Raw genomic sequence first — 54,868 nt, 5'->3', positions numbered from 1 at the left:
TTTCCTGCAATGATTCCTTTGAGATAAGAACTGTTTCAGAGTTTTGAAGTTCCCTAAACTGAAATATCCAATGGAAGCTTTTTGTTGGTTTATTACATGATATAGGTTTTGCAAAGATTGACCCGAGTCCGACCCAGGGTTTAGAACTTGCTTGGTCTACACTTATGTCTGCATTTCTGCCTCTTTCTTTGTCTCAAATCATTGGAAATCATGCTTGCTCATTCTTCATCACTGATCATTGAGCTTTTGGGCATAAAGTGGTCACCTCTTTTCATTTAGTTTTCTGCATTTTGATCTTACTTCTTTGGACCCACACACTATATGAGGCAAAGAAGGTGAGAATCATAGTTCAAGAATCATAGTTCAAGAGCCCAAATGTGACACATTCTCATTAGTCAAGTCATTTCAAATTCATGTTATTCTATATTTAACATCTGAGCTCGAGTTATTTTAAATATAAATGATTTTAAATTCAATGTTTCAAATTATTTTGAACTCAAATTGGAAAGATTCGATTTGTTGAGTTATTATTATCATAACGGATTTTGCCAAATTGGATTTCGAATTAATCAAATCCGAGTTTTGAAATTGGATCAAAATTGAGATACATTATTAAAGGCCTTAAACAAGTCCAATACCAAGTGCTAGGAGCCATTTGAAACCAATTGTGAAGTCTAGAGTGGCCCACTTAACCCAACCAAATGTTTTTGCAAGCCCAGATCCAATCTTCAAATTAGGCACAGTAATTATTATTATGCAAAAGTCAAACTAGTTATTATTTAATTACAAATAAATGAGGCAAAGCTGATTTGTGGTCAAAATCATCAAAGTATCAAAACTTTATAATTTGATTTTACACTTAACCTAATATCTTAAATTCTTAATCAATTCAATTTAATTTGACAGAAAAGTTATATCTTTTATTAAATTAAAAAAATATAAAAAAGTCAAAATCAGTTTGACCAAACCAATTTCTGTCTATCAAAATTTTGTATTGGGATAAAATGATAGCATAAAAATAATAATTTATTATTCCACAGAAAATATACCAAATCCCACATTTTTCTTTTTCCTCTTAGATTCTTTCTCTAGGGTCTGTCTCAAAGTCACTCTCTTTCCACTGAACAGAACAAAGAGAAAAAGAAGGGAAGAAAACCATGCTGTCCCCAACCCCACTCTCTCTTTTTTGTGCTTTACTCCTCTGCTTGCCTTTAGCCGTTATTATTACAATCACTTCGCCGACAACCACCGTCCACGACGGTTCCGGACACAACCTAGTTCCAGATTTGGACCCTCCGCCCAAAACCCAACAAAGATTCTCTTCCAAGCCACTGCCTTTACCATTGCATGACGACGATTCACTCTTCCGAGTCGCTTCCCGAGTCAACTCAAAACTCCCTCCCGGTTCACCCAAAAAGATTGCATTTTTATTCCTCACTATTTCGCCTCTGCCTTTCGCTCCGCTTTGGGAGCTTTATTTTAACCAAACCCCCAAAGATCTCTTCAATGTTTATGTCCATGCCGACCCGAGTTACCTTTACGACCCGCCGTTCTCGGGTGTGTTCACTCACCGAGTCATCCCTTCAAAACCCGCTCTCCGTTTCACCCCAACTCTCGCTTCTGCTGCCCGGAGGTTATTGGCTCACGCGCTGCTTCATGATCGTTCCAATTACATGTTTGTCCTCTTGTCCGCCTCTTGCATTCCCATTCACTCTTTTGACTTCACCTACAAAACGCTCACTCGGTCAAAGAAAAGCTTTATCGAGATACTGAACAACGAGGTCGGGAGTTACGATAGGTGGGCGGCGCGTGGAAAAGACTCGATGTTGCCGGAGGTTACGTTGGAGGATTTCAGGATTGGGTCTCAATTTTGGTCGCTGACACGTAAGCACGCGAAGCTCGTCGTTGGTGACGAGGTGATATGGGCGAAGTTCAACCAACCGTGTGTGGTGTGGGACACGTGTTACCCGGAGGAAAACTATTTTCCCACCCTCATACACATGCGGGATCCACGTGGCGCAGTGCCAGCCACCCTAACACACGTGGACTGGAACGGCAGCTTCGATGGTCACCCGCGCATGTACGTCGAGTCCGAGATTGGGCCTCAGTTGATCTCACGGCTAAGAAAAGACGAGCCTCGATACGGTGACGACGGGACCTACGGCTCTGATTCACCGGCGACGAAGCAACGGCGGCGTTTTCCGTTCTTGTTCGCTCGGAAATTCTCCCCGGGGTCAATTCAACCGTTGTTGAGAATAGCAAAGGACGTCGTATTCAAGGATTAAACCAATTTGTGAATGCACGTTTATGTTGTAAAATTCCGGTTTTTTTTTCCCCTTTGTAACTGTCAAAAGTGAAACTCAAAACATAATATATAAAGACGGGAAAGCTGGGAAAGAACCCAGTGATGGTTGTTTCCATGTGAACGCCTTTTGTTTCCGAGTGAACTCAGTCTGAGTCGTAAACAAGAAACACTCCAAAACATAAAGAATGGTGGGAAATTTTTGCTTGTTTTATTGGCAAAATTGGACAGTGCCTGTGGTGGTGACACTGTAAAACAACAAACCAATTGAAGCTCATCTGCAACTCTCATCTTGTATGACAAAAATACTTTGGATTCAAACAGGATGTAGCTAAATTTTGGTTTATAAGCATTGTAGATTGTTTTTCTACTTGAGATTGCCTGGTTTGGCAGGTAACTCAGAGTGAAATATATCTCCAGTATGCTTGAAGTCTACTCAAAATGTTAGACATAAGAATACTGAAGTCAAGTCATGAATAATGAAGTCATATTTTGAATAGTAATAAATGTATAAATATTTGAATGTTCACATTAATACGATTAGATAGGAGATAAATTTACTGAATAAAAATAATTATTTTTATCAAACAAGTATCTGTTTTGGATATCATCTTCCAAAAGCAAAAATTTAGAAGATCACTAATATAGGTATTACGTATCCACCTTTAACGTTCTCCCCATAAATCACCTTATTCCATTATAGAAACTATAAAAGTGGATTAAAGTTAAATCATTGCTTAAAATAGGGAGGACTAACATGAAAAAGCAATACTGATTGTGGCTTCTTAATTTTTATCTGGATTTTCAGAAAGAAGAAAAAAAGAAACGTGGGTCTGAAAAAAGAAAAGGAAAATCGATTAAAATTTGGTTCATTTATTTCGGTTTAATTAGTACTTCAATCGATTAAAGACTTTTCCCCCACCTCGTTTCACCTGGTTAGTTGGTACCAAAATCCTGCATCAATGTAGATCATAAACTTACTTATTGCCTTCCCATTGCAATTAAACTCCTTACCATGGCATACAGTGCATCTAATAATAGAGGTTAATTTATTAAATGAAACTCATTTGACTCGCTTGAATTGGTCTGATTTGTGAAACATATGAAAAAATCTATTTATTTGAAGTTTTGGTGGCCCAAAAAAATACTCTACTGAAATTGGAGTTAGCGGGGGAATTAATGTAAATCCCTTTAAACTCTCATTTTATAGATAAGCACAAATCTTAATCGTCGATGCGACTTAATCTATACTATTAGTGTGTCTTATTTTTCTTTGTGGTTTTTTTGTTCATTAAGATAGAATATTAAAGAAATTTAAAATTTTTATTATTTATATCTTTAAAAATCTAAATGAATATCGAAATAGTTATTAAGTCATCAAAAAACTTTGAGAATTGGATGAATTTTACTCAAATAAACATGCACTTTTGTTACGCACCAACCGTGACACAATGCCCTACTAGCCGGCATCCTTCTAAAGAAAAAGCTGCTTGGGCCCAGCTTTTCGAGCCATGACATGGATTTCAAGGCTCAGACTCAGTGAGTCGTTGTTGTGAATCCAACATCATATCAATGTACTACCAGCAATGGTTGTTGGGTTTCAGTTTTTTATTTAAATGTTCATCGTCCGTTGTTAGGGAAAAACAAGAAAATATTATTGCACGACCAAGAAATAGATTTTGTTAATAAACGATGTTGGGATTGATGCTGAAAAATCCAAGGCTCCAGGTAGAAATCAGTAAGTGTACATGTTTTTCTTATTGGTGCTAACCATCAAATCATGTTGATAAAAATTGGGGATGGAGAAAGTAAACCATCAAGTTTGGTATCCCATGCAGAAACTACCAAAAACACAAGGTAAAAAACAATCTCGCTGTGTATAATTGTAGTAGAACTACCCGAAACCCCAACCATTTAGCCTCCAACACAATTCGTAAGTAGAAGATCCTCTCACTAACTTTCCACTACAGTTCAAGAAAGCATCACAAAGACAACCACGGTATCAGCTGCACATGCAAGCGTTTGATGGAACCCTCGTAGTCATAAGAACCAAGAAGAAGGGGTTAAACTGCGAGTCGGAGAAAAATTTCACAGTAGTTACATAATTATGTGATAATGATAAATTTTCACATTAAAATTTTTGAAGTAAATACATACTTAAATATTTATTTTGTTAAATTAAAAATATCATATATGTTTTTTGAAACCATTATAATATCTAATAGACTATTAAGTGATGACGTGGTGACAAATGTGACATTTGACTTGAAAAAAATACTAATGTCAGGACCTAATTAATTATTTTAAGAGATTTTTAATTATTTTATGATAACTTAATTAACTTTAAGAAATTATAAAATAAACTATAAAATTATTAAAATGATAAACACATTATTAAAAATTATAAATTTTATAAAAGGAGTAGTCATTTTCAATTTTCAATTTTTTATTATAATTTTAGTAAGTTATATTTCCTATAATTTTATAATATTTCTAATAAATTTTAAATTTTTTAATAAAAATGTTTTTTATCGTGCATCACCTCTTCTCAAGCAAAACAATTATTTATCACTAACCTTAGCGACCAAGCGCTTAACTTATTACCATTACACTTCAACCTCTCTATTTCCTATTATCGAAAATATAATTCCAAAACTTCAAAAATAATAAAAATTTCTATATATTTTTTTACAAATTTTAAGATGTTTTATGTTTTCAATAATTTTTAATTTTTACCATCTTAATAATTGATATATAAATTTCTATAACATTTTATGGATTTTCAAAAAACAATTTAATACTTTTTCTAAAATTTCAAAAATATTTTTATAATTCCTTTATATTTTTAATAATATATCAATAAAATTTATAATTTTCCTATATTTTTTATAATTTTTCTAATTTTTTTAAAATCATACAAGATTATGTCACACTTATAATGTGAGTGAAAGAAAATATTTCATGTAAAATAATATTTTCTTTTAAAAATTATTAAACAATTATTATTGTTTGAGTGGTAAAGAAGTTGTGATTAAATTTTGTTAACATAGGTTCAATCCTTAGATGTATTATTTTTAGTTGTTTTATTTAAAGATTATATAAAAATATGAAAAGGTAAAAACATCATCGTAATAAGTTAGATTAACATTAGTTTTATTTTAAATAAAAGAATAAATAAAAGCATGGAAAGACAAGTACTAGAAATTTTATCACACATATGTATGTGGAAACCATGGATTTAGAACACATGTGTGCGTTTAAGAATAACATATAATAAATAATGAAACGTGAGGTTTGAAACTAATAATAACACATATATAAAAGCATACGAATTAAAATAAAAATTAGTTTAAACTATAAGTAAAATAAAATTTAAATAGGTAAATATATTAGATTAGGAATAGAAGTGAAGCCAGGAAAGTTTTTTGGACCGGCCGAAAATTTCATGGGAGCAAAATTTCATTGTAAGCTTAAAATTTTATAATTTAAAGAAAGACTAAATCACAATTTTATCATTTTGGGGTCAAAATACATGTATTAATTTATAACTTCTTGGATTTTAAAGGGGCTAAAACACAGCCCTAACTACCCCTTTAGTAGAGACTTAAATTTACTTTTTTTTTTTTTTTAAGACAATGCCTAAAACTACTCATAACCCCCAACCCATAAATAGGAGAATAATGTGTTTCAACACACTCGAATCCACATCCTCCCTCATTGACAACAATACCCATGCCAATTGAGCTAAGACTCAAACAACTACCAGCAATCCTTTTATTATTAGTTGTGATTTATATATGTTTTCATTTAGGTTTTCGTGTGTTTATCTTACTTTTAATTTGTATAAAAAAATTTAATTATTAATTTTGTATATTATATTAATTTGATTTTAATTTTTTAAAAAATTCATGACAAACTGATAATTTTAAATATATATTTTAGATTTTTAAAACAAAATTCTTCAAACTTTTTAGAATTAGAATATATAAACATTGAGAACTAAATTTGTTATTATACTAATCAAAAGTAGAATTAATTAACAAAAAAAAGATCATTAATTATCTTTTGTTACTCACTTTCCGTTACTTATTTTCGAAATTGATAAAAACAAAATTTAAAAAAAATAAAAATCAAGACACCATTATTTAGCTCCACCTATAAAAAGCTATAAGCCAATGAGGCAATGTGGTAGTTTTGATCTCTTTAGCTTGATTTCACCTATACTACCAACACTTTCTACTCTTCTTTCTTTCTTTTTGGTATTTTATGCAAATTAAAGAAAGGTGGCCTTGAAAGTTGAATTGTTACAAAGTTGATGGTAGATATAATATGTTGTTAAATTTAAAATAATGATAAAAAAATTTGTGGTTTAATTTGATTTAAAATTTATTTTGAATTAAGTACAATATAATTATTCAATTTAAGTAATAAATAATAACTCCTCTTAATAATTTTGATTATAACTTAGTTTGGGGAAACTTATGTTTTGATTATAACCATTAAACTTAAGGATTATTGAGAGATATATATCTGTTGCGGTTGGGTTAGACTGTGTAGGGTGAGAAACAGGGTATACTGATTTGAAAAATTTGTTAATCAAATCATAAACTTAACATTAACAATCTTACAATAAAATAACATTACATTAGGCGGAGTTAAATGTTAACCCACATGCCTACTTATTTGAACAAGTATATCACACAATGCCAAGCTCTTTGCAATACAAACATCATAGATAAATAGTCCTATTCCAACATCAAAATACACTAATTAAAAGCAAGGACACATTAATTTGCAGCACCATAATATAAATTTAAAGTAGAGCAAACTCAGCCATTAGGCAACATCAACAACTGGTTGTGCTTCTTAAAAAAAATCAACATTTGAAGCCTGGAGGGATTTCCTTCTGACATGCACTAAGGAGTAAGCTAAGGGTAATAGGGATGTTGAGGTTGGCCCCAAGCACATTGGCTTTAATGGCGGTGCAAAGGCAAAGGGCAGCTTCTAAATCAGCCAAGCCTTGGAGCAAAGCACAGCATTTGCTCGAAGGAGGTGTTCCCACCACTATGTTTACCAGTCCAAGTAGGTCAGCACAAACACCTAGCTTCAATGTGTCCTTAGGGCAAGAAGCAGGCTTTGCTGATGGTGGAGGGCATGCAGCAGGTGGTGGAATGGGCTTTGGTGGCTTGCATGAATGGCAAGCATTGGTGAATGATAAGTTGAAAAGAAGAAGAGAGAAAACTGTAAGGACAGCACAGGTTTTGTTGGAAGCCATTTGCAGTAGTGGCTGCTATTGCTTAGTGACTGAAGGTATATGCAAAAGAGATGGATGGGGGTGAGTTTAGAACCAGAAAGATGGGTTTTTTAAAGAAAAAATTTGTGAGGTTGCTAAGCTGGGATTTGATTGAGTGGAAGAGAGTGAAAAATGCATGCGTATGGATGATAATGCAGTGGTTGGACTTTTGTAAGCATCTAGGGAGGAAACTTGTTAAGTATCCTTTTTCTTTCTTCTTTCTTTATTAAGCAACATTTCCTATTTGAGTTCAAGAAGATTCACCGTACCTCACTCAAAATGAAAAGTATGCTGTTGTAAAGTTAACCATCCATGGCCCCGCTACTGTAATTTTCTCTCTCTCTCTCTCTCTCTATATATATATATATGTTCATTGCTACATGCATGCTTTTCCAAGTGGGTGAAGCAGCCAAGAATGATCACAGATGTAATTAAGCCAGCTTGTATTGTTGTGAATTGTGATGGTTATTAATTTAGACAAACTGGTGATTGTAAGCAAAAAGCAAAATGTGATGTGTTTTTTCTCACGGAATGCATTGCATGAGTTCCAGCTCCTTGTGTGTGGTGACAATAAACATGAAGGATTTTTGTCTACTTGTGCTGTTATCTGTCCTGTATTGGTTCATAATTTTTGTACAATTATTGATGGCAATAAGAGTTCTGGTATTGCAGCTCAGCTCACATGCTATGAAATCTCACTGCCGGACCATGATATATATGGAAATGGTGGTGTGGTCATGCTTGCCATATCAATCCTTCCATGCCACACCATGCATAATTAATGTATGTTAACCCCACTTCTTTCAGCTGATTGAGTATTAGTTTTGTTGTACCACCTCCCCGCATACTTTGGTCACGAGGTATCTTTACTAAGTGGTAGTACACCTCTATTTTTATCACCTAGTCTCACTTTTCAAGATTCTTTGATGACGATAAAATAACCATCTCCTATTACAAGATTACTTTACAACATCACATCGTAACTCTACAAAGTCATGTTGCCCTTTTTATTATAGAACAATGAGATAACTCACCTACATATGAGATATTTCTCAAATAAAAACCCATTCACCTCATAAAGAGGTATCCTGAAAAGCCTTCTCTCTCTTCCTATTAATAGCTTTCTACCCACACTAGGTGAACCGTTTCATCACCACCATTTGTCTCTTTTTCTTGTTGATTATTGGTACCAACAAGTTCAGATAATCCTAATATTATTGTTGAAAATTAACTTTTAAAATCTATATATTTAAATAAATTTAAACTTATAATATAATCTAGTTGTTCCAACTTTTATATATATCTTTCCACCATTATTTTTGCATATGTTCATTTATATGTTAGTAAATTGTTTGTATATCCCACTTTGTCAACTATTGTTTGTTTGCCTAAATTATTAATTCCTTCATCATTGCTTTGTTAGAACTTTGCTTAATTACTACTATCTAGTTATGCAAAATAGGTAAAAATTGCAAGGTTCTAGTCTCCTTTAATCCCTTAATTACAACAGTTTTTTTTTGGTTTTATATAAAGGCAAAAACGTGACAAAATCATGGGCTTCCACGGCTTCTCAATGCTTCCTTGGAAGTCCATTTAAGTGCATCATGGTTTTCATTATAGACACCAATATAATGGAAAAGCTTTTTGAGAACTAAGAGGTCATCTAATATTGGCTTGGTTTCCCAGTTCACCTTGTTCAACTTACCTCCAAGGACTTGGCTCACTAATTTATCTTTCGTCCTAATGAGGGTCAAGGTTAAGCTGTGTTGGCTAACAGATGTTAGAGTGCATCAGATTACCAGTAACTTCCGAATGACACCATGACTTTGATTAAATCTTTCTCGCAGAATTTTCTTTGTTTTAAAGTTATGTGTCATTATAAGGATAAGAATACTTACCAAAGAGTTCCTTCTACACCATCTGATGAAAACCTTGTGACTTGAAGGTGATCTAACTCCTGTTGCTCTCCTCTTCTTCTCCTCTGGGGGTTCCTACTCAAGAATGCCCTAAAGGTGTCATGCGTTGCCTTGGTGGCTAGGATAATAATTGCACTTGGATTAGAGGATTCTCCTTCAAATACAACTTTATTCCTATGGACCCAAATGTTCCATGGGGTAGTGGCCATAGTGGTGTGAACATCATGGCTCCTTCTTCCATACCCTTCTGTATGTTGTCTATGTTTATGCTTATCCATTCTTAGGTTAGGCCTTTATTTAGATAAAATGTGCGCAATCTTAAGGGTGATCCAAACCAAACTGCCCTCACAAAAGTGAAGTTGTGGAATAAGTGGTCTGCATCCTCTCTTTCTAAATGGCATAAGGGGTATTTTGGGTCCATTGTTTCAATCCTTTTGTGGATTTCTGCCTGTATTATTGAGAATTTTCCAGGGGAGAATGGTTATTTTGAATGGTAATTTGGTAGTCCACAGCGAATTCCAAAATTCTCTTAGTATCTGCATAATGTTGTGGGTTTGACTTCTCTCATGCCTATTGTTAAATTCTTCAAGATAGGCCGGTTTCACAAAAAAACTCTCCACTAGAGCAGAATTTCCGTTGGAATATTGGTTCCTTTAAAAGAAAGATATCACCTCACTCCATCTATTGTTCTATTCTTTCTTTTCCGTATTAGGCCTTGTTGTACTAACTCATTGCCGTCGAGGATGTTTCTCCCTAGTTTGGCTTGCCACTGGAGGAAGCCATCTCTATTACAATATTTCTTAACTAAGGTTTCTTCGATCAACCAACTCCTTGCTTTGCTTGTCTTGCAAGTAGCGCTCTATTTATGACATCCATTCTCTTGATCCCTAACCCACCTTGTGTGTTTTCATTGCACATGTGATCCCAATTGAATTTTCCTCATTCATTTGTCCTCTCCCCCATACACTTATCGAGGTCTGGAAGCAAGATAAATGATAATTGGTAGGGTCGAAAGAGCCAACTTGATAAGGGTAACTTTTCCTTTCTGGCCCAATAGCTTCGCCTTCCTTTACGATAGTCTTGATTCCATCTTATTCAGGAGGGGTTGGAAGAATTTGCTTTTATTGTTTTGAATACTAATATCAAATCCTAGGTATTTGCTTCCTTTTGTTGTGGTTTGTGCTTGCGGGAACATTCTCTTGAATTTTGGGTGACAATTGTGGCTAAGTATCACTTCTGATTTGCCAAAATTTATATGTAGCCTTGAATATTCGTAAATTTAGTCGAGTATTCGTTCGAGACCAGGGAGATGTGGCTATTTGCTAATCTAAGTTCAAGAACCTGGTTCCCTAGTTTCAAACTCCCATAGTCCACCATTTTCACTTGAATTTCTACTTGGGAAATTTGGCTTTAGCGTAATGCCTAAATCTTTGGGAACAATCAACAAATGGATGGACTTACTAGACGGACCATTGAAGAAGCTAGGGAATACTTCGCTTTAAACACGACTATCAAGCATAAACCCACCCTTCGTTCATCCCGGTTGATTGGAAACCGCCTCCTAGAGGTACATACAAACTCAACACGGATGGATCCTTCCTTGGTAACGCAAGGAGTGCGGGTGCGGGTGCTCTCATCCATAACCATGAAAGCAAATGGCTTATCGAACCTTTCTGACATATTCCAAGGGCAAAAAGTGTTGAAGCCAAATTGTGGGTTTTAAACATGGTCTCACACTAGCTAGAGATTAAGATCCTTTGGACAAAGGTTTACCTCACATACGGTTTGTATATATATATTTTCACATAATAATATTATTATAATATTTAATTTCATCTTTATTTTTACATTAACTACAAATAAACATATCACCAATCCAATAAACTCTAAATATTAAAGCATACTAAGATTCAACTTCTATTATTCATGTTAAATTTTATCACCAAACAACAATAAAAATTAATAAATTATTTAATTTGCAAAATTCTATGATTATCTATTTATATATATATCTTTTGACACGTGGGCTCCCACCTATGCTTTTTTTTTCACTTTACAAAAGTAGTTTAATTTCCGTTTGTCTTTTTATTATACTTAAATTTGCAATTAAATTATTATAATTTAATTTTTAATACAATTAGATCGTATATTTTCATAATGTTATTTGTTAATTCAAATAGTTAATATAGTTAAATTGTTTATTAAAATATTACGTAATTATATATATTTTGAATACTTTTAAGGATCTTAGATACAAACATATATTTTAGGTTTGCCTTACTTTTTTTACATTATAACACAGTGGTCAAATTTCAATTTTGGCCCCTATATTATGCTAAAATTTGGCTTAAACCTATATACTTTAATTTTGACATAATTTGATCTTTCTACTTTTATAATATCATTAATGAGTCTAAATAGTTAATATTGTTAACTATTTCAATTACAATAATGTAGCCATTTTTTGAAGAACACTATTCTAACTAAAATTAATTCTAACATGATGGGTTCGAATGCGTGTTTTTAAAAAAACAAATTTACATAAATATTTTTAACATTGTTAACCAGTTATGGTGAACAAGGGAGGAAGATGGTGGTTGAATAGAGGAGCGTGGGATGAAGACTGGGGAAGGATTAATTATTTTGGTTTTGAGAGAGTTAGGGAAATTAGGAAGGAGTATCTACGTGAGTGAGTGTGAGTTGTTTTCATGGCCCTTTTATAGTAGGGGACAAGTTTGGATACATGTCCTAAGGTCACTAACGTGGAAGTCTGATTTGATACTCTTGATAGTAACGGTGATGTAACATCCTAAGATGAGACGTCTTAAGATGACTAGCAATCAATTATTCTAGCCCTTTATGTAGCCCTTACATAGCCTTAGTGGAGACGCCTTGTTTTGAAATTCGCCAAGCTAAAGTTCACAATCTAGTCCTAGGTTTCACGAATTAACTTTGGGTCTGCGGTGTCGTTGGTTCCATTGGGAGACAGGTGCCAAGCTCCTTTATGAGTGCGCCGTGAGATCTGCGAGGTACACTATAAGGTTTGCAAGGTTAAATACATAGAGTATAACAAACATATTTTTTTTTATTACATCACTACTAAATGATTTTTTTTTAATTCTAAAATGTCACGCCATTAAATCTAACTGAAAAATTTTAACTATGGTAACAACTAAACTTGAATTTTTATTTTTGAAAAGTAGATGAACCAAATTCTGAAAAATAAAATAAGAATACTAAATTTCAAATGTATGAAGTGTATAGGGACTTAAATCATATTTTAATTTTCAAAATTTTACTCCATAATTTGATACAAACAAATAATCAACTATTTCAAAATGTCATACCAATGAATTTAATAGAAGAATTTTAATAGTGTTAACAATTGGACCTAAATTTTGAATCCAAAAGGTAAAGAGTCTACATCTTTAAAAATAAAAATAAAAATAGAATATATTTTAACCTTTAAATTTTTACTCTATAAATTGACACAAATATAATCAGTACAACACGAAACATGAGAATCATGCTAATAGCTATATATTAAATGAAGGTATTCAAGACATGTGACATCCACCCACCAACTAACTCTTTTTTTTTTTTCATTTTATGTAAAATATTAAATTTTAATTTTGGTCCTTCTAATATGTTTAAATTTGAGATTTAATCTTTATACTTTAATTTCTAACATAATTTGGTCTCTATATTTTTATAATATTATCAATTAGTTCAAATAGTTAATATCATTACCTTTTCAATTAAAATATTACGTGGTTTTATATAATTTGAAGGCGGATTTTAAATCCATAAAGTTGAGAGATTAGATTCTTGAAAATAAAAGTTGGAGGACTAAATCCCAAATATACGAAGTGTAAAGGTTTAGAGTCATAGTTGTTTGAACCGATTAAACCGATAAGAGTATCGATTCAAAGAGAGGCGTTAGACCAGTTGACTCACTAATTGGTATTGGCGGGTAGAACAAGAATAAAAAAATAGATTGAATCAATTTTTTTATTTTTATATTTTTAATGATTCATTTAATTGAACCATACGAACAAATCGATTGACTAGTTCAACCACCGTTTTAGTTTTAAAAACTTTGCTTATATTTTCATTGTATAATTACATATTTATTATTTTATTTATATAAATAAATGAGATATTAAAATAAATAATATATTTAACATAATAATATTATTTTATTTGTATAAATAAAGAAATTACTAATTAAAAAATTAAAATTTAAATAAAATGAAAAGCATTAGCAACATGAAAAAAATAAAAACCAAAAATTGTTTGGTTAGGAGGGAAATCGAACCTTGGCTGGTTGGGATAAAAATGTAAACATTTAACCACCAGGTCAGGCAACTTGAGACGTTAACGGAAAACGTTTTGTTAAAGAAAGAAAAAGAAAGTTGAAGAAGTGAATGGAAATTCTTAGATAGGAAGCGAAAAGCTTCTGTCTTTTAGATACATCTGTCAAAGTGATATAGGGAGAGTTTCGACTTTAGATGGCGATATTGTACGCGCTGGTCGCGCGTGGATCGGTGATGCTGGCGGAGTTCACGGCGGCGTCGACTAACGCCAGCGCGATCGCCAGGCAAATTCTAGACAAGATTCCGGGTGACAACGACATTAACGTTTCGTATTCACAAGATCGATACATCTTCCACGTTAAACGCACCGATGGACTCACCGTTCTTTGTATGGCTGATGAAAGTGCCGGAAGTAAGCCGATTAATTACCTATCTCAGTTTACCTTTTTCTTTTCCATTCTCTGAAAGTGAACTGATATTAGATTAACGCGATAGGCTTACGTTTTCAATTTCAATTGCTTTGTAGAGTATTTATGATTGATTTGTTTCTGAATTGAAATGGAAATTTTTAGAGATGAAGGTAGCCATTAAGAAGGAAGTTGAACCTTTGTGCTTGGTTGACAATCTAGGGTTTGTTTGAAAGCGCCGTTCTGAGAAGTTATCACTTATCACTTATCTTCTGCTTTTGAATGAATAGCTCCTTTTTAGTGTGTGTATTGAATGATGAGTTAGAGACGATAATTTACATGTTCTTCAGAACATTCCAATGATTTTTTTCACGATTCCAATTGAGAATTTATAACAGTAATTACTTTGTTTCTCTTCTTTGTTAAGAACTTTTTGGTTCAGATAGTGTTAATGATAAATAAGTTTTGGTTGTGGTGGATGTGTTTTTTGCAGGGCGAATTCCTTTTGCGTTTCTTGAAGACATTCATCAGAGATTCGTTAGGACTTATGGCCGAGCAATATTTTCAGCCCTTCCTTATGGCATGAATGATGAATTTTCGAGGGTTTTGAGCCAGCAAATGGAATATTACTCGAGCGATCCTAATGCTGATAGGATAAATCGACTAAAAGGTGAAATGGGTCAGGTAGTTTTTGAATGCTTTGAAATTGGAATCAGGTCATGAGTCAAGTAATAGTATTCTATTTCTTCTGGTTTCTCAATGGCAGGTCCTTTTCCTATTCCACCTTCTAAATCATTAATCATTTCCTGTTGAATGCATAAGCATGAGCTTATACCTGCTTTGAAGATAAAATAATTTGCTGCTCATATCACACAATATACATATTTCTTCTTTTGATCGATTTAGCAACCGTTTAACAAGTTAAGGTATCCTTTTAATTGTCATATTTTTGGCCTTTGCTCAAAGGCTGTTCCAACTTGTCATTTTCCTATTATGGATACTGGTCTAATGTGCTAATGGTACTCTACTAGGTGCGAAACGTTATGATAGAGAACATCGACAAAGTCTTAGAGAGAGGTGATCGCTTGGAATTGCTGGTTGATAAAACTGCTAATATGCAAGGAAATACCTTTCGCTTCCGAAAGCAAACTCGCCGACTTAGAAACACAGTATGGTGGAGAAATGTCAAGCTTACGTATGCTTTCTGAACTTTAAACCCCCAATTTTCGTATACTTACCTGCACTAAATTAAGTTTGGAAGTGGAACTTACTAAAGAGGAGTATAATTTTGCAATAAAAGAGTTAGCTTTATGTGTAAATTTGCTCCTTAAAACAAAAGAGATTCTAGGATAGATGAATTTATCCTCTACTCACTCACTTTAAACGTTGCAGGGGTGCTCTGATAATCCTCATCTTAATTATTATTTATGTTGTGCTGGCTTTTGTTTGCCACGGTATCACGCTACCTACTTGCATAAAATGATGTCAACAGGTTTGAGATTTGAACGCCTTTCGCACTCTCATGCTCCTTTGCCGTTACTTTTGTTTCCATTTCCGTTTGTATGGTTTTTAATCTCTGCTTGGGGGTAGCATATCTGGGATCTTTCTGTTTCAACTTCCCCTGCAGTGAGTTGTATTTACATTTTACTTATTCAATGTGAAAGAGCTAGAACTTTCGTGCTGTCTTCATGTAACTTTAAATTGGTTCTTTCAAGGACATGGCTTGATGGCATTAAAATTTATGTAAAAATTACATACATTATATATATATATATATATATATATATCTCTTATTTGTGAAAAGTCTACCTTTTTATCACTTAATTGATAGCATGAAGTTGCATAAACTGCCTAATCTTCTTGATATGCCTTTTCCTAACTTAAGTCTCGCAAACCATGCAGCTTTAGGTAAAAATTTAGTTTTAAATCCGCTTAAGTTAGCCTAATTTTCAAGTTTACAACAGAAATAAAGCGGAAACAAACTCTTAAATGAAGAAACAAAAAACGAGCAGAAAAGCCTAAAGAAAACTAAGCATACCAAGTGTTTGAGCAAATACTTTCAAATATATTCAATAACTTTGAATGAAATAATTATAAATGTGAAGGAAAATCTCTATTTATAGTTGAGTTCTCTTGAATCTAACGGTACAGTTTGAATTACATCGACAATCTTCAAAGATTTAAACTCTATACAATCTTATTTTTGAAGCTTACAAATATTAACTACGATAATTCTAATTTTATTAGAGTATTTCATTGGGCCACCAAGGCTTTAAGTAGATGGACTTCTGTATATGTCTCGACTGATTCTCAACTATTCTCTCTGTTGAATAGTTTTTCCCCTTGAAACATTTGTCTTGACTTATGTCTTTATTATCATCTTAATGCCAAAGACTTACCTCAATCAGTTAAGTTGATTTCGGTTAATTTGGATTAGATCGATTATGTCGATTTTGAGCTCGGTTAAATCAGTTTGAGTAATTGGTTATTAGTTATTGAAATGTATAACCGGACTGACTGACTTAATCAACTTACAATTATTATTTTTAATTTATTTTTAAATAAAATTTAATATATAATAGAATTTTAATTACAAAATCCCAAAATCCACTTACCCAATCCAACCAACAATCCAAAAACAACAACCAACTAGTAAACAAATGCAGAACAACATAGAAACAATATCAACACAAAGTAGCGCATCAACAGAAAAAAGCAAACATCAACAAAATAACATTGAAGGAGCAGCAACTTGCAAAATGTAATCAACGAACCAAAATATTTATATCTATATATATATATATATTAATCAATCAACATATTTAATTTTACAAGAAGTTATAATTTATAAACTAAATTAAATTGTCAACAATTAAGAAAGTAACCTAGAAAATAATCGAAGAATCATCATCATCATTAGTAGAGTTGTATAATTCACAATTCATTCCTAATATGAAATGATAATAAACAACTAGATACTCAAATTGATGAAATGTTATAAAATTATAACAATAGAAACAATAATAATAATTATCCTTTGAAAATATTTTAGCTTGCATCCGATCATCAAAGCAAACAACGACTTGAACTGTTTTTGGTTTAAATGAACTCCTCAAATGTGTGATAACTTTTTTCTCATGCTAAAAGTCAACTCATAAACTATAGTCAATATTGGAATTACGGAAATATCACAAGCTAATAATGAAATCTCATAATATCAAATTGAATTTTTGCTCCAATAATCTAGTACATTTATTTTACTATTCAACTCAAGCTCTCATTTTTCCAAATAAAGGTCCAACTATGACTTTTCGCTCTCAGTATTGGATGCACTTAAAGAATTGTTTATAATCATCACTATCATCGTAATCTCCTCTCAAATCAGCCTGATAAACATTGGATTGTTGCAAGCTAGAATCAGCAAGATCATTATCCAAAACATTGAAACTCTTGGCCAAAGAGGAATATGTGGATTTGGAGTTCTTAATATACTCATCAAACAAGAATATAAGAATGGTTTGTACAAAGTCCAAAACATGAGTATCATAGATTGTAGTAAAGCAATATTGCATATATTTTCATTTATAGCGAAAATCTAAAATTGCAACATATTGCAATACCAAATCATACGTAATGCAATATTTATTAAATTTCTCTTGCATTTGCTTAATAATTAGAGTTAATAAAAAGAATGATGACCTTTAATTGTATCAACTAAGACTTTGTGAATCTTCCAAACTTAGGTTGGATAATTAGAACCGGAAAAAACACGTCATATCATAAAAGATTTTAAAAATTTTACAAAAAATAACAATATTTCTCCAGTCCTTATGAGAAGGTGCAAATATTTGATAAACTTTATCTCATTGACCCCAATAATCTAACACATATTTATAGTAAAGAACAAATTCAAGTATCAAATAAGTAAAATTTCATCACACACACCTAGATGCAACTTCCTTGTCACATTCAAATGAAATTTTTTTTCGGCCACATCATAAAATCTTTTCCTACGAATTCCCGACTTTTAAGTACTTAATTCCATTTCGAATCTTATCAACAACATCATCATTAAGTGCCACGTCAACTTTAACTATAAGTTTCAATGTATATACATTATCTAACTTGAAAAAAAATATCATCACACGAAAGAGTTCAATTCGCACAAAAACGATTTTTAAGACAATAAACCATAACATCATTGTAAAAAACATGATCCAAAGTGATGCTAAAAATTTTCTTGTCTATACCCCACTGAGGTAATCATAGAATAAGTTCATCCGTTATATTCAAACTATCATACAGAAGAGATAATACTCTAAACTTAATGATTCTATTTTATAACTTCTAATTTTTGTATGCTCACAGTCCCAAATATAAAAAAAAAAAATAGGCAAATTCGACTATAAAACATAGAAATAAAACTTAAACTTTCTCTTTTTTTTACTAACTCAATTGATGTGAGTTCAAATGTCATCATATGAATATTTTTATTGGTTTGTTTTAAAAAATAAAAAGATTAAAGAATCCTCGAATAATGTAACTTACTTTAATTATGGAAGGACATTTTTATAATTTCTCTAACCAAATTGGTGTCCGGTTGACTTGTGATACCAACTCAATTAAGGACTTTATTAATAGTATAGATAATTATATATAATTAATATAATTATTTTATAATATAATATTCGGACCAAGTCAAGCTCGTGCAAAAAAAAAATCTTGTCCAAGGCCCTTCCCATTTAAAAAATGGGCTTTAATTTTTGTCTAAGCCCATTTTTCGAGCCCTATATTTTTGCTCAAAACTTTTAATTTTTCAAGTAGGTCTTCGAACCTAGACGGGTGACCCGAACCATGATCATGTATACCCAGATTTTAACTTAGTAATGTCTATTTATAGGATAAAAATAAGGTAATAGAGAAAATGTAAAAGTGCTCTCAATTAAAAAAAAAGAATTTTGGCAAATTTTCATGTCAAATTATAATAAAAATACTGAAATGATGTTGTGTTGAAAATAGAATTCAAAAAAAAACTTATTAAAAATAAAATTTGACCTCACTTTTATCCAATTATTCACTTAATCCTATAATAAATAAATAAAAATAAGAAAAAAATATGACAAATAAATAATTATGCAGTTGTCAGCAACAGTGTAGGGATAGACGACAATAGGCAAATGAAGGGCGCAGTTGGACCTCGGTTGACTTGTGGGAGCACAAGCACAAGCGCTTTTACTTGACCCTATAGAGCTGGTTAACATCTCAATTAGACAGAGATGTGCGTTTTTTCTTTCTCTTGGGGGGTATTTTTCTGGTAAATTTTTAATTTAGGTAGTTTATAATTTATAAAATTTTAAATTAATAATAATAAAATTATATTTTAATTTTATAAAATAATAAAAATTTAATTTAATATTTTAAAATTATAACAATATAAATTATTAAAATGATAAAATTATATTTTATTATTATAAAATATAAAATTTCATTTCATTTCTCACAAATTTTTTGATCCTGTCTAAAACACCCCATACACCTAACAACTAAAAATGACATTCAATTACCTCTTTGCTTCAATTTTTTTATGTAAAAAGTTAATTACATGCCATTGAAAAGGTTTTGGTTAACCATGAGCCTCTCTTTTATCCATTCATCCATGTAAAATTCATGTCAATATTTTCTAATTTTTTTAAAAAAAATATTTATATCTATTTTACAATTTATATTTAAAATTTGTAGTGCTTCTTTCAACAACGTCATTTTTAAAATATAAATTTATGTCTCTTGAAAAGTAAATTTAGAGAGATTGACAAGAGCCTTATCCTTAATATAGAAAATTACTATTTAAATTATTTAGAAATTTTAAAATTTTAAATTATTAAAAATAAAATTATAATTTAATCTCTTAAAATTATAAAAAATTATTTTAAAAATTATAAAAATATAAACTATTAAAAATTAAAAATTCAATTCGTGAGCTCCTAAATAAATATTCTAGCTTAGTCCCCATATTCTACTACAATACTCCACACTTCTAGATGAAAATAGAAATTTAATAAAGGATGGCATGAAGTAGCAATTGGCATCCATCCCTGTTGACCACGTGGCATTAACTTGTATTTGAGTCTTCTGTCAGACTACCCCAACCTGACCTCAAAGGCCAGGCAAAGTATTAGATACGAAGAGGGTGACAAAAAGGCATTTTTTTTTATTCATTTACTTTTTTAATTTTTTGGCCTGGGACTATATTTCTTTTTATAGAATGGTTAATTTTCATTAATCTGATCATGAGTCGAGTTGATGTAAAATTTTAAACTTATTAATTTTAAATTTAGTTTTGTCTAAAATGATTTTAAAATTTTATTTAAGCTCGACTCAATTTAAAAATCTTAAGCTTGATCTGGCTTTTATATAAAAATAATTTTTAAAAATATAATACATCAAATATATTAAAGTAGTAGTAAAATTAAAAATAAAACAAGAGTTATATAATATCTAAACAATAATAACAAAATAATAACAATATAATAGCGAAATGACAATAAAACAACTGATTCGAGCTGGGATTCGAGCCAAAAAATTATACCAGAAGCCCAATCCGTTTAAAAAATAAGTCTTATTTTTTTATTCATACCAATTTTTTGAACATACATTTTTATCCGGAGTCTTTTACTTTTTAGATTAACCTTCGAGTCTAAGAAAATCACCCGGCAAAATACACTTGCCTTTAATCAAAAGTCATCCCATTGCATAATTTATACAAAAGGAAAATGGAGTAAGATTACTGAAAGTGAGTGGGAATCAACTTTAATTTGGAGAAAGCAATTAAAAGTGTTCAAAACAGAGCAACAAAACGGAAATGAAACTCAAAAGCAGACAAATAGACAGAGAAGAAATGAAGAGAAAAGAAGAGAACAAGTTACTTTCTTCTTTCCAGAATAAGATCTAATAAATTAAAGTTCAAGTAATTGTTTAATCATTACTTAAGCTAAATCATAGTTCTTAATCCAAATTCTCATTTTCTTTTTCTTCTTCACAAAGGAAAAAAAGAAGAAGCAGCTCATCTCTTCCTTACAATGCCTTGAACCAAAAATCCCACAACACCAAGATATTTCACCTGCATACCTTGTACTACTCTGGGGTTATATTAAAATTAAAGCATATGGCTTTCCTTTCTGCTATGTTCATTGGACTGGCCATCGGTATTGGATTGATCGTTGCTTTTGCTCGATACGAGAAAATCCGATCCTCTCGTCGTGCACATATGGTATTTCCCTTCCATATAAATCAAACTCTAGCTTTTTTTAACATCTCTCATGTATTCATGACCTTGCATTATGTAGGCAAAGACAGTTGCTTCATTTGCAAGGATGACAGTGCAAGATACAAGAACAATTCTTCCACCAGAGTTTTATCCACCTTGGGTGGTCTTTTCTCAGCGCCAGAAGTTGAGTTACATTTATGTTTGATCCTTCATATTAACAAAATATCTCAAACTAATATTATTAGTTTCTTCATAAACACAGTTAGTGTGGCTCAATCTCCAACTCAAAAAGATTTGGCCATATCTAAATGAGGCAGCATCAGGGTCAATAAGAGCTAGTATTGAACCAACTCTTGAACAATATACACCAGCTATCATATCATCTATTAAGTTTGCAAAGTTTACTCTTGGTACAGTCGCTCCACAATTTACAGGTTAGTGTTTTCATTTTTTATTATGTTGAGTAACTTATTTCCTATATAGTTTGATGATGCTGTTCATATTGTCCACATTCTGTAGGTGTTTCCATTGTTGAGAGTGAAAGTGGTGCTGGGGGAATCACCATGGAATTGGAATTGAAATGGGATGGTAACCCCAAAATTGTGCTTAATATCAACACTAGACTTGGTGTTTCCCTACCTGTGGAGGTAAACTTTACTTACTGTTCATGCTATAGAGTCTTTCTTGTTTATTATGTTCAATGTTTTTGATCAAATGCCTCTTCTAGCTTTCATCTTTGTGAAGGTATTACTTATCATCTCTTGGTTTTAACTTGTTCATCTAGATGAAAAATATTGGACTCACTGGGGTCTTTAGGTTAATCTTCAAGCCACTTGTTGATGAGTTTCCTTGTTTTGGAGCTGTTGCATATTCCTTGAGAGAAAAGGCAAGTAGCAATGTTCTTTGTTAATATTTACCGATACTTATGAACAAGAAGAAACTATTGATCGTATTTGACTGGATATCTATGCTTCTTTCACAAATCATGCAAAAACAAAAGCTCAAAAAGATAAACTATACTGTAACAAATTGTTTGGAAATGGAATCAGGATATGAATATATCTGTATGATGCAACTAAATTTCATATTGATTTCATGATTATATGCTTCTTTCTACAGAAAGATTTTGATTTTAAACTTAAAGTTGTTGGAAGTGAAGTATCAACAATACCAGGGATTTCTGATGCTATTGAGGTGGGAGGAAGCCTTCTTTTTTCCTTATTATCTTGGCATTTCTCTAATGCATATATGTTTAAATTTGAATGCAAAATGAATATGCATGTATTTCACACAATTTCTTTCCATTAAATATGAAGGCATATTGAACAATCCTGTATATTAGCAAGCATTTGTGAGCTAGAAATTTCATAAATGTGTAATGGACGGTATTTTGCTTAAAGAAGTATTGTTTGCATAGAATTTGTCACTGGTTTTCCAGCCACTGAGAGTTTAAATTATGATGAGATATGGTTCTGATGTACTACTGGTCTTTCAATTTTTTAAGTACAGGAGACAATTCGGGATGCTATGGAAGATTCTATAATGTGGCCTGTTAGGAAAATTATACCCATTTTGCCTGGGGATTACAGGTATGCTAAGTCTGCCACTTGATGAATTTTATCTCTTGCTATTTCTTCTTAATTTCTGAAGTGTTTGTTGCATATGTTTCTATCCATATAAGTTAAGGGCAAATAGATGAAACTGGTTTATCTGTGATTATACCCTCTACCAGTGATCTGGAGCTGAAACCTGTTGGAACATTAGAAGTGAAGCTTGTGCAAGCCAAGGACCTAGCAAATAAGGACATGATTGGGAAATCTGATCCTTTCGCAGTCGTATTTGTGCGTCCACTTCGGGATAAAATTAAAACCAGTAAAACCATTGTAAGATATTTACCTTCTTCTGCATATGCTGCTATATGATTTTTTCTAGGATTGATGTTTAACTCTTATGGTTCATATTCAGAATAATCAATTGAATCCAATTTGGAATGAGCACTATGAGTTCATTGTAGAAGATGCATCCACTCAACACTTGACTGTAAGAATCTTTGACGATGAAGGGGTTCAAGCCCCTGAACTGATTGGCTGTGCTCAAGTGGCATTGAAGGACCTTGAGCCTGATAAAGTGAAGGATATCTGGTTGAAACTGGTCAAGGACTTGGTTGTCCAAAAAGATACTAAAAACAGGGGTCAGGTGGGGATATCAATTGAATTTTCTTTCTGATGATTGCAGCACTTACATGAGTCAAAAACATGTTGATCAGTTCCAAGCCTGCTGCTTAATGAACTCATTAATGTCTGTGGTTAGTAGTTACTAAAAAGTTCCATGATTTATTTCCCAATAGGTGCAACTTGAGCTCCTTTACTGTCCTTTTGGCACAGAAAGCAGCATTAAGAACCCATTTGACCCTGATTTTTCATTAACATCATTGGAGAAGGCCCTTAAAACTGCAACTGCTGAAAAGGAGGGTGACAGAATAATGAGTCAAAGGAAAAGAGATGTCATTGTCAGAGGGGTACTGACAGTGACAGTCATAGCAGCTGAAGACTTGCCAGCAGTTGATTTTTTGGGAAAGGCAGACCCTTTTGTTGTCCTTACATTGAAGAAATCTCAAAGAACAGCAATGACAAGGGTGAGCTCTACCATATATTTGTCCCCTTAAAAAGCAACCACAACCAATTAGAATGTCTCAAGAGCTTAATTTTACTTCTCTCAGGTTGCTAATGAGACATTGAATCCAGTTTGGGACCAGACATTCGACTTTGTTGTGGAGGATGCATTACATGAAATGATAATCTTTGAAGTCTGGGATTATGACACTTTAAAGAAGGTATAGTTCTTACTTATTATACCAGGGAGCAAGTTATTCATGCATGGCTGAAACATTCATTTATACTGTTGTGGCTTATGAAATATTGGCCTCTAATTGTTGCTAGATACCATTTAGTGCTAACCAAGTTGGTTTATGAAGGCTTTTTGAACAGTTTTAAGTCATCTTTGATCTACATTGTTTCCTACAGCCCTTTTAACAAGTCTTTAACCATGCTAAGAATAACAATCTTACAGGAAAAAGTTGGAAGATGTATTATGACACTCACTAGGGTTTTATTGGAAGGAGAAATCCAAGACAGTTTCCAATTAGATGGTGCTAAATCAGGAAAACTTTTGCTCCATCTAAAATGGGTCCCTCAGTTAGTATTCCGTGGTGCTTGATTATCTCGATACCAAAAATACCAGAGGTGCCGGATAAGTCTTAGCTTGATTGGTATCGGTATTATTGACAATGTAAGAGAACATGGGTTCGAATGTGCTGAAACACATTATCCTCCTATTTAAGAATAGACAGTTTTTTTTTTTTTTTTTGAAGAAATGTAACTAAGACGGGTAAATTGTTTCATAGCCACATTATTCACTACATGATGTTGCAAAAGATAGCAAATATTCCTTTGTTTTAAGGGCATCATGTTTAGTAGTTCACTGGCTTCTTTTTTTATTTTTTATTACACTTGATAGTAATTAATATTTTGATGATTAAATTGAAAAACACATAAAAACATTACATCTAACATCACTTACTTTTTAATAATCACTAAACATTAATTTTATTTATATTTTAATACATCTAAGTGGAAATTTTTCTTTGTAATCCTTGAATGAGAAGAATGGAGGCAGAAATGTGGAAATAAGTCTGTTCTGCTGAAATGTCACAATCCCCTCTACTCTAATTTAGACAGACAGACAGACATAACTTCCCACTACACAACACAGTGAGGCAAAATAAAAGGACAAGAAAAAAGACCCGAACTCATTTCCGCTTTTTGGCTGGGGGCTGAAGTTCTTCTTCCTCCTCCTCATCTTCTTCCTCTTCTTCCTCCTCTTCCTCTTCCTCACCCTCATCATCGTCGTCATCGTCGTCATCATCGTCATCCTCGTCTCCAGTGCCACCATCTCCATTGGCCTCGGGTTCATCTTCTGGATCACCTTCCTCTTCATCTTCTTCGCCAGATCCATCTTCCTCCTCACCTCCATCTTCATCATCCACTGCTTCATCTTCATCGTCGTCATCATCATCAGTGTCGCTGGCATCCTTGTTCTCAGGACCAGGTTTAGTCATCGCGATAAGTTGAGCAAGTGGAAACCTACAAAAGAAAATTGACCGATTTTCCCCATTCCACAGAAGAAGAACAAGAATGAGTTAGGCAAAACAATTGATGCAACTAACCCTGCATATGCCTCAGGCTCTTTGATGAAGACATCAATTCCATTAGGCAGAGTTCCCATCTGTTAAAAACACCCAACTCATGCTGAGCAGCAAAACAATGTTCTTTCAAATGCAATTTGGGAGCAATAAGTAAGAAGCAGATCGCCCCATCAAAGGACACAAGTTTAGGAATGTGAAAGACATATGAATTACATATGTATTTTTACACCAAACAAGAATTCTAGCACCTTAACACAAACAGATAATCCAATCAATACAATAAAAAACAGTTCTTACATCCCAATATTACTCTCCAATTTTAACTCAAAACAATGCTTTCACAAATTCATTATACCTTCAACCTTTTACAGTCTTTCCTCAATAAACATCCTAAAAGCTCTACCTTGACATCCTACTATACTAATACCATATGAGAATCAAATATTCTAGAGAAGCTATTAGGCAAAGTAACAAAATCTCTAGCCTTGAAAATGGTAAACTCCTAGTTTTTTTCAACAATGTAAACAAATTATCACAGAAAATTTGTCAATTTCCCCAAAAATTTCGAAGGAACACAATAAATCCTAATTAAGCAAAGACCCCTAGAAAACCAATGACTCAAAAAAAAAAAAGAACTTCAAAAATTAAGGTAAATAAGAAAAAGGGATAAAGGAAAGAGAATTATACCATCATGAGCGACCAAGCGAAAGACTTTGTGGCAACAATGGCGGTCTCGACAACCATAGTTTGCAAAGCGAAGACCAGGGAACTGTCGAAAACGGTACCGTTTATGGGTAGACTTTCCGTTTGCGCCACCTTTGACATATCGTAGAGAGAGGAGCGAGAAATCTGGAGAAAGGAACCCCGATTGAAGAGAGAAAATTAAAGAGTGAATTAGGTTTTTGACATTTTGGGGGTTTATGTTAGGGTTTTTGGAGATATTATTAGAATGGTTCAAATGTGCTCATAGTCCCTATACTCATATGATATTTAGAATTTAGTCCTTTTAATTTTATTTTCAAGAATTTAATTTTCTCCTTTTCCATATTTCAAAATTCAAACCTATGAATATGTTTAAAGTTTTCTATTAAATTTAATAGTATGATATTTTGAAAAGATATTATAATGGATATGAATTTAATAAAAAATTCAATGTTGAACTTATATTTTAAATTAAAAACAAAAATTATATATTTGACTCTTTTAATTAAATTTTACCATTAACCATTCAAAAATATTCAAATCATTTTAAAAACTGATAAAAGAAAAGAACCAAATTTAGCTTAAAAAAAAGAATCGTGGTCAAATTGATAAAAATGTAAACATTAAGAGCTAGATTTATCATTATACTAAATAAAATAAGACTTAAATGATTATTTTACCTCTAAATTAATAAGAAATAAATAAAAATAAAAGGGTTTATTTTATGAGTCACTTCAAATAGTAAGTTTACCTTTTATAAAATCTTTATTTTACTTGAAATCTTTATTTTACTTGAAGAATTGACACTATAAAAAAAAAATACCTCAAAGCCATAACACATTCACAAGATTAGAAATCCAAAAGTTCTTTGAAGAGAATATTTTGCAAACTCGAAGCTCTCTCCAAAATCTCTCAAGAGTTGCTTGAAAAACATAAAGAAAATTCCGACAAACACCGTCCCTGTTCTAAAGAAAGTCATCTTCCGACCCAGTTTAACCGAGGAAAGGACGTCAAAATTTGTTTCCGAAAAAAGTTGCCTTTTGATCATCTTCATCTGAAGAAAGGAGGTCAAAATTTGTTTCAAGACTTAAAGCAGACAAAACCATCTAAGATTCAAGTGTAGACGACCCTTAAATCTAAACTCTCTCCAAATCTATTTTCAAGATCAAGTCTCAACAACCTTTAAATGATTCAAGGACCCTTAACATTCTAGAAGCAAACTATACATCTTTTCAAGTTCAAGTCTAAATGACCCTTGGATCAAAGCTCCATCAATTGAAGAAGTTTTCTTCGTATTAAAAAAATTTCAAAGATTGTACTCTTTTCAAGTTCATAAATAAAATTTGACATCAAATTTTCTAAGTCAACATTTGACTCGAGAAGAATAAATCATCTTAGTAGTTAGTGTTCAATCCAACCGTGAAGAATTGGAGCATCAAAATAAAAGAATAAGAAAAGCTAAAAATGATGATGATTGGGTTTTTTTTGGTGTTTCCTTGTTTAGTAAACTTTAGATCAGATTTTCAAATGTAGCTAATCTGTAGTGAAAACATAAAAATGATTCATCCAAAATTTAAGAATTATGACTATAATTAAAACACATGAATATCAACATTAAATATTAATATTAATATTAATATTCATATACATATAAGTTTGAATAGGAAAAAGGGTACAAGTGAGGTCATCAAACAAATGGAAATTCACACCTATATGAAGAACAAACAAGGTGGTCTTTACAACCAAATCAAATCATATATCAATACCATTAACCAAAATGAATGACACAATTTTAGTTTTTATCAAAGTGGGAAACTTCACAAACTTCTCTTCTTTGCTGCCAAAGCAATGCATCAGACCATGGACAAGAAAATGACCTGCAATTACACGAAATAATACATTGATCGAAACAAATCATAAATCAATCAAGATTAACGGCCATGTAATGATGGGGATAAAGATTAGAAGCCAAAACCAATACTAAAACCACAACAATCAACAATGGAAATGAGTAGTTCAGGCCATAATTGATTTAACAGATAAGACTAAGGTAATAATGGGAATTGCCCATCAACAAGCTGAACATAAATGAGATTACCTATTTTTTTAGTAGCACACAAAACTGATCTTGGAAAAAGAATTAAACAAAACTGAAGCACTTGTACTTGTCAAATGCCTCCAAAGAATATCCAATCATGAAAAACTCAGACTTGCTCCAAGGCAGATTGAAGCTTTGGAGCCCGGCGACGGAACAATGGTTCCAGCCGGAATGATGGAACACCAATCTGCCACCTTTTCACATCATACATTTCATTCCATGCCTGTACAATCTCATCAATCTTGAATCCTACACCTGCAATGAAATTAAGGGGATATAAACTTTTCTTAACAAGTAACTTTTTCAGACAGCAACTCAAGTGACAACAAAACAAGTGCAACAAGTTTAGAGACGACTCCTTTGGTATATATACCTTCCGATGCAGTCACGTTGGAGCAGTGGTTCTTTATCATAACAGCTATATCTGTAGGAGAAGCTCCAGCAAGTTCGAATTTCTCAATCGAAACTTCCAAACATTCTTCCCAAGTTGGCAGCTCAAGCTTGTATTCCACAACAGAGCGCTCATAAAGCAAAGTTCCCCACAAAAGGTATATTTGCGAACACATATTCGCAGCTTGCTCAGCAGCTTCTTCGGAAGAGACATCTTGAAACAGCCCGTCTAAACTCATTTTCTGCAGATGGGCCTTATACTTGTCGAATTTGGAGAGCCCATTCAGTCGTTTCTCCTTCATTTCCTCCCACAGCTGCATACCCTTTTCCATGCTATCCTCTGCCTTGTTATAAAGTTGTAGGACCTCCTGGGAAGGCCCAGCAGCTAAATCCAACTTGCTCCCAGCTGCATGGTACCAACAAAGTTTCGCTTGCTCAAACTGCTGTTGCCCCAATGCAAGAAGAGCTTCATGAAAATCTGGTTTAATATTTAATGCTTCCTCATACCGCTTTGCTGCCAATACATATTCTTTCTGCGCCCACTCATATCCACTCTTAATCTGAGCTAATTTGGATTCCTTTGAACCATCATCTGTATAGACATGCTTCCTTGCCCTTGACATATGAACATTTCCCCAATTGAACAATGCCAGAGCTGCCATCTCTTGGAACTTATCCGCAGCAATTTCGAAAAGTTCCTGTGCATCTTCACTTGTCACAGTCTCCTCCATTGCTTCCGAATACAGTTTCATCCCGAGTTCATGAAGATCCAAGTATGAATCAGAATCAAATCCGACATAGTTCTTGAACAATCGCGCAAACTGGACAATCCAATCCTCCACACATGTTCCCTTAATAGCTCCTACACCACAGCCTGCATTACCATTATCATCAACACCGTTACTCAATTTCCCCTCACTCTTGATCACCTCCTCTTTATTCATTCCTTCATAAGCTGGTTCCCTGTCAGGATTAATTTCAACAATATAGAACCTAAGTGATCCACCGGCAACACCAGTAGATGATTCGGCCAACCTAAGTTCATCAGTGGTGGTGATTGTAACCAAATCACCCTCTGGATCCCTGTATTTCACAAGGACACCCTTCAATCCGGGGAACCTATCTTTAGCAACATCCCTGAAAAACTTAATATTACAATTCACAGGCATTTGTGCCCACCTAATATCCTCTCCAAGCACCAATTTCACAGGCTTGGTAATCACTTTTTCTTCCTTAACAGGCTTCTTCTCTTCCTCAATTGTTTTCACAACCTCTTTATCATTAACTTTGTCAACGTTAACCTCCTCCACCTCCACAATCACCTTATCCTCTGTCTTTTTCTCTTCTGCAACCGTAATATCAGCCTTTTCGTTCTTCTCAACATTTTTTCCTTTGTTTTTCTTCTTCCTCTCTTTCACAACTTTTCGCAACCGGGCAGCCCCGCCGGAGGGCTCATTATCGAACAAACCAAGATCATTTTCATTAACAGTAACACCCTTCTCATCCATAGCCTTTTTAACACTATCCAAAAGCTCCAAAGCAGATAAATTATTGGGTTCAACAGTTAAAACATTATAAACATCCCTATAAGCTAAATCCAATCTATTCAAAGCCTCATAACACCTAGCTCTTTTCAACAAAGCTTTGCTATACCTAGGAGAAACCTCCAAAGCCAAATTACATTCGGCAATGGCACGTGGGTACTCGCCGAGACCCATTTGCATGTAACAAGCAGCCATGTTGCTGCGTAAATAGGCGACATCAATATGGTTCCTAGGGAGGAGGTTAAGGGCTTTTTCGTACTTTAACATCGCACCCTCGTGGTCACGTTTCTGGAAGAGACGGTTACCTTCCTCTTTAAGCTCTTGGGACATGTTGATGAAGATGGCCGTGTCTTCATCGACGGCTTTCGACGTCCGATCAGCGGCGGTGGCGGCTTTGTTCTGCCTGTTGGCTTCCACGACTTTCAAGGCCGCTTCTTGCATCTTCTTCTTCCCTGTCGGCTTCCCCATTATCGGATTAACAAACAAAAACAATCCAACAATGATAATAATAATATTATTATTAATAATTTCAAGGAATTTAGCGCTAATCTCAAAGGGCGTAAATAAGAGAAAGGAATATTGGGAGTTTTTTCGTTTTGTTTATGGCAGAAGAAATGAATCAGAATTTATATATAATTTTTCTTTTAAACAAATTTGTTCTCTTTCCGTCAGGATTTGGCTGTCGGGTAGAAAGGTCAACATTTTTAAGGGAAAACTGTAAAATCACATTCCAAGTAAGCGCGTATAGTGAACCGCCCAATATCGTGACGCCGTGGTCTGACGTGTGGGTAGTTTTTTGGGGGCAGAAATTAATCATTAATATTTGTTACTTTACAACCAAAGCCGACCAATCTCCAACTCACAATAAGGGGCGCGTAGGATGACTTGTCATATGACATTAAAGAGCTTAAATTTATATTAAAATAATTTATTTTCAAAAATAAATTAATGACTTTTTAAACTCTATATATTATGAAACTGTGATTCTAATTGAAAAGAGATAACTTTCACAGTTTCGTAAAACTCTTTTTATATTTCAATTTAGGTATATTATTTTTATAAAATAAAATAAAAAATTTAGAGTATAATATTAAAATAGTAATTTTCATTTATCTCATATTACATTTTAATTACTTATATTTAAAATGTTACATTTTAGTTACTTATGTTAACAGATTGTAACATTGTTATCATCGAGCCGTTAATTATTGTTAACAGTGTAACAATAAAATAACGTGTACGTTAAATCATCATTTCGCACAAAAATTTTAGGTTAAATTATACAATTTAATTATACAATTTAATTTAACTAAAATTTTTGTTAATAGCTCAATGACTAAAATGTTATAACACGTTAACGTAAGTAACTAAAATGTAACATTTTAATAACATTTCAAACATAAGTAACTAAAATATAATCTAAGGTAAACTAAAGTGACTATTTTAATAGTTTATCCTTCAATTTATTCAATTCAAAATTATAATATTGTCAATTAATTTAAATAAGTAATGTGATTAAGTATTTTAATTAAAACTAGGTTAATCTCTCAACTACAAAACTGTGCAATTTGTAAGAAAACAGCATACAAGCCCCAAAAGCCAAGGCGAGTCTAAGCAGAGAACAGACAATATGGACCACTTGTGAGCCATCTAACTCAGCTAGTATAAGATCCTTAGTCCTTACCATGATTCACAAACGTAAACGCAGATATGCCCCCATCAGTTACAAAACAAACCGAGGAAGTCAGTAGATCAGTACCATCCACATGATTAACTGATAATGCCTTGAACAACAGCTATTTTCCCAGCTTCAACTCACATGCACATTCTGTAGTTGTGATAGACATCCAGCTGATAATAGGTTATAAGATATCAGAAGCTCCTCAGGTGAAGGAAAACCGATTATGATATCACCTGCCCAATGGAGCCACTACTCGAACAGTTCCAGCAGCAAGATTTAAGTCCCATGATTCCTGACTCTACAGGTTGAGCAATATCCCTTTCTCGCTTGCGTAGAACTCTAACAAACTCATCCCAGCTTAAATGTCCATCTTTATTGGAGTCGAACACATGGAAAACGATCTCGACAATATTGTCAGTAAGCGATACGCCACAAACCTGTATACGTTTTTGACAACTTACTTATTGAAAGTTTTAACCAGTCACAGAAGAAAACAAAGATCATAAACATGCCAGCTTACATGAGATGCTGCCCGTTTGAAGTCGTCCTTTGTCAGTTGACCGTTAACTTTCCCATAGCTAAAAAGTGCTAAAGAAAACGGCTGCAATTTTCTACGCAGCTCGGCAAAATGTTTGAATTCATCCAAGCTGATTCGGACCTCCCTAAGTTGTGGCTTGTCATTTAATGCATCAACCCGCTCTAGCAGCCTATCTAAATGACTCATATCAGCAGCAGCAACCATGGATAATGCAAAATCCTTGGCAGATATGGTTCCTCTGCCTTTGTAGTCATAATGATCAAACTCTAATCTTAGTATCTACAAAATAAAACACACGTTACTTTGTATATGACAATCATCGAATTTCTAAGTGTGGGGGAGGAAGAAAACGGTAAAATATGAAAGCCGGCCCCAAGATAAGAAATGAAATTCAAAGCAATTTTCCATGCTTTGCAAGCATTGTACACTGTGAAACATCCTCGACAATCGTATGCATTTTGTTCTCAAAGAAACATCATGCACAAACATTAACGAAAACAATTTCGATTTTGTCAAGACTTGGAAGAATCGGCCTCACCTCGTCCTGCAACTTTCGCATGAATTGAACAAATTTATCATGATGGAGACGTGCCTTTCCATCTTTTCCGAAGAAGTACTCCACCAGACCTCCGTCCTCCACAGAACCGCTAACTTTTAACCCAAAGCGAAGTCCATCCCTTTGGACTGCCCCTTGTCTGTTATTAGCTCGCATCAGAGCCATCACTTTCTTAAATTCCTCCTTATCAATCTCACTATATGCAGTTAACAGTCAAATTTATTAACATGTTGAAATAAAAAATGAAAAGAAAGCAAAGACCACTAGCTCAATATACCCATTGTTGTCTGCATCGAACATTTTGAATACTACGGAGAAGCTCGACTCGGGAATACTGAGTAATGTTACAAAAAAGATATACCTGCTTCGAAGAAATAACATTTCAGACTTTGTATCATCCAAATAAAGAAGAAAAAGTCCAAGACTTGATATAGACCACTTACTCTTTGAAAGATATAAATCCATCACTGTTTATATCGAAAAGCATGAAAAATTGGGAAGGATCGCAGCGTAATTCGCCCGGACTCCTTTCCCCTGTCAAATAACCATCTCTAACAAGGTGGGATTCAGATGGAGGAAAAACAGGAACCACAGCTCGCATTAGATCAGCTGGTCTCATGAACAGTTCCCCTTCCGGGGTTTGAAAAGAGGCAAAATACTCAAAAACCTGCAAGCATGAAGACCCAACAAAGAGTAAATAACAACAATATCCATTAGATACCTTATGAAAACCAAATACAAATTACTAACTCAATGCAAAAGGTAGTATCTTTACAATCTAAAGGCAAGTAAACCAAATATAATCAACAAAGTATTCAACCATTTACCTTTTCCGGTGGACTCCGCAATCTTAATCGCTTCTCATAGTTAAAGAAAACCTTCCTTCTATACACCTCTGCAATGGAAAATGAAAATGTACCATCAAATTTTTTTTTTACATGTTACTACTAATTAAAAGCAAAAAAGGATTGAGAGAAACTTGAAAGAAGAGCAATAACCTCCAAAGATGAACTTAGAACTATAGTCAGGGAGGGCTAGTTTATGAAACACGGTTTTCGAACCATCGGTGGTAGATTCATCACTTTCCATTGACCATTCGGAGAAAGACAAAAAGGGTTTCTTGAAAAAAGCAGAACCCCAATCCGAAGCTGAAGTTGAATACCACCAATAGACTGCACCTAAGCTCGAACCAACAGCGAGTCCGGAGACCCATTTTACGAAAGTGCGGGAAAAGGAACCCTTTTTATTGTTGGGGTCGATGTTTGAAGCGTCGGTAAGAGGCAGGGACGAGAACTGGCAGGTTAGGAGTCGTTGTTGGATAAAGGAGAGATGGAGCATCGACAGCGAGGATCGTTTCAGAGAGGTTAAGGTAGGCATGGTTGGTGGATGAGATTAGAGGGAGTTGGCGAAGGTGGAAGATGGATAAGAGAAGAGGTAACAGAGACAATTCAAAGTAAAATACAAAGCGGAAAATGGGAAGAAAAAGCTTGACGACTTTTTGGGGTCTTTTCGATTATGGATTTGGATATACAGGTAGTATAGTTATTATCCGTTAAAGAAAGGTGGAAATCTAATTTTGGAACCTACTATGTTAAATTTTAATATTTAGTTCATAATTTGATTATCATCTACTTCATTTTTCAAGTATTATAAATATCTAAAGACATGCTTTCAAATTATTTCACTTATTTTTTAGTTAATTTGAAAGGTTTCAAAACATTATTTTTAGCTAATTGAGTCTTTGTTGGATTGGTGTAAATATTATGTTCAATATAAGAGAATATGGGTTCGAGTGTGTTAAAATTTATTATTTTTTTAATTATGAGTTGAGGAGAGACTGTGAATATATAAAAAAAAATATGATAAAAATTTATAATAAAATTATTTAAAAAATCATTATTTTAAACAGTTACCAACCCAACATTGGATCCAAAATCCAAATGGCTAGAAACTAATTACTTGGTACAAATCTACCTTAACAACATTTTAAGAGGCAACAAACATATAACCAAGTGAAAATATAAGAGTTTTTATTACCTTACATCATTTCTTCTACATGGTCTTTTGATCCTTCCATGGTCTTTTGATCCTTCAACTAAATTAGTTATATATATGTCATTTTTTTTAATTAGGCTTATAAGTCGGTTTTTAAAAAATTTAGGGAAATAAATCATTTTTGGAGAGAGAAACAGAAAGTGCACCCAATTAAACGCGTTTTCCCTCAACGGTCAAATCCAAAGAGTCTTTAAATGTTGGTCGTGCAATGGTAAAAAAATTTAAAAGAGGGGTAACAATCAATTTTCTTCTACCTATAAATACCCCAAAAATTTATTTTTTCACTGGGATCCTATTCTCTCAATTCTTTCTAATCTTTCCTAATTCTCTCAACTCTCTTAATTCTCTTAAGTTCTTATTCTAAAATTTTTGATATTCTTGTTTAAAAATATTAATGTTTTTTTTTTAAATTGTATTTTATTCGTTCAGATTAAGTTTTCACGAATGGCAACCTCTCTAGTTCATTTCGACGACAATTACATTTTCGCCGCTCAAGCAGTAATGGTAAGACAAAAATTTGATTTTCGTTATTTTCGATTAAGTTAAGTTCAAAAAAATTTTTAATTAAAATAATTTTTTGTCCTTATAAATAGGAAAATGATCGTGTTTTGGAGGCGTTCATACATAATTTGGCAAAGCCTCCGATAATTGAAATTCATGGTTACTTGCAAGAGGCGAGATTCTTTCATACGTCTCGTATGCTTGGGGGCTTCAAACTCGATCTTAGACTCATCAGCTCGTTGGTGGAAAGATGGAGGCCCGAGACACACACTTTTCATCTTCCATGTGGTGAGTCTACAATCACACTGGAGGACGTGGCATTACAGCTCGGTCTGCCGGTGGATGGGTCAGTTGTCACAGAAACAGTGATCGTTCCCAGTATAGAGGATCTCTAAGCGGCATTATTGGAGAAGGTCCTGGACAAGTTTGAAGGTGGCCGGATATTGATGAATTGGTCGGGAATTTTTCTAAAACCATACTCCGCACGGGACCAAGGTCATCAAAGAACAATACGCCTGAGCATTCGTCCTTCAGTTAATCGAGGGCATTTTAGTACTCGATAAATCTTGAAATTCGGTGCATGTAAGGTGACTACTACACTTAGTAGACTTCAAAGAATGCAGACTATGGACAGGCCAATTTGCCCGGGCCCAAAGCAGAACTAGAATCTAAAATAAAAAATAATTAAATATCTATTAAAATATCCAGTTACATGACCTCTAGCCCAAATTCAAAAAATAATAAATACAAGCCCAACCCAAAATCAAACCAAATTAACCCCAATAACCCAATAACCCAAAACCCGAAATACAAGCCCGATAGGCCCATTGCTTTTAGAACAGACAGAACCCTAGGGTTCTCCTTCGCTATGCCAAGAAGAACCCCTGCAGCCTCCCTCAGATCAGACGATGCTAGCGCCTCAGCAACCATGCCACGCCTAAACCACCGTACCCGAACGCGCACCTGTACCTGTAAAAAGACAAACAGAGCAGCAGCAAATAGAAACAAAAGAGAAAATATTGTGTTTTTTTTATATTATTGATTTATTTTCTTTCTTTTCGGCTATAAAGCCAGGAAATCTTCCTTTGTAAACGGTTACGAAATAAAAAAACGCATATTGTACGAACACAGAGATAATAGCAATCAATCGAAAAAAAACTGAGAAGGTGATTTCCCTTCTCTTTTCAACCCTCTGTTCTTTTTACTTATTTCAATTGATTTCTTCATCATTTTACACCAAAAAAGGGGGGCAAAATAGAGGAGAAAACTTACCTGCGATTTGAGTGGCTTTGGACTGGTACCACGGCGGAGGCGTTGAACACCGATGAATGCCGAAATCGGCTAAGACCGAGGCATTGTGGCCATCGTTTCCCTCTTTCCCTCTTCCCCCTTTCATTTCTTTTTTTTTTTGGCTTGCTGAAATACTTAGGTTTTAGGTTTTTTTTTCTCTTTTTCCTCTTTATAAATCAGCAACATGAAACAGTGTAGTTTAAGGCATGCATTGGTAGCCTTGAAACGACATCGTTTTAGCATACCCGACCCGATCCGGCTTTTCCCCTTGGGATCCGCGCGTTTTTTGCGGTGAGGGGATATTTCTAATATGGGTCATTCTCCTTTCGTGCGGCATTCAAATCGGCCCATATTCGTATTTCTTTTTATTTAAAAAATTGCCCTGTAATTTTGCGAGCATTTGCACTTTGGTCCAAACTCAAGCGCTACGTTTTGGGGGATGGATTATTTCTATCTTGGGTCCCTACGCATTTGCGCGTGTTGCATATCAATCCTTTATGGTTACTGCTTTATTTTCAAATTATCTCTCTTATTTTGATTAATTTTTAATTTAGTCTCCTATTATAATACTCCTATATAACCTCTTGTTTAAATGATAATATATATATACATATACGTATACGTATACTTTGTATTAAAGTTAATTTTATTTTGTATACATGTTGTTAACTTTACATTATTTTACGATATGACTTCTTTTAAATTTATTCTTGTACTTTATTATATAATCCTATGTGATATTTTTTAAGCTAGTATCACATATGTATATACGTTTATGGATATCCGTATTAAATCTATACGTTACTAAACACGTGTATTTTATATATATTTTCCTTTATACATATACAAGTATTTTTTAAATTTATTGTGTAATTTATAATAAAATTAATTTAGCCCTATATACGTTACCATTTCTATGTCGTTTTACATGTATTTACTTTTGAATTTATATGTATATATATTAATACACTTATTACTTTAATAGATTTTTATTTAAAACACTTTTTGCTTTGTGATTTATCAGTATTTTCTCTCTATATATATATGAAATAATTTTGAAAATTTCATTTTTTAATTATAAAATTATTATTGTTTGAGTATATCTTCATATTATATTGCTTTTGTGTATATATAGTCTATTATTTTAAATGTTTTAATACAAGGATGTGTATAATTTTTAGATTATTTTAAAATTTATATGTATCTTATTATTAATCTCATGTTTTTAATAGGTTTACATGTATATATGTTTTATAAATCTATTTTGTGTGTTATATCTCATCTTATATCAATTCTTGTTCTTTTGCATTATATACTATTTAAATCATCATGTAGTTCGTAAACTTTTAAACATATTTGTGTTTAAAATATTTTACATGCAACTTGATTCAAACTTTCATTCTATAATATCCATTTCAAAAATTATATATATCTATCCCTAGTTTTTTTATATACAAATTTGTCAACCTACATTTTATGTGTCCATTTGTTCGTCGTTTGTGAAATAGTTTTATACCATATTGCTTCTTTGATTTGCATTTGGTTTTGTGCCTCTAATAATTTTATTATGCTATGTATGCTGTCGTTGCACTTTATTTATTCATTATTGTCATGTTAATTATTCTCCATGCATGATTGAAGTTGGGTTATATCTTCAAGTTAATTACATTTAATTGCTTATTCTGCTAGTTGATTAATATTCTCATTCATCAAGTATGGTATCTCATATGTACCTATTACCTCATATCATCGTTTTCCACCTTGTTTTTGAAATGTGGTTTCGTAAAATTCAAATTTTTATGATTAATTTCGTCTTATTTCAAATCAAATTAATACATTTTAAGCTAGTTCACAATTATTTAAAACAAAGGCGATGTTCGATACTTGGTGATTCGTGGAATCGTGCCCTAATGTGCTGGGTCGCAAATTCGCGTTTGCTCAAAATAATCGAATATCCCTTCAAAATTTCACTCATGTCTTTTAAAAATTCTTTAAAACGAAGGCAAGGTTTAATATTTCGCAATTCGCGGAATCGTGCCCTAATGTGTTGGGTTGCAATTTCTCGTTTTCTCAAAATAATCAAATATCCCTTCAAAATTTCACTCAGGTCTTCTAAAAATCATTTAAAACGAAGGCAATACTCGGTGTTTGACAATTCGGGAATCATGCCCTATCGTGCTGGGTTGTGATTTCTCGTTTGTTCAAAACAATTGAATATTCCTTTAGGTTTTCACTCATGTTTTTAAGAAAACCCTTTAAAACGAAGGCGATGTTCAATGTTTGGCAATTCGAGAATCGTGCCCTATCGTGCTGGGTTGCGCTTTTTCATTTGTTCGAAACGATCGAAGATCCCTTCGGAATTTCACTCACTTTTTCTAAAAACTCTTTAAAACGAAAGAAATGTTCGATGTTTGGCAATTCGGGGAATAGTACCCTATCGTGCTGGGTTGCAATCTCCCGTTTGTTCAAAATAATCGAATATCTCTTCGGAAGTTCACTCGTATTTTCTAAGGTGAGGCAATGGTCAATGTTTGGAAATTTGAGGAATCGTGCTCTACTGTGCTGGGTTTCGGTTTTCCGTTGAACTAAATAGTTGAGCATCCTTTTATGATTTTCGAATTATAAATTTTCGGACGTCGAAACAAAAAGATTTTTGGCAACCAACTCGGGTTATTCAAATGTTATTAAAAAAGAACCACATTTCAAAATATTTTTAATTTTAGACATAAGGACAGTATTTAATCGATTTGGTACCAATTTCGGGCGTAGTGAGGGTGCTAATCCTTCCTCATACGTAACTGACTCCCGAGCCCATTTTCTCATATTTTCGTAGACCAGAACCGTTGTTTTAGTAAACTAAATATATTTTATTAAAATAAACAAATTCTTAGGTGATCCAATCACACTAAAACAAAAGATCGATGGCGACTCCATTTCTATATTTCTGCTTTTCAAAAGTCGATTCCCCCTTTTTTTTTAAAACCTAAAATTTTTAAATAAAAAGGATGGTACAGCTTGGCGACTCCGCTGGAGACTTTGAGAGTCGAGCCATAAAATCGATTATTTGATGTCCTTTTGTCAAAAATCAAAAATTTATTTTAAAAATCATGTGTCTTTCAAATGCATTGGTTTATATGGTTGTTATGATTCGGGTCACGTAGAATAATACTGCATTTCATTGCATGACCGCTGTGGTCACACCTTTTAAGTGGGAGTAAGAAACTACACTTTCGTGAGGTTTTCACCTCCGCATGGGCTAGTGGATTGCTTCCGGGGTACATCCGTACCTATGATTTATATAAGCCTATAATGGGTGAAGATTGAGGAATCTGCTGGTTCGGGTACCTTATTTCTAGAACCGAACCACATATAGTGAACCTTAGGAGCTATCCTTGGGTGGAGCCACGTCAAGCCTTAGCATTTACCCGTATAGGCGTTGTAATTGTCGTTTATGTGCTTGCATTTTATCACTATTATTTGATACTAACCTGTGTTTTGTTTTGATTATTTTTTGCATGACATTGCATACTAAAAGTGGTGTTGATTCGTATTCAGTTACTAAGTTAGAAAGTTTGACATGGAGAATGAATTTCTTAGTAAAGTCGAGGATAACGCGGCCGTTCATGCATGGTCAGAGAAGGTACAATCAGAAACAGGAGATAGCCTGGCGGAAGGATATATATCAGAGTTGCAAGATTTCACTCGCGTCAATGTAGCACAGAATGAGTTGCAAGAGTTGAAGGATATTTGAACTAGTTGGGATGAAGGGACCAAGCAGTTGTTTTATCAACGCTACGGTGATATATCCTACTTGCTAGACATTAGAGTGGATAAACATCTGTTTCGAGTTATGGTGCAGTTTTGGAATTCTGCTTACAAGTGCTTCACTTTTGGGGAAGTGGATTTGGTACCTACCATGGAGGAATACACTACTCTGCTTAGGTGTCCGAAAATTCAGGTCAGAAAGACTTATGTTCAGATTTTTAGTGGTCAGACTTTCGTGAAGAAATTGATGAGCATTTCTGGGATGAGCGACCCTTGGATCACTGCTCGGTTGTAACAAAAAGGAGATAGTAAATGTATCCCTTGGGAGAATTTGCGAGATTTGATTTTGACGCATCTAGATGAAAGAAAGAGGGTCGATATCTTCGCCTTAAGCATCTACAGATTGGTAATTTTTCCTAAGGCTTTGAGGCACGTGGACAAGGCAGTCATTGACTTATTTGACAGTCTTGAGAAGGAAATCACTCCTGTAACACCCCAAACCTGTGACCATCACCGGATTTGACCACGAGGTGTTACCGGGCTTACTTTACTTAATCCTCTCTTGGAAATTTTTTTTTTTTGTTTTCCTTTTTCTGTTCCAGGCAGGCTAGTTAGCTGCGTCACTGTCACCTTAAAAATCATATCTCGAGTTCCCGAACTCGAAAATAAGTTCCGTAAATTTTCTCTGAAACTAGACTCATAATCCCATCTTCACATTTTTTTCTAGAATTTTTGGTCGAGCCAATTAGTACAGTTTATTAGTTAAAGTCTCCCCTGTTTCAGGGTTCGACTACACTGACCTTTGTGCACTACAACTTGGATATCTTCCTGTACAGGGCTTCAACACTTATGCCGTTTGTTTCTAGAGAAACTAGACTCACAAGGAAATCTGTACATATAGAGCATGACTTCTAATTCTCTCTGGTTAATTTATAGTAAATTTTCAAAGTCGAAACAGAGGATCCAGAAACTGTTCTGGCCCCGTCTCACGAAATCTTGAATATCTCTCAAAATACAGCTCATATGGTCGTTTCGTTTCGTCCATATGAAAATAGACCCATCAAGCTTCGAGTACATAATTTTCTTAGCAATTAATTCTACTTCTACTATTTTTGGTGATTTTTCGATCTCATATCACTGCTGCTGTCCGCAACAGTTACTGCAGTAGACTATGCCAATTTCATGAATCTTTCCTTGGCCTTACTAATCATTCATCATACACGGCACAACTATGGCCACCTTATCAAAATTAAGGTTTCTAAGACCCGTGGCTATAGGTTCTAGCATCCCACTCAAACGACCACATAGGCCATTTTCACATGGCTTAAAGTTTACAACCCAATATTCAACAAAACAAAATAGCCTATACATGCCAAACGTTCTCCTAGTTCAACTACGAAGACAATACCAAAAGATTTCCAGCCGGTGTGATGACTTCAACGACGGTTCCGAGCACGCAAACGAGACGAATCCAAGGGACCTAAAATGGGTGACAAGAAAACACCGAGTGAGTTTATAACTCAAGAAGTCATAAGCATTCCACGACCATCCATTACTAAAATTATCATAAAATGAAATAATGAAACAAGGCCAAGTGTTCCAGCCATACCGAACTATACCATAGTTCCTTAGACCTTTCGGATCAATCTCATACCAAGTCATACATTTATATTTCATATACCATTTAATAGGATATTTGAAGCAATTTCCATACATCATTTCATTTCCGCAACAATCATGCAATTGAAATCATCACATAGATTTAAAACTTACCAACTCAACCCCGAGCATGAACATAGCATCTATTAGCCATGAACTCAATGTGCTTACTCTTTCCACTGTCCAAACTCAACTCGATAAAATCACACCTCCATATAAATATTCAATCGATAGAACATACATATTAAATTCGCACACGTAGTGCTTAATAAACGATCTCGCACACTTAGTGCCATGCGATTTAAGCTCGCACACATAGTGCCATATAATTTAAGTTTGCACACTTAGTGCCATATAATTTAAGTTCGCACACTTAGTGCCATATAATTTAAGTTCGCACACTTAGTGCCATATAATTTAAGTTCGCACACTTAGTGCCATATAATTTAAGTTCGCACACTTAGTGTCATATAATTTAAGTTCGCACACTTAGTGCCAATCTTGTCACCGTGTCCATTTATTGCCCGCACACTTAGTGCCGAGACCAAACGCTCTACGCAAGTTACCACTTTTATACATTCAGCAATGTCATTATTCCATACCCATACATTTTATATACGCACCATCTCATTAAACACAATTTGCATGGATATTATGACCATTTAAATCAATACCAAATACATGCTTAATGACTTACCTCGGATATTGTCGCACGTCTCCAACGGCTACTCGACCACTTTTTCCTTTCCTTTATCGGATTTAGCTCCCTTCTGCTCTTGAGCTTAATTCAACAAATTTATCTTATTAAAGTCCCATCATGCTAGCTTATGGCCGAATATGACAAGAATTTTAGTAGGTCATATAGCTACTTTTAGCTCAATTACAAAATGGTCATACACATTTTCATTTAACCACCGTAAACAATTTAATATTGTTAATTTAACATTCCTCATGTACACCTCATGACCGAATACCCATATCAAATAAGCAATTTACCTTAACTCAGAACCCACATAGCCAAGTTACACATATAACCCTTATGACCGAATATGAATATCACCAAAATCTCTATGACTTAACCTTCACCTTCATAGCCGAATATTCATTGCATACCTACTTCACATACACAAGCACTAAACTCATATGGCTTATCCTATTTTCATATACATACCTTAACCTTGTAGCGAATATATATATAGGTTATCAAATAGACATTTATTCACCTTACCTTAACACATATTGATCAATTAGTCCATGCATTATCCCTTGACACACTCGGTCATTAAAGCAATAACCTATTAACATTCAAACATATTATACTAAAATTTCTTCTTTGACTATACACACATTCGGCAACTACCCATACACACACAAGCTGATTTTTCCCTATCATCCAAACCATCTACATGAACATTTAACTAACTCAAACTTCACCCATCCACTAATACTTATTACAATACAAAGACAACAATCATTTTCCTCAATTTCTTCCATGGCCGATTACCCAATATCACCACACAATCAAGATTTTGACATGGGCTAAGTAGGGAAACTTAGTATCTAGCTTAAAGCATGTTAACATTTCAAGAACTAACATGAAATCACTTACCTTAATTCAAGCTCAAGGGTGACCGAATGCTTCCCTCCATCCTTCCTCTTTTCACTTCGGCTAAGAAGAACCAAAGGATGAAGCTCCTTTTTTTTTCTTCTTTCAATTGACGGCAAATGAAGGGGGCAACCACACACATTTTTTTCTCTTCCTACTAACACTAATTTTTTTATCATTTCTCACATAAACCATTAACAAAACATGTTTATGACAAGTTTTCTTTTGCCCATCACCCTTGTCATGGCCGGCCACTACTTCTTAAATGGGGAAATTGACATGCAAGTCCACCCCTTTGATTACATGCACTAATAGGCCACTTTACATTTGCCTAGCACATTTCTAAATTTTCTCACATAAGTCCTATTCGATAAATTTCACTTTCAAATGACGAAATTAAGGCGCGAAATTTTCACATATTCATATTCACATAATCTAGACAATGAATATCACATTCAAATGCTTCAGTGACTCAGTTTAGCGGTCCCGAAACCACTTTCCGACTAGGGTCAATTTGGGGCTGTCACAACTCTCCCCCACTTAAGAAATTTTCGTCCCCGAAAATCTTACCGGTAAACAGGTTTGGGTATCGTTCTTTCATAGAGTTCTCGGTTTCCCAAGTAGCTTCTTTGATCCCGTGTTTGAGCCATAACACTTTTACCAACGGAACCCTTTTGGTTCGCAACTCTTTCACTTCACGTGCTAGGATACGAACCGGTTCTTCCTCATAACTCATATTGGCTTGAATTTCAACCTCTGATTGACTAATCACGTGCGATGGATCAGACCTATATCGTCGAAGCATCGAGACATGAAAAACGTTGTGAATCTTTTCGAGCTCAGGGGGCAAAATTAATCGGTAAGCGACTGGCCCAACTTGGTCGGATACTTCATACGGACCGATGAACTTCAGACTCAATTTGCCCTTACGGCCAAATCTAAGCACCTTTTTCCAAGGCACAACTTTAAGAAACACTTTATCTCCCACCTGATACTCGATGTCTTTACGTTTCGGATCCGCGTACGACTTCTGACGACCGGAGGCTATCTTCAGACTTTCACAGATTACCCTCACTTTCTGTTCAGCATCTTTAATTAAATTAACCCCGAAGATTTTACTTTCACTAAGTTCAGTCCAGAATAATGGGGTACGGCATTTACGACCGTATAAAGCCTCGTAAGGCGCCATCTTAATACTTGATTGAAAACTATTGTTGTAAGCGAATTCAATCAAAGGTAAATACCGTTCCCATGAACCACTAAACTCAAGGATGCAACATCTCAACATATCCTCGAGTATTTGAATTATCCGTTCGGATTGACCATCGGTTTGGGGATGAAAAGCAGTGCTAATATGCAGCTTGGTACCCAAAGCCTCTTGCAATTTTTTCCAAAATCGCGACGTAAATCTTGGGTCTCTATCCGACACGATAGAAATAGGCACCCCATGCAATCGAACAATTTGGGAGATGTATAATTCTGCCAATTTATCGAGCAAAAAATCCGTGCGGACAGGGATAAAATGAGCCGACTTAGTCAATCTATCAACAACAACCTAAATCGCATCCTTCTTACTCGCTGACAATGGCAGTCCGGACACAAAGTCTATAGTGACTCGATCCCATTTCCACTCGGGTATCGTGATCGGCTGAAGTAATCCCGATGACACTTGATGTTCCGCTTTCACTTGTTGACATATCAGACACCTTGAAACAAATTCAGAAATGTCTCGTTTCATACCGGGCCACCAAAATTGGCGTTTCAGGTCATTGTACATTTTAGTACTTGATGAATCAATAATGGTTTGGCCTCTAGTTCGACTACTAGCACCTCATCGGGTGAAACGGATAGGTGAGCATCCATCGCTCTCAAGGCAAACAGTGCCTTTGCGGCTTAGAGCATCGGCCACCACGTTGGCCTTTCCCGGTGATACTCAATGATGAGTTCATAGTCTTTCAACAACTCAAGCCAACGTCTTTGTCGCAGGTTTAAATCTCTTTGAGTCATCAAATATTTGAGACTCTTGTGGTCCGAATAAATATGGCACCTTTCTCCAAACAAGCAATGCCGCCATATTTTCAAGGCGAACACTATGGCTGCTAGTTCAAGGTCATGGGTCGGATAGTTTCTCTCATGCGGCTTTAGTTGTCTCGACGCGTAAGCCACAACTCGACCTTCTTGCATTAACACACAACCTAACCCAAGCAAGGATGCGTCATCAGATATGACAAACTCTTTACGGACTCATTTGTTAGTACCGGGCCTCGGCTAAACAGTTTTTAGTCGATCGAAACTTTCTTGACAATGTTCGACCACTCGAACTTAACATCTTTTGGAGTAGTTTTCGTCATCGGCGCAGCTATCATCGAAAAACCTTTCACAAATCGTCGATAGTATCCGCAAGCCCCAAAAGCTCCTAACTTCGGTAATATTCCTTGAGGTTTCCAATCAACTATGGCTGAAATTTTGTTCGGGTCCACTCGACACCGATCGCGGACACCACGTGCCCCAAAAGCTAACCTCTCTCAACCAAAATTCACATTTATGAACTTTATGTATAACTCGCTTATCTCGTAAGATTTGCAACACTAGCCTCGGTGTTCAAGATGTTCGGCCATCTCTGGATAGACCAAAATGTCATCGATAAATACAACTACGAACCGATCCAAGTATGGCCTGAAAATTCTATTCATTAAATCCATAAATACCGCAGGGGCATTAGTGAGCCCAAACGGCATCACTAAGAATTCGTAGTGACCGTACCTCGTTCTAAAACCAGTCTTGGATATGTCCGATTCTTGGACCATCAACTGATAGTACCCCGACCTCAAATCTATCTTTGAAACACTGAGGCTCCCTTTAATTGATCAAACAAATCGTCAATTCGTGGCAACGGATATTTGTTCTTTATCGTCACTTTATTCAACTGACGATAGTCGATGCACAATCTCGTAGTTCCATCATTCTTCTTCACAAACAATACTGGTGCGCCCCATGGAGAAAAACTCGGTCGAGCGAAACCTCTATCCGTCAATTCTTGCAATTGAACCTTCAATTCCTTTAATTCCGTTAATGCCATACGACACGGGGCTATTGAGATCGGCGTAGTACCGGTACAACCGATGCGAATTCCACTTCTCGAACCGGTGGCAATCCGGTAACTCCTCAGGAAAAACATCTGAATACTCACAAACCACTGGTACCGATTCGAGTTTTCTTTCCGTCTCTTTACTTTCAAACACATACGCAAGGTATGTTTCACACCCCTTTTTCACATACCTCCGAGCGGTCATAGAAGATACTATCGCTGGCACTCCTTTTAAATCAGTAGACTCGACTCGGACTACCTCGTTATTTGCACTCCTCAAATCAATGGTTTTCCTTTTGCAGTCCACCACTGCATCATGTACTGTCAGCCAATCCATACCAAGCATAACATCAAATTCATCGAATGGTAGAAGCATCAGATCGGCCGGAAAACAGGATTCTCGAATTGTTAGGGGGCATCTCTTGCACACTTTATCAACGAGTACGTATTGACCCAAAGGGTTTGACACTGAATTACGAACTCGAGAGACTCAACAGTAGAGTCTTCTTGGATGCTAAGGTTTCACATACATATGAATGAGTAGAGCCGGGGTCAATCAATGCAATCAGACTAGTATCAAAGAGAGTAAAAGTACCAGTGATAACGTCAGGGGAGGATACCTCCTCTCTTGTGCAGATGGCATATGCTCTAGCAGGAGCACGGGTCTCGGATCGAACAGCCATATCAGAGGCTCCTCTCTGATTACCACCCCTACCTCCAGAAATTCTCGGGGGCCTACCTTTAGCCGTCGTTCCACTAGGTCTTGCACCTTGCATCTTATTCTTCTCATCTAGCTCCGTGTAATCTCTAATGAAGTGGTCCTTCGAACCGCATCCATAATAGGCCCTATTCACAGACTTACCCCAACATTCACCTAGGTGTCGTCTTCCACATTGGGGGCATTCAGGTCTCTCTTGACGATTATTGCCCACACTAGCTACTGAAGTAGCTCGAGAGTCCGTCAATGGTCGGGCTCGATGGAAATTCTGCGAATCGCCTCGACTTATTAGTGTCCTCCCGAACTTCTTTACCGCGAGAACGGAGCTTTACTCACGATCTTTTACGATAATCTCTTGCTTCAAATTCAGCCTTCTTCTTCTCCTTTCCAAGTTCTTCCGCCTTGCAGGCTCGTTCGACTAGTGTTACGAACTCCTTTATCTCAAAATACCCACTAGCAGCTTTAAATCTTCATTCAATCCTTCTTCAAATCTTTTGCACATGGCAACCGCATCAGCCACACCCTCCCGAGCATACCGACTAAGTCTTACGAACTCATGTTCGTATTCAGATATGGTCATCCGGCCTTGCTTGAGTTCCAAGAATTCCTTACGCTTTTGATCGATGAACCGTTGACTAATGTATTTCTTTCGAAATTCTGATTGAAAGAAATCCCAAGTAACTCGTTCGTTTGGGACTATGGAAATTAAAGTCCTCCACCAATAGTAAGCTAAGTCTCGCAACAAGGATATAGCACACTTAAGACATTCATCGGTGTGCATGACAGTTCATCAAGAATTCTGACCTTGAACTCCTCAAATTTCGCTTCCTAATCAGTCTCAGGTGGTTTACTCAGCCTCACAGATCAGTAACTAAAGGCATTACGAGCTCTTGGGGTGGAGTATTTAAATTCGGAATGGTTGGATAGCGAGGTTGGTTCGCATATTATGCGACCCACTCATTCATCATAGTGAAGAAGGCTTGTTTCGCCTTCATTTTAATTATTCGCGGATGACCGAGGCTCAACAGCGGCGTCCCTTGCGCTGGGCAGCCGCTACACTTTCAACGCCATCCGCCAAGGGTCTCTCTACCCGGGTTCCATTTGCTAATCAAAACAAAAATTTCAACCGTCGAAGTCATCACATTTTTAAGCACTAACAATTTGGCATGTATAGCTAGACTCACCCGCGCTATGGTAGTCCTAGAATCGACTAAACCATAGCTCTGATACCAATTAAATGTAACACCCCAAACCCGTGACCGTCACCGGATTTGACCACGAGGTGTTACCGGGCTTACTTTACTTAATCCTCTCTTGGAAATTTTTTTTTTGTTTTCCTTTTTCTGTTCCAGGCAGGCTAGTTAGCTGCGTCACTGTCACCTTAAAAATCATATCTCGAGTTCCCGAACTCAAAAATAAGTTCCGTAAATTTTACCTGAAACTAGACTCATAATCCCATCTACACATTTTTTTCTAGAATTTTTGGTCAAGCCAATTAGTACAGTTTATTAGTTAAAGTCTCCCCTGTTTCAGGGTTCGACTACACTGACCTTTGTGTACTACAACTTGGATATCTTCCTGTACAGGGCTTCAACACTTATGCCGTTTATTTCTAGAGAAACTAGACTCACAAGGAAATCTGTACATATAGAGCATGACTTCTAATTCTCTCTGGTTAATTTATAGTAAATTTTCAAAGTCGAAACAGAGGATCCAGAAACTGTTCTGGCCCTGTCTCACGAAATCTTGAATATCTCTCAAAATACAGCTCATATGGTCGTTTCGTTTCGTCCATATGAAAATAGACCCATCAAGCTTCGAGTACATAATTTTCTTAGCAATTAATTCTACTTCTACTATTTTTGGTGATTTTTCGATCTCATATCACTGCTGCTGTCCGTAACAGTTACTGCAGTAGACTATGCCAATTTCATGAATCTTTCCTTGGCCTTACTACTCATTCATCATACACGGCACAACTATGGCCACCTTATCAAAATTAAGGTTTCTAAGACCCGTGGCTATAGGTTCTAGCATCCCACTCAAACGACCACATAGGCCATTTTCACATGGCTTAAAGTTTACAACCCAATATTCAACAAAACAAAATAGCCTATACATGCCAAACGTTCTCCTAGTTCAACTACGAAGACAATACCAAAAGATTTCCAGCCGGTGTGATGACTTCAACGACGGTTCCGAGCACGCAAACGAGACGAATCCAAGGGACCTAAAATGGGTGACAAGAAAACACCGAGTGAGTTTATAACTCAGTAAGTCATAAGCATTCCACGACCATCCATTACTAAAATTATCATAAAATGAAATAATGAAACAAGGCCAAGTGTTCCAGCCATACCGAACTATACCATAGTTCCTTAGACCTTTCGGATCCATCTCATACCAAGTCATACATTTATATTTCATATACCATTTAATAGGATATTTGAAGCAATTTCCATACATCATTTCATTTCCGCAACAATCATGCAATTGAAATCATCACATAGATTTAAAACTTACCAACTCAACCCCGAGCATGAACATAGCATCTATTAGCCATGAACTCAATGTGCTTACTCTTTCCGCTGTCCAAACTCAACTCGATAAAATCACACCTCCATATAAATATTCAATCGATAGAACATACATATTAAATTCGCACACGTAGTGCTTAATAAACGATCTCGCACACTTAGTGCCATGCGATTTAAGCTTGCACACATAGTGCCATATAATTTAAGTTTGCACACTTAGTGCCATATAATTTAAGTTCGCACACTTAGTGCCATATAATTTAAGTTTGCACACTTAGTGCCATATAATTTAAGTTCGCACACTTAGTGCCATATAATTTAAGTTCGCACACTTAGTGTCATATAATTTAAGTTCGCACACTTAGTGCCAATCTTGTCACCGTGTCCATTTATTGCCCGCACACTTAGTGCCGAGACCAAACGCTCTACGCAAGTTACCACTTTTATACATTCAGCAATGTCATCATTCCATACCCATACATTTTATATACACACCATCTCATTAAACACAATTTGCATGGATATTATGACCATTTAAATCAATACCAAATACATGCTTAATGACTTACCTCGGATATTGTCGCACGTCTCCAACGGCTACTCGACCACTTTTTCCTTTCCTTTATCGGATTTAGCTCCCTTCTGCTCTTGAGCTTAATTCAACAAATTTATCTTATTAAAGTCCCATCATGCTAGCTTATGGCCGAATATGACAAGAATTTTAGTAGGTCATATAGCTACTTTTAGCTCAATTACAAAATGGTCATACACATTTTCATTTAACCACCGTAAACAATTTAATATTGTTAATTTAACATTCCCTCATGTACACCTCATGACCGAATACCCATATCAAATAAGCAATTTACCTTAACTCGTAACCCACATAGCCAAGTTACACATATAACCCTTATGACCGAATATGAATATCACCAAAATCTCTATGACTTAACCTTCAGCCTTCATAGCCGAATATTCATTGCATACCTACTTCACATACACAAGCACTAAACTCATATGGCTTATCCTATTTTCATATACATACCTTAACCTTGTAGCCAAATATATATATAGGTTATCAAATAGACATTTATTCACCTTACCTTAACACATATTGATCAATTAGTCCATGCATTATCCCTTGACACACTCGGTCATTAAAGCAATAACCTATTAACATTCAAACATATTATACTAAAATTTCTTCTTTGACTATACACACATTCGGCAACTACCCATACACACACAAGCCGATTTTTCCCTATCATCCAAACCATCTACATGAACATTTAACTAACTCAAACTTCACCCATCCACTAATACTCATTACAATACAAAGACAACAATCATTTTCCTCAATTTCTTCCATGGCCGATTACCCAATATCACCACACAATCAAGATTTTGACATGGGCTAAGTAGGGAAACTTAGTATCTAGCTTAAAGCATGTTAACATTTCAAGAACTAACATGAAATCACTTACCTTAATTCAAGCTCAAGGGTGACCGAATGCTTCCCTCCATCCTTCCTCTTTTCACTTCGGCTAAGAAGAACCAAAGGATGAAGCTCTTTTTTTTTCTTCTTTCAATTGACGGCAAATGAAGGGGGCAACCACATACATTTTTTTCTCTTCCTACTAACACTAATTTTTTTATCATTTCTCACATAAACCATTAACAAAACATGTTTATGACAAGTTTTCTTTTGCCCATCACCCTTGTCATGGCCGGCCACTACTTCTTAAATGGGAAAATTGACATGCAAGTCCACCCCTTTGATTACATGCACTAATAGGCCACTTTACATTTGCCTAGCACATTTCTAAATTTTCTCACATAAGTCCTATTCGATAAATTTCACTTTCAAATGACGAAATTAAGGCGCGAAATTTTCACATATTCATATTCACATAATCTAGACAATGAATATCACATTCAAATGCTTCAGTGACTCGGTTTAGCGGTCCCGAAACCACTTTTCGACTAGGGTCAATTTGGGGCTGTCACAACTCCGGTATCGGCAACATTGGCTGAGACGTTCAGATCTTTGAGCTCATGCCGGAAGACAGGCGAGGGGCGGTTTATTGGATGTGCACAATTATTGATGGTATGGTTTCATAGGCACTTTTGGAAAGTAGACAAGGTTTCTTATCGGGTCTTTTTCGAAGGTTATTCCCCGCTAAAAGAGGAGGCAACTATATAAAGGAGAGAGGATATCTCGGAGGAGAAATGGATGGAAATTCTTCAGAACCTCAAGAAAGGAGATATCGAGTGGAGAGCTTATTAGATGGTTCCTGATGAGATTATGTACCGATATGGTAACTTTGATTGGGTGCCATTGTTAGGAATTTAGGGAGCTACCGGGTATACTCCATTGCTAGCCTTAAGACAATATAAATCGAGGCAGTTTGTACCCGCAACCTATGGACTTACTCAGAGTGAATTCTCTTTTAAAGGTGTTCACTATAAGAAGAAAGTTCAGGAGCTATCGGATGCTTGGAAGCAAACTTGTTGGATGAAGAGGTTGGCCGTCGGTTCCATGGTAACACCCGAGTATGACGGATGGTTTAAAAACAGGGTTAATGATAACATTCTTAAGCCAAGCTTGGAGAATACTCGACCTATGGTAGAACAATTACAAGTCGCCCCGTCAGAATTAGAGTGTAACACCCCGAACCCGTGACCGTCGCCGGTGTCGGACACGAGGGGTTAACGGGCCAAATCCTCTCAAGGTGCCAACCAATTTGGCATTTCCAGACAGGCTGGAAAACTGCGTCACTGTCGCCTTAAAAATCATATCTCGAGTTCCAAAACTCGGAAACTGATTCCGTAAATTTTCCCTGAATTTAGACTCATATATCCATCCATGGATTTATTTCTAGAATTTTTGGTCGGGCCAATTGGTACAGTTTATTAGTTAAAATCACCCATGTTACAGGGGTCGACTACACTGACCTTCGCGCGTTACAACTTGAATATCATCTCGTAAAGAGCTCTAATGCTCATGCTGTTTGTTTCTAATGAAACTAGACTCAAAGGGGAATCTATTCATATAAGGCATGACTTCTAATTGCTTCTGGATAATTTATGGTAAATTTTCAAAATCGCGACAGGGGACCCAGAAACCGTTCTGGCCCTGTCTCACGAGAACTTTAATATTTCTCAGTATACTGCTCATATGGTCGTTTCGTTTCGTCCATATAAAAATAGATTCATCAAGGTTCAATTTCATAATTTACTCACTATTTAATTCTACTTCTACTATTTTTAGTGATTTTTCAATCTCATCTCACTGCTGCTGTCCGCAACAGTTACTGCAGTAGACTATGCCAATTTCATGAATCTTTCCTTGGCCTTAATCATCCATCATACATGACACAAATTATGGCCACCTTATCAAAATTAAAGTTTCTAAGACTCGTGGCTATAGGTTCTAGCATCCCACTCGACGACCACATAGGCCATTTTCACATGGCTTAAAGTTTACAACCCACAGTTCAACAAAATATAATAGCCTATACATGCCAAATGTTCTTCAACAACGAAGACAATACCAAAAGATTTCAGCCGGTGTGATGACTTCAACGACGGTTCCGATCACGCAAACAATACGAGTCCGAGAGACCTAAAATGGGTGAGAAGAAAACACCGAGTGAGTTTATAACTCAAGAAGTCATAAGCATTCATCAATCCACTGATAAAGTTACTACAACATGAACAATAAACGAGGCTAGGTACTCATCCATATCGAATCTATACCATAATTCCTCGGACCTTTCGGTCCAATCTCATACCAAGTCATACATCCACATTTCATATTCTACACAACAAGATATTTGAAGCATTTTCACACACTAACTCATTTCCACCACAATCATACAATTTCAATCATCACATAGATTTAAGGCTTACCAAATTCAACCCCGAGCATGAACGTATTTTCTATTCGTCATGAGTTCGAGGTACTTACCCGATCCGCTGTCCGGGATTAACTTGATAATGTCGCACACTCAGTGCCAATTGAAATGCAAGAGCATATAGTGAATCCGCGCACTTAGTGCTATATATTTTCAGCTCGCACACTTAGTGCTATATAATTTTCAGCTCGCACACTTAGTGCTATATATTTTCAGCTCGCACACTTAGTGCTATATATTTTCAGCTCGCACACTTAGTGCTATATAATTTTCAGCATGCACACTTAGTGCCAATCTCGTCACTGTACACACGTATTGCCCGCACACTTAGTGCCGAAAGCAATTTTCTACACATTTCACTATTTCTTTTACATTCAACAAATGTCATCACTCCATACACATACATTTCATTTATATATATATCATCCCATTAAACACAATTGCATAGATTTTTACAATCATTTAAGCAATATCAAACATATGTGCTTAATGACTTACCTCGGATGTTGTCGCACGTTTTC

The 54,868-nt window shown here is 35.0% G+C and overlaps 7 protein-coding genes across 7 annotated transcripts; 3 read left to right on the top strand and 4 right to left on the bottom strand.

Annotated features, from left to right (window-relative positions):
• Positions 1-910: 910 nt before the first annotated feature.
• On the top strand, positions 911-2,447 carry LOC108461698 (glycosyltransferase BC10-like). Its single transcript, XM_017761613.2, has one exon. It carries the CDS (start codon positions 1,158-1,160, stop codon positions 2,283-2,285), a length of 1,128 nt encoding a protein of 375 aa, XP_017617102.1. The 5' UTR covers positions 911-1,157; the 3' UTR covers positions 2,286-2,447.
• A 4,443-nt stretch (positions 2,448-6,890) lies between these two features.
• LOC108461616 (14 kDa proline-rich protein DC2.15-like) lies at positions 6,891-7,914 on the bottom strand. The gene has a single exon (XM_017761512.2). It carries the CDS (start codon positions 7,575-7,577, stop codon positions 7,179-7,181), a length of 399 nt encoding a protein of 132 aa, XP_017617001.1. The 5' UTR covers positions 7,578-7,914; the 3' UTR covers positions 6,891-7,178.
• A 5,930-nt stretch (positions 7,915-13,844) lies between these two features.
• On the top strand, positions 13,845-15,984 carry LOC108461618 (vesicle-associated membrane protein 711-like). The gene is made up of 4 exons (XM_017761515.2): positions 13,845-14,239; positions 14,728-14,918; positions 15,266-15,429; positions 15,627-15,984. Exons 1-4 carry the CDS (start codon positions 14,023-14,025, stop codon positions 15,715-15,717), a joined length of 663 nt encoding a protein of 220 aa, XP_017617004.1. The 5' UTR covers positions 13,845-14,022; the 3' UTR covers positions 15,718-15,984.
• Positions 15,985-21,032: 5,048 nt separating this feature from the next.
• LOC108464623 (synaptotagmin-4-like) lies at positions 21,033-24,956 on the top strand. The gene is made up of 11 exons (XM_053024264.1): positions 21,033-21,501; positions 21,578-21,932; positions 22,018-22,145; positions 22,283-22,384; positions 22,618-22,692; positions 23,008-23,087; positions 23,231-23,381; positions 23,464-23,694; positions 23,846-24,133; positions 24,218-24,331; positions 24,568-24,956. Exons 3-11 carry the CDS (start codon positions 22,062-22,064, stop codon positions 24,712-24,714), a joined length of 1,272 nt encoding a protein of 423 aa, XP_052880224.1. The 5' UTR covers positions 21,033-21,501; positions 21,578-21,932; positions 22,018-22,061; the 3' UTR covers positions 24,715-24,956.
• Positions 24,957-25,077: 121 nt separating this feature from the next.
• On the bottom strand, positions 25,078-26,632 carry LOC108464624 (uncharacterized). The gene is made up of 3 exons (XM_017764994.2): positions 26,390-26,632; positions 25,724-25,782; positions 25,078-25,640 (listed from the first exon to the last, which is right to left on the bottom strand). Exons 1-3 carry the CDS (start codon positions 26,525-26,527, stop codon positions 25,307-25,309), a joined length of 531 nt encoding a protein of 176 aa, XP_017620483.1. The 5' UTR covers positions 26,528-26,632; the 3' UTR covers positions 25,078-25,306.
• Positions 26,633-27,996: 1,364 nt separating this feature from the next.
• LOC108461151 (protein PHOX1-like) lies at positions 27,997-31,269 on the bottom strand. The gene is made up of 3 exons (XM_017760873.2): positions 28,876-31,269; positions 28,503-28,757; positions 27,997-28,281 (listed from the first exon to the last, which is right to left on the bottom strand). The coding sequence occupies exons 1-2, from the start codon at positions 30,902-30,904 to the stop codon at positions 28,609-28,611; spliced, it is 2,178 nt and encodes a 725-aa protein (XP_017616362.1). The 5' UTR covers positions 30,905-31,269; the 3' UTR covers positions 27,997-28,281; positions 28,503-28,608.
• A 606-nt stretch (positions 31,270-31,875) lies between these two features.
• On the bottom strand, positions 31,876-34,790 carry LOC108461859 (calcium uptake protein, mitochondrial-like). Its single transcript, XM_017761827.2, has 7 exons — positions 34,210-34,790; positions 34,039-34,106; positions 33,655-33,878; positions 33,489-33,572; positions 33,194-33,407; positions 32,638-32,934; positions 31,876-32,554 (listed from the first exon to the last, which is right to left on the bottom strand). Exons 1-7 carry the CDS (start codon positions 34,586-34,588, stop codon positions 32,339-32,341), a joined length of 1,482 nt encoding a protein of 493 aa, XP_017617316.1. The 5' UTR covers positions 34,589-34,790; the 3' UTR covers positions 31,876-32,338.
• Positions 34,791-54,868: the final 20,078 nt, after the last annotated feature.

Source organism: Gossypium arboreum, chromosome 13 (genome assembly GCF_025698485.1).
Source record: "Gossypium arboreum isolate Shixiya-1 chromosome 13, ASM2569848v2, whole genome shotgun sequence".
NCBI lineage: Eukaryota > Viridiplantae > Streptophyta > Magnoliopsida > Malvales > Malvaceae > Gossypium > Gossypium arboreum.
Note: the sequence above shows the minus strand (reverse complement) of the source record. Positions and strands in the feature narration are given on the sequence as shown.

Excerpts from the sequence above, each read along its gene's own strand:
- LOC108461698 (XM_017761613.2), top strand. The coding sequence starts at position 1,158 with ATGCTGTCCCCAACCCCACTCTCTCTTTTTTGTGCTTTACTCCTCTGC.
- LOC108461616 (XM_017761512.2), bottom strand. The coding sequence starts at position 7,577 with ATGGCTTCCAACAAAACCTGTGCTGTCCTTACAGTTTTCTCTCTTCTT.
- LOC108461618 (XM_017761515.2), top strand. The coding sequence starts at position 14,023 with ATGGCGATATTGTACGCGCTGGTCGCGCGTGGATCGGTGATGCTGGCG. Across the intron at positions 14,919-15,265 it reads TAAAAGGTGAAATGGGTCAG|GTGCGAAACGTTATGATAGA; the intron begins GTAGTTTTTGAA and ends GTACTCTACTAG. Across the intron at positions 15,430-15,626 it reads TGGAGAAATGTCAAGCTTAC|GGGTGCTCTGATAATCCTCA; the intron begins GTATGCTTTCTG and ends TAAACGTTGCAG.
- LOC108464623 (XM_053024264.1), top strand. The coding sequence starts at position 22,062 with ATGGAATTGGAATTGAAATGGGATGGTAACCCCAAAATTGTGCTTAAT. Across the intron at positions 22,385-22,617 it reads CATATTCCTTGAGAGAAAAG|AAAGATTTTGATTTTAAACT; the intron begins GCAAGTAGCAAT and ends TTCTTTCTACAG. Across the intron at positions 24,134-24,217 it reads AAAGAACAGCAATGACAAGG|GTTGCTAATGAGACATTGAA; the intron begins GTGAGCTCTACC and ends TACTTCTCTCAG.
- LOC108464624 (XM_017764994.2), bottom strand. The coding sequence starts at position 26,527 with ATGTCAAAGGTGGCGCAAACGGAAAGTCTACCCATAAACGGTACCGTT. Across the intron at positions 25,783-26,389 it reads TCGCTTGGTCGCTCATGATG|ATGGGAACTCTGCCTAATGG; the intron begins GTATAATTCTCT and ends TGTTTTTAACAG. Across the intron at positions 25,641-25,723 it reads GAGCCTGAGGCATATGCAGG|GTTTCCACTTGCTCAACTTA; the intron begins GTTAGTTGCATC and ends TTTCTTTTGTAG.
- LOC108461151 (XM_017760873.2), bottom strand. The coding sequence starts at position 30,904 with ATGGGGAAGCCGACAGGGAAGAAGAAGATGCAAGAAGCGGCCTTGAAA. Across the intron at positions 28,758-28,875 it reads CAACGTGACTGCATCGGAAG|GTGTAGGATTCAAGATTGAT; the intron begins GTATATATACCA and ends ATTTCATTGCAG.
- LOC108461859 (XM_017761827.2), bottom strand. The coding sequence starts at position 34,588 with ATGCCTACCTTAACCTCTCTGAAACGATCCTCGCTGTCGATGCTCCAT. Across the intron at positions 33,573-33,654 it reads GGATTTATATCTTTCAAAGA|GTATATCTTTTTTGTAACAT; the intron begins GTAAGTGGTCTA and ends TCTTCGAAGCAG. Across the intron at positions 32,555-32,637 it reads TCAAACGGGCAGCATCTCAT|GTTTGTGGCGTATCGCTTAC; the intron begins GTAAGCTGGCAT and ends AAACGTATACAG.